Below are 71,610 nucleotides of genomic sequence, written 5' to 3' on the forward strand. Positions count from 1 at the left end.
CCAGGTATTCAATATAGAACCATAAATGCAGATTTAGGGTTTAATTTTCCCTGTATTGTTTTCATTGTCTGGCTTGGCACTTCTTTAAAAGTGGAGAATAATATTAACAAGCCAAAAAGGCCCAGAAGGTATTTATTGTTGTTCCACCCTGTAGCCAGTCACAACTGTATCAAACCCAGCACAATGAAGCACACAGCACACAAATAAAACGAGACACAAACAAAGGTAATAAAAGAGACAAGTATCTGTTTCAAAAGCACTGGGAGAGCAGCAGGAGTGTAACTACTTCATGTTCCAGCTAATATAGCTGTCTGGAGTGATCCTCAGGAAGCTATAGCAGGGAGCAGTTTATGGCTTTCCCTTGGAGAGCTCTTGTAAATATTTGCCTGCAGTGGCTGAGGACCATTGGGAATGCTGGGGAGGTGTTCATCATTCCCATTTGCCAGCCCAGCTAATGAACCTGCTGTTTGGGGTGTCCACACAGCGCACCCAGCACTGTAGGCATGGATGTATAGACAGGGCATCACATTATTCTCAGGATGCGCCTAGTGCTGGGTTACTCCAAGAGTGAGTTTTCCATGGATGATGATGCATAAGCACTCCTTGGGTGGAACAGCTCGCTTCAGCTGTGCCTCTTTCCTGTGTATGGATTCGGGCTGAGCAGGGTGCATCCCCATCTCTGCTGCCTGTCCACTCCAGATGGAAATCCATTGCTTTCCACAGCCTCTTGCTACCTGGGGAGGGGTGGATGTCATTCCAACCAGTGCAGAATGACCTGGTTCCTTTCTCCATCTGATAAAAGCCAAGATAAGAGCTGGCCTCGTCATTCAGTTCCCTCAATGTACCACCCCACAAGGTAGCTCTCAGACCACCCCATGCATTTGCTCTTCAGGCTCACAGCCCTTTGCAGCCAAGTGACTCTCACTATGCCACCCTGGTACCAGCCTGCCTGGTGTAAAGGGGTTCTTTGCCTGCTCTTGGGGTGCACCGGGGGGGCTGCACCCATTATCATGGTGCAAACAGCTTCCTTTCTGCACAGGATGGGTTGCTGCTTGCCCCTGGGGTTCATTGCTCATGACTGCAACATATTCCATGTGCCTTGTGTGGTTTAGATGACTGAGGAGTCCAACAGATGTGGTGCCAGTGCAGACACCAAGCTGAGCATCTCAGTGAAGCACCAATGCTGCTGCATTCACCCTGCCTGACTCCATTGCCTCCCAGCCTGTCCCACCAGCACAGCACCCTGAAGCAGTGGTAGGTCACCAGAACCACAACTGGGAGCTGTGGCTGCCCTGAACAGGGGCTGAAGAGTGTAATCAGTCCCGCTGGCCCTGAAGGGTCCTTAGCCCATTCCAGTCTTTGGGATACACTGATGCAGCTGCTTTTATGGAAGGCTGAGCACTAACAAGCTGCAGAGGCCCTCCAGATAAACCATCAGCCCATATATCTCAGGGAAGGACAAACAGGGATCACTGAAAATCAGCCCTTCTGCCCTCAGATGATATTGTGCATGACAAAGCCCTGTGCTCTAGGCTGTGCTCTCCCCTCCTTTATGGCAGAGGCATCACCCTGAGTGTGTTGGCCATGCTGGGAAGGGCAGACCCAGAAATCAGGCCCTTGCCTGCAGCAGCCACAGCTGGCAGCTCTGTCGGGGCTTTGGATCCCATTCAGTCTCCTCCTCTTACCGCTTCTTATTAATTCATGCTCCCGATCCAAGGCTTCCCAGATGTCCTCACATCTTGTGCCAGCTCTCTAATCAAGTTGGCCCATTCTCCATCCCCGCTGGGTGGGAGGTATCAGGTACAAGGGGGACAGAGTGCTATGGCCTGACATCAGGCACAGGGATACATTGCCTCCTGCCTCAGCCAAAGCAGGACTAAGATTTCATCCTCTTCCTGCTCACAGGTCTGTTTGCATTTGGGGAGCAGGCATTGCGTGTTCTGCTGCAGGCCAAGTCATTTTGTCAGGTTGGGTGAGTGCAGGCTGAATATACTGCCTCAAAACTTTGTCTATAGGCTCTATATGACATTTCCTGTGGATATTCTCATTCTTCAAATATCTCTCTATGTATTAAAACCAAAAGAAAAATCCAGCCCCTACATTTCCAATGTCTATGGCTCAGTGCTTCAGGAGAGCTTTTAACAGAACTCCCAGCACTGGAGATGCTGCTCAGCTCTCCAACACACCTCCAGCACTCACCTCTACCTGCTCAGCCCCCAGGGTGATGGTCCATGGGGATGCAGCTCCCACTCCCAGTGCTCATATAGCTCCACCACTGCCCTGTGCACCCTCAGCACATGCTGCATCTGATGAGAGCTCTGCAGATCCCATCAGGGAAAGATCACAATCCCTTTATTAATAATATGGGAGTATCTGGCTGGGACCTCGCTGTGCCAGGCTCTGTGCATCCATGTGCTCTGCCCCATAAGTGGAGCCAGAACACACCTGGGAGCCAAAGAGTGCCAGGACAAGGCCACCATCTACCCCAGGGCTGCCCAGGTGACAGCAGTGGCTCATCCCTGGCTCCACACTGGAGCACTCCCCATCATCCTGCCCCACACCATACCTCGCTGACTGCCCATCCCAATGGCTCTCCAGGACAATGCATGTCCCTACAATTTGAAGGCAAAAAGTCCTTGAACTTCCTGTGTGATTTCAAGGGGGGGGAAAGCCCAGGAGATTACCGAGATCAATAGAGGATTTGGGTAAAACAGGACCCGCCATTGACTCCTCCCTCTCCTCCAAGCTCTCAGATCCTGGCTGCTGCTGGCCTGTCCCCATTAGCTATTGTTCCTATTCATTTTAGATGAAGGGGCTTTTGTTGTAGGAGCCCATGCGGGGTCACATCGCCCCTCGGTTATCAATCTGTTTCTCTCTCCTCTGTCCCATACTCCATCTACCCGGTACAATGGGATGTTTTCTTCGGCAGCAGCTTCCTGACAGGCAGCAGTTCCCTTTGCCTTCAGACCTTATAATCATTTGTTAAGCTGTGCTAGCCTCGGGCTCCCCGGTCCCTTTTCCACCATACTCCCAGTTTAACCCCTGATCCCATCTATGCTACAGGTCACTGGGAAAAGGGAAAACTACAGTGATCCCAGTGGGACTGGTGCAGGCTGAGCATGCAGGAGGCATCTGAACTGGAAGCCTTCCCTTTTCCTGGTTGTACAGGAGCACCTGGAAATATCAGATGGTGGAAGCAAAGTCTTCAGCTCTTGTTTGCCAAAGCGTCAGGATCTGGGCTGCTGATTTTAAGCCTTTGCGCTCTCTTGCGGAAGGACTCTCCTGATGTGCAGGTCTGTCTCCTTGGTGTCCCACACAGGCATCCCAAAAGAAGGGAATCCCACAGTAGCCCATTTGGAATAGAAAACGTCGCTTGGCTTCAAACTTAAACAGAGGAGATTTAAGTTAGGTATAAGGAAGAAGTTCTTCACCATGAGGGTGCTGAGGCGCTGGCACAGGGTGCCCAGAGAAGCTGTGGCTGCCCCATCCCTGGCAGTGTTCAAGGCCAGGTTGGACACAGGGGCTTGCAGTAACCTGCTCTAGAGGAAGGTGTCCCTGCCCGTGGCAGGGGGTTGGCACTGGATGATCTTCAGGTCCTTTCCAACCTAAATCATTCTATGATTCTATTCTATGATTCTAATGTGCTGCTGCTGGTGGTGGAGGTGGATTTTGGCATTACTGTGCTGGGAGAAGAACCCCACTTGCTATTGGAAGTAGCATCAGGAATGACTTGTGCAGCAGAACATTCCTCGGGGGGAGGCAGGAGGGGAGCAAGCACTGAAATAATAAATAGATAAAAGCAGAAAGGAACAGCCAAGCAAGATAAGGAACAAGTGCAAACAGGACCACTGAGGAGAGCCTGCCAGGACCATCCCCATAAGCCCATGCCAGCAGTGGGGCTGGTGCCAGGGAGCTGGGAGTCCACAGGCACAGCACACAGCCCTGCAAGCTGGTATGGATGCACTCACCATTGCCTGCCTGCCCATCGGGAGGGTCATTGCAGGCCCACAGTGGAGCATCCCTGGATCCTCAGGATCCTACCACCCCACTGCTGCCAGGGGCTGCTGGTGCCTGTGAGGGGGTATAGGAAATGCTTTGAGATAGGTAGATCGATCAACACAGTGAGGAAAGAAAGACGCTACACTCAAAATGTAAAGTCAGATGTGTAAGAGGCTGAGTGAAATGGAAAGCATCTTTCGCTCCAAGCCTTTAAGTCATTATAAACCCCCACCACGTTATCCCTGAGAAAGTGTTATTTTTTGCTAAAACAGGTAAGAGGTGTAAATTCCCAGAACTGGATGTCATGACGTCAGCCACCCAATTTTTCTGGCTTTATAGTACAGTGCTCACCACTCTTTGTACTGAAACTCACCTAAAAACAAGGACAAAACCAGTCTGCTCATGGAATCTCATGTTTGCAGCTGTACTGGCAGAGCCCACAGCAATACAGGGCACAGAGGGCTGAAACTATTCACTGTTTTATTGCCCTTTCTCCCAGGTAAGGCACCTTCCTTCCGGAGAGCTGTTCCTGGCTGCTGGAGCCACCGGTCCCTTCAGCCCCAGCAGGCAGAAACGATGAGTCAGGTTCTGAAACAAATCACAGCATTGCCTTAAATATCATAGGGCTGTTTTAAGTACAGCTATATTTAGCTTTACTGCTTTCTAGACACCAAAACTTTTTAAATAGACTCTGGTCATATTTTCCCTAGGCAACTAGTGACTTTTTAAAGGAAAACTGAGATTCTCACCAGGATTTCCAGGAAAAGAAGGCAGCAAACGTGAGTGCTGTGATGCGATCACAGCAGTTCCACACACACATCATCCCCCTGCACCCTTTCACACTGAATTCGCTTCTCTTTTCTTGTTTTCTCTGCTTGAAATGACCATTTATTCAAACAGAAAATGCAGCATTGTTCTAAGTGTCTAGGAAAAAAAGTATCATAATAAGCAGCATAAAGAAGTCAAAGCACTTTGCATTGATCGTGCTCCTTCTACAGGGCCCACTCCAAAGCCCATTGATGTCAGCAAAGTCTTTTCATTGCCTTCAATGAGCTGCGGATCAGAGCACAGATTTATAAAGGCATTTAGGCTCCTAATGATGTAAGTAGTTGCCTAGAGGTGTTAGGGGCCTAACCTGCTTATAGCCTTTTGTAAACCACACCAGGCATCTACTTACATGTTGAAGCACTGAAATACCTGCAATGCTACAGTATCTTGAAGTCACCAAACACACCGAGCTGGAATTACACTCATCAATGTGAGATAAAGTGATCTGGCAGCGTTGCAGCTGGGGTGGGTATGGATTTGGAAATCCATCTATTCTAGATAAGTTGCTATGTTGAGAGAAGAAAAATGTCATAAAGTTGGGAGAAGATCTAATAGAATAATTCACTGCACATAACATTTGTTATTAATTTTGGCCTGTTTACTATTTGGAAACACATTTTTATTAGCCAGCCAGCTCTGCAGATGGCTGATTATTATTCATTGCAATTCCCCCCCCCTACCCCTTGCATTGAATAATTTGTGGCTACATCAGCTTTCTTCCCAAGTAGTGGAAGTTTAATTCCTCAGCTTGGTCCACACCAAACAGCAGGGAGAAAAAGGAGATCGAAGTCGAGTGTTTCATGTGCAAGTTTGTTTAAAAGTTCTATGTTCTATGACAAACATTTCAAATTAAAAGGACATTCCCACAGGCAATGAAATAATGAAGCGCTGAGAATGGGGCAGCCGAGGCATGAAGCTGATAGTGATTTCCACATTTTATGTACTCTCAAAGGAGGAGAGCAAATTGTGAGAGCAATATCCTGTTGTGTTTGTAGATACTTCCTATCAACTGTGGGCCGGATTCTGCAGCCAGTCATGGGGTAATGTGTTCATGTGAGTGGGAAAAAGTCCTGTTTTGGGGCTTTCTGTGTTGTACTCAGTATTGTGCTTGGTGCAACTGTTGGCTGTAACACTGCAAGTGTATTTAACACCCATGTCAGTGGTTGTGCTGGTTTTTAGGGGGACTGTTCTGTGTAAAGGTGTGGATTTGTCATCAGGTAAATCAGGAGTTGGTGTTCAGGTACCAGAGGGATGGGAGATGGATGGTTCAAAACTCTGGGTGGATGGACAGAAAGGTGGGCAGAGGGTGCTCAGATGGACACCGTGGTCTCATCACCCTGCACAGGCTTCACAGAGAAGTCTGGTGAGCCTGGAAAGTCAGGAAGCATCTAAACAGAACCTGTAGAGAGCTGAGATCTCCCCTCTGCCCCAGGGGACAGCCCTGCATCCCTCTAACCCCCGGGACAGCCTCCGAGGCAGCCTCCGGACATCCCCGCATCTTTCTACCCCCCGGGACAGCCTCAGGGTACCCCAGTGCCCTGCAGGACCGTCTCTGGGACATCCCCTCGCACAGCCCCGCATCCCTCTGTCCCCCGGAACAACCTCCGGGGTACCTCCGCACACCCTAGGACAGCTCCGCACCCCTCTATCCCCCAAAACAGCCCCGGGGCATCTCTCTATCCTCAGGGACAGCCTATGGGTACCCCTTAATCTCCGGGGCACCCCCCGGTACACACCTACATCCCCCTATCCCCGGGCACGCTTCAGTTCCCCGGTACAGCCTCCGGATCCCCCTTAACCCCCCAGTACAGCCTCCGGGACATCCCCGCACCCCGCTCCGACCGCAGCGGCCGGGCAGCGGCTCCCCGCGGGGCCGCCCCCCCCCCCCCCGCCCCCGGCTCTGCCCCCGCCCCGGTCCCGCCCCGCGCCCGGCGATGTCTCCGCCGAAGTTTGCCGCGGCGGCCGGCACGTGGGAGCCCCGCACCGAGCCCCGCAGCGGCGGCAGCGGCTCCCTCCGGTCCCGTTCCCGTTCCCCCCCCCCCAGCCACGGGGGATGCCCCCCTGAAGCGCCGCCGCCGCGTATCCCCCGCGCTGGGGATGCGGCAGCGCGCAGCCCCCCGCCACCGCGGAGCGCTGCGCGGAGGGGCCGCGCCGGGGGGCGGCCGCGGAGCATGGCCAGGGCGCCCGGCCGCCGCCTCGGGGTAGCATGGCCGTGAGCGCGGCGGCTGCCCCCGCCGCCGAGCCGCTGCCCCGCAGCATCTTCAAGAAGTTCCTGGTGATGCTCTGCTCCCTCCTCATGTCCCTCTACGTCTTCTACTGCTTGGCCGACCGCTGCCAGACCCTGCCCGGACCCATCATCGCCGCCGGTGCCGCCTCGGAGGAAGAGGAGGGCGGCGGCGGAGGGTACCTGGGGGGCTCTGCCGAGCTGCCCCCCTGGCAGGCGGCGGCGGCGCGGCGGAAGCGGCTCCTGCAGCGGCTCAAGCAGCGGCGGCGGCGGCAGGAGGCGGCGCCGGGCGAGGAGGTGCCGGCCGGGGGCGGCGGGAGCCGGGCGGGCGGCTCGGGCGGCGGCGGCGGGGGCAGAGCGGCGGGCACGGCCGGCTCTCTGACGCTGCTGCTGGGCGAGGGCTCCAAGCGGCTGCCGCAGGCCATCATCATCGGCGTGAAGAAGGGGGGGACGCGGGCGCTGCTGGAGTTCCTGCGGGTGCACCCCGACGTCCGCGCCGTCGGCGCCGAGCCCCACTTCTTCGACCGCAACTACGAGCGGGGACTCGCCTGGTACAGGTACGGGACGGGCTGGGGCGGGCGGCGGCTCCGCGGCGGGGCCGGGCTGGGGCTATGGCCGAGCCGGCAGTGCCCCCCGCTGGCCGCGGGTACCCTCCGCTGCCGGTCCGCGGCTGCCGGACCGCGGCTCCCTGACCCATAGCCCAGCTACCCCAAACCATCCTCCCCGCCTGTCCCATCGGGGCGTCCCGAAGCCTCGTCCCTGCTCCCCAGACCCCACCCGAGGGTCCTTTCCTCACTCCCCAGGCTCCCCAGCCTCGCTTATCCCAGCCCCTGTCTCTGCTTCCCAGATCACCGTTCCCCAGGCGCTCTTCCCCCAGCCCCTCTCTCCACCGCTTCTCCCGTCCCTGATCCCAAATCCCCCAGCCCCCCTTTCCACCCCACACACCCTCCTCCCTGCTCCCCGCCACCCCATCCTCTAATCGCTCCCCAGCCCCGTTCCCCCACAGCCCTCCTGCTTCGGGGGTGCCACCCTGCAGCCCCAGGTGCTCCCTTGCATGGGGGGGAAACTGGGCAAGGGGAAAGGCAGTGGGTGCCCCATCACCCTGCGGACTGCATGGAGATGCTGAGGCAGAGCTAAATCCCCCCCCGGGGGAGCACAGACCCCCCAACGTCTTGCTGCTCCCCAGCTTTTCTCAGGGATGGGGCTTTGCAAAGTCTGTGGCTCATCCTGACTCCCCTTGCAAAGCATCTTCTCATTGCCTCCCGCAGCCACCAGCCCGGAGACACAGCCGGTAGCAGCAGCTTTCCCATATTCAGTGTGGAGAAAAGCCCTATTCCCCATGCAAATGTTCCAGCAGCCCCAGTAATGAGTAACCAAAACCAGATCCAGGAGCCCAGCCTTGCCTAAGCAATGAGCAAAGAGGTAGATGGGGTGGTTCTTTCAATTAATTAGTGTTTCATTAAACCAAATGAAAGGTATCCCCTATAATACAAGATGGTAAACGTTAAAGCAAAGGGGCAGGATACTCATTCGTATTGTTTAGATGTTTTCCTTGTGTGTGTGTGTTAAAGTTAATAGAGGAGCAGATTCTGACGGAAAGGATTGGTTAGGGTGGGGGCAGACCTGCCCTTTCCAGCGTGTGTGTTTGTGGCTTTCTTGAATGAACAAGCAAAAAAGAAAGGATTTAGGTACTCCCGGAGCTTGTTTTACCCTTGTGTTAAGCACAACTATTAGGGATGATTTTGGCTCAGTATTAGAATGTGGAGTAGGATAGTACTGACGGTTCGAGTGTTTATGTAAAAGGCTTAACACGTGGAAGCAATGAGCTTCCTTGTGTATCCGGCAGTGTCAGGAACACGCCGGGATTTTGCAGGCAGCAGTGTGGGTTCTTTGAGAGGGAAAGATTTCCTTTCGTGTGGGCTGAAGCTGTCTACAGAGCGGTATTTTTAGTGCGCGCCTCTCCCGTTTCCAAGCGCTGACCCTGTATTGGGGAGGAAACGTTTCAAACCGGAGCTGAGAAACCTCAGGGACTTTAATCAAGCCTTGACTTTGAAAAATAAACGCACGGCTTTGGAGTGGCATCGGCTGAAATGGATGGCGGGGATGAGGAAAAGCTCATTTATCAAAGATGCTCTGCAAGCCTTGAGAAGCAGATGGCAGTGGGATAGACCCGCTTCTGGGAACTGCCTGAGCGAGGAGCGCAGACCTAGACAGAGGAGAGCCACAGGCGTTTAGGGCATAGTACATGGTGTAGGGGATTCAAGTTTTCCAGGGATTTGCTCTGCATCTTGCTGTTCTTACTCGTTCGAGGTGCTGCCCTGCGCGCTGTTTGTGTAATCGTCATGCCTTAGCGTGCGGTACATGAGCTCTCCCATTAATTGCTGCAGTTTGTTTGCTCTGGTATTTGATGTACTGAATTTCATCACTTTATTTTAGTTTTATTAGCCCTGTGGAGCCTGAGGTACAGTGAATGCTTTGTACGGGCTTATTCCTTTGAGACCTAATCTTGCTGGCTTTGCTTGTATGAGTAATCTTTACTAACACGCAGAGTCCCAGCACGATGGCAGCGCTGTGGTGTCAGCCCGCTGGTAACTGGTTACCAGCCTGTTAGAAATACTCATTTCTGTGTCTCTCCATGGGTTTACTGTAATCTTTGCTGAGGGTTCAGTGGCGGGGAAATGGCCAGATGTTTGCCAGGGGTCCTGATTTCTTATCTTTGACATCAGAGGCTTAGGTTTCACGTGCAGTTCTGTTTCCCAGCAGTCAGACTAAACAGCATCATTATAAGGTATAAACACTTGGGTTTGCTTTCAGCGCCCGCAGGAAGCTGGCGCAGGCAGTGAGCGCCCTGTCCCAGGGAACAAAAAGCTCCTGGCTGTTTGCAGTGGTGTGGGATGCAGATGGAGAAGAGCCAGCCTGCCTTCACGGGCAATGGTCAATGCCATCGTCACCATGGGCTGTCACAGTGATGCCACATCAGAACTATAGCAGAGTGACATGAGCGGGACTCCGGTTCCTCCTGGAAACAAAGAGCAGCTCCAGTAACAACTACTTGTCATATGGTGTGAGGGTGGATAAATGGGGCTGAGCTGTGGCCGCAGCAGCAGGATGATGCTCCCAGAGCGGCTGGTTTGACGTGGTACCTATAGTGCAGTGGCTCAAAGGCACTCACGTGGAGGTCCTGTCACCTACTGGTGACACAAGGCACGAAACCACTCTGTTAAATCAAGTAGAGTAATTGCTCGGCTCTTACAGCCTGAGCTATGCCTGGGTGAGGAGGCAGTTGTCCTGCAGAGCCTGAGTCTACGAAAACCCAAGCTGAGTGATTGAATTTGGTAGGTGTGACACCTCCGGGCATGGATTTGGGTATCAAGGGAAGTTGTGTGCCCAAAGCTGCTTTCCCAGTTTCAGGCCCGCAAGTCCTCTCTTCATACAGGGACAAAAAGAGGGAGGGAGCAGCCCACAATGCTCGCATTGACTTCCCAGCACAGAAACCTCCGCTCCAGCCCTGAACAAGGCTATTGAGCTAACAGGGTTCAATAGCAGGTGAGCATGGGTTTTAATAGAGTTCAGCTGCCATCCCCCACCCCAATACTGCTATATACAGCCTGAGGAAAACTCCTAAGAACAGGGGCTAAGCCAATCAAGTAGAAGAAATGTCTGGATTAAAACCAGAATCTGTATTTGCGAGCGATATTGCGAGCCTGGCTGGTTCCCTCTGATCCTTTGTTAGTCTCGCACTGATTGAGCTGCCTGTTGGAATGTCATTATCCTGTCAGTCACCCCAGGAACATTTATTTCATATGGTTTAATCTCCCTGGCTCTGTAGCACTGATGCCAGTTTCACTAGAGCGAAGCCAAGCTAATGTCATTAGATTACACCCCATCCAGAGGAAGATGAAAGATGATTCAAAGTTACTCCATCAGGTTGGGAGTTTAAGTATCGCTCCTCCCTGATGCTTCCAGAGCTGGGGAGTTCTGTCTGCTAATTACTGTCCTCATGGGGTTTTGCTCCAAGGCTTTTTCTTTCTAGTCCAGGCAGCCACTGATGTTTCTGAGTCAAAGGGAACAGAGAACATCTCGGCTGCTGAAGAGATGGGATGGGAGAGAAGGGGGTTTGTTTAGGGATGTGCTTACAGCAGCTGTTAGCAGCTGTATCCCAGCCTCTGTGCCTCAAATCATGGTGAAATCAGAGCCCTGGGGATGGAGGAGTCGGGCTGCTCCAGTCCTGGGCTTTTGTGGTCACTAATTCAGCAGCACAGTCTGAGTGCTTTGTACGCATGGAGGTGAGGCTGGGAGCATAGGTGTATGGATGATGCCAGGAGAGTATGCAAGTACCATTCCTGAAAGGTGGAGCAGGACTGGACGGCCATCAGGAGGAAAGACCCTGTTGCAAACTCATCTGTGTGAGGGAGATGCTGTAGCAGTAGTTGCCTTGAGTTGATCTTCTCCCCCGCCTTTCTTCAGCCATCCTTGCAACTACTGCAAGAAACACCAGGGCTTTGGCTACGTGTGCCCAACCCAGAACATGGATTGTGCTGTTGGACGTGGAGTTGAGGTGGTCTGGGTTTTCTGCTCCCTGCTGTGTGCACATCTGCTTGTAGGAAGGTCTGGTTTAGCAGCGCCTGCTCCTCATCTCCTAAACACATCTGAATTGCAAACAGCATCAAGCACAGCCTGCAACAGTTTCTTGGGAAATTGCAGCCTTGGACAGCCACATGCTGAAGAGGATCGAGGTCCTTGTTTATTTATTAGCTGTGTAATCAGATACCTCCCATACTGAGCTCATGGTGCCAGGTGCTGTATAAAAAGGGAACAAAAGATGGTCTTGGTCCCTAAGCACTGTAAACAAGAGGTGGAGATAGACACAAAGACAGGGGAGTGTGTGTCAATTGGTTGGGGAGCATGAGTATTCTGGCCAAGGAGTTACTGGGGATGTAGGATGAGGTGGGTTTATGGGTGGTTGAATGGACCTTTCCTTGCTGGGGAAGATCAAGGGTGTGGAGGAGCTCACTGAAAATGTTGATGCAATCAGGGCTGGGGTCACCGAGTCTGTTATAAAGACAGTGACTGATTCTGGTGCTCATGTGCTTTGCTGCGGCCTTTGTGCATGATCTGGACTCTGATACTCCAAGGTTTTATGGTAAAGATGTCTTAATGTGCCTGTTTACCCATCGGTGAAGTGGGAGAGGAGTCACTGCCCCGTGCTCCAGGGATGTAACAGCAGAGATGTGACTCTGGGACCTCTCTCCAACCCAGAGATGAGGAGATGTATGGAGTCTGAGCTTGCCAGGCTATGCTGTGGGTTAAATAACACCCATAGTAGGTGAACCCCATCAGAGCTGCTGGCAGAGGTCCCGCAGCCTTGGCATAACCTTGGCACAGCCTTGGCTTGCTGTCTTCTTGTGGAGTGCCATCCAGTGTGCACACCTTATGGATGGCACTGTCCAGGCACGTCCAGCAATATCTAACTGCAAAGAGCTTAGTCTAGGCTCTTTCCCCTCCTTAAATAAACCCCAAAGGGTTATTATTTTTGATGGTTCTTTTAAGCATTTTGCATCTATATATATCACTTCTGTTTTCTGTTAATGGAGGAGTTCATATCCAGGGTTTATGTCCATTTCTCATGATGGGGTAAGCTCTTGAGTTGGTGTATAAGCAGATGTCAACCCCGCTCCTAATAGAAAGCATCAAAACTTAGATGTGTATTGGACTCTTCTCTTAACAGATCCTCTGGTCTGCACAGGGATATACCAGCGTGGTTCAGAAGTCAATAGACCACATCCTCCTGTTCAGTTCTGCTTCATGCCCTGGTCCTTGGGGCCCAGGAGGCTGGAGAGGATCAGCACCTTCCTCATCCACCCCATGGCTCTCCCTGGCTCTGGGGTGCTGGGAAATGGGGCTCTGCCTGCTGGTGCTGAGCAATGTTGAAAATATGGCCTCGACTGTCCAAGATTTTGTCAGTTGAATTCAGAGCCAGGTCCCATGAAAAGCAGCACAAAGCTCCAGCTGCTGAGAGCCCATTTATGGCAAAGATTATGATACTCTTCAGAGCAGCAGCAGATTCACCCCGCTTAAACCACTGGTCCCACTTTAAGGTTGGACCTTGCAAATCCCCACCTATGCGTGCAGCCTGTCCTGCCGTCAGCCCTGCTGCCTTCAAGGAGTAATTCCATCGGGTCTGGGGGCTGAGGCCATGCTCTGGCCACACCATCACCACCACTGTGTCTGTTCGCTGCAGCCGAGCTAGGGTTTCACCCGACCTTTTGAAGTCTATAATAAGAGCAGTTAGGTCTGGGGAGGGGGAAGGGAGTTGGTGCCTTTCCAAAGGGTACAGAGCAAGCAACAAGTGATCAGAAAACCCGAGAATAGCCCCCTCCCTGATGCAGGCATTAAAGCTCCTGAGCTGCTAATTATGCTTTTCCCCTGGAGACTATGGAGGTAACTCAAACTGCTTTTGCAGGCAAACAGCAGAGACTGGTGAGGGGGAGCAGGGGAGGTTGTTGTGGCCATAAATCCTGGCAAATTCTCATTACTTGGGAGTATCATGGAAGGGAAGTGGATTAGGTTGCAGTTACAGTTGTGTTGCTGGAGCTGGGCACCGGGGTCTTACCCCATTACAAAGCCCTGTGTGGTCAGTGGGGCTGTGCATGCAAAGGCTGTAGGATCGGGACCATCCTGTGGATAGTGACAGTGTCCCAGTGTCTCTGCCTGTCTCCTGTGTAACCATCCTCCTAGGAAATCCAGCTTTCCATGGTTTGGAATTCAACATGTTTACCTCCAGCCTGTGCCCTCCTGAGCCCTTATGACTCCCCAGGGGGGGTACGTGGATAGAACAGTGCCTTCAGTGGGAATATAAATGGAGTTGCTCAAGGAAGCGAATTATTCCTGGTGTTTCTTTCCTCGAATGATGGGACTCTGCAGAAGGGAATCTCTGAGCAGAAGAAATCACTAGTTCCCTTCGTGCATGGCAAGAGCATCCCTCTTGCTTCCTGGAAGTGAGGAGGCTCATAACATGCTCTTTCTGCTGCAGCACCATCTGTTACAGTGATGTGAAGAACCCTGCTCAAACTCCCCCAAGCTCCAGCCTGCTGCATCTCCATTGGGAGACAGAGAAACTTCCCTTCGCTGCCCCAGGGGAGCATTGGAAACCTCATGGGGTCGTTTTCCCCACTGTCAAGCAGCCGTGTCCAACCACCACGTATGAAAACCCCACTCCAAGCTTCCGGACACCTTCCTTGCGCAGACCCATGCAGACTGCGGATGCCAACACAGCAGCTTCAGCAGGATCCTGCTGTGATCTTCAGGCTTTAAGCACAGCATCCCGATGGGAAGCTGGCTACTTATTTATTTATATCTCTCTGGAGGTTTCCTTTCGTGCTGGAAGTTTCAAGGAGCCAGGCTGATCCGTTCTGACATCGCCCCTTGGAAAAGGGCTCCCTCCTGCAGCCCGTGCTCTCCGGGGAAGCCTTTTATGGGAAAATATCAAATCCAATTGTTTTGACTTGTGTGTTTATGTGATGGTTTGTGTGTGTGTGTGCTCACGGGTGCACCTCTGGGCTCTTGGGTGTTGCGCTTTGTTGTTGGCATTGCAATTCTGCTTTCGTGGTGTTGTATTGCAAGGTTGAGTACCACATCCCAGCGGCTTTTGACATTATGTAAGCACTTTGCACTGTCTGAAGTGGTCTGTTTGGGAAGCCTCTTTTGGGGAGAAATTCCCAAGTTCTGGCATGTTCCGGCTCAAAGTAAAACAAGTGAGGAAACTTGGATTTCCCACCTGGGGAAAGCGCTGTGTCTTGATTCCATTGGCATAGGGTTAGTAAGTGGAAGGCAAGGAGATGCGATGGCCCAGAACTGGTGTGCAGCGAGCCGGAGGAGGTGGCCCGGCTCAGTTGAGACCCCCCTAAAACCACTCCAGGATCAGTGATCCCACAGTGCTGGTGTGCTCTGAGTCCCTGTAATGTGCCAGCTGGAGATGGTGCTTTCCCCATTTTGCATCTGGACTTTGTTGGCTCGGGAGTCCTTCTTCCATCTGGAAATTTGCTTCTTAAATCCCTTTGGTCTCAAACATTGCTGGACCCGAGGTTGGGCTTTGCCAAGGTTTGCTCTAAGCCTCAATATAAAGGTGTTTGGGAGGACCCTGGGTCTCCCAATGCAGCTAGGTATGGCTTTACCCTGCTCCTGCTTGGCCTGTGCTCATGGCAGGGATCCCAACCCTGGATGGGGGGAGCACAGGGTTACTCTGGTTGCAATTAATATTGTGCCATTAACAGTCTGTGATTTACATAGGTTGAAGTGGTGATGGCAGGAGGAGGCTGTATGATGTGCCAAAGCCAAAAGTGGGGGAGATCCCTCTCCTTTGGGGCACAAACACTGTGTCAGTGGCCTCAGCTGTGGTGTTTCTCACTTTCCAAAATGATGCTGTTAGGTGTTCCAGCCATGGCAGAGGGTTGGAACTGGATGATCTTAAGGTCCTTTCCAACCCAAACCATTCTATGAATTTATAGCTGTCCCCTTGGGTCTGACAGATGGGCGCTCTGTTAGTGCAGGGCTATGGTAGCATTGGTAGAGTGGAGGATGCTCCACTCTAGCAATGGGGAAACAGGCAAAAAAGCACCTAGAGCCTCTGGCAGAGCAAGGTTTAACACATGGGACCTCTTGGCATCTAGTTCCACGCTGTTGTTGATCCTCTCTAACAGTGGTAGGAAGGAGGCTGTCTGGTACAAGCATCAGCAGTGGGTGTTTGGTGTGTGCTGAGCTTCCCTTGCCATCAGTCGCATCCTCCCTGGTGCTGCTCTGCTCCTCTGAAGGTCATACAAGGTTCCCCTGACTCCTCTCACAAGGATGGAGGTGCTAATCCCAGTGCCTGGGCTGGCTTCCAGCTCAGGTAATTCTAGTCTCTGCCCCTAGAAATTAACTGCAGTTTCAACTGGCTCCAGTCGCCTTTGTTCCCCATCCATGGACCTGCTGGGCACCGTGCTGCTGGCAGAGACCCACCACGTGGCTTGGGGCAGTTGGTTTTTAATGCCTGGGAAGTGGTGTTTCTTCTGGTCTGCACAATGGTTTGGGCTTTTCTTTGTGCAAAAGCTGCATGTCACTGCCAGGGGCAAAGCTCATGTGCAGTAATCCTGCCCTCTTGCACTGCTGGGCTGTGCTGTGTCTGCAAGTCCACTTGGTTGCATCTCTTATCTCCTTGGGTGCTCACTGTCCATGTTACGTTTGCTCCTCCCCTGCACTCAGGTGCTGTGTTATCCAGTGGCCATGCACTGTAAAAGGAGCTCATGGGCTCTGCTAAAGGTTTCATGGGGTGGTTGAGAAGCAGCAGCCATCCCTCTCGTGTCTTCATTCGTGCTATCAGCAACAGGTTGGAAAGCAGCAGAAATAGGGACTTCTTCAAACAGTGTGAGATTCGATTGTGAAACTGGCTGCCATGGGAGGTTTTTGGCTAAAGGGCTCTAAAAGGGCTCTAGAAGTGCTTAGCAAAGAAGGATGCACCCAGAGCTGGTAAGCATGAGGGACCAGCTGAGGGAACCCCCAGGTCTTGGCTGGGGGGACCAGGAGTTTGCTCCTGCTGCTGGCACAGGAATGAGCTCATGAGTCCAGGGGACTGATGGGTTATCTTCCATAACTGTTATTGGGATAGTATCGTTGGTGTTATTTGGTTAGAAATGTACTTCCTGGAAGGGGATGAAGTTTCCAGTTGGCACTGAATGACCAGTGGTGGATGGTGAAGAAAGGAGCGCTGCAGTTTGCACTCTTGGTCTGGGTAATTTCAGTACAAGTGACCATCAAACACTTCCACGCCATCAGCTCTTGGTCTGAAGAGCCTGGATGTGTGTGCGTAACTGTGTCAGCCCATACCAGATGCAAAGGACGAAAGAAAGCCACCTCTTATCACTTCCAGGCCACTGAGAGCTGGGTAAGCACAGCTGGACTTCCTAGAGCATCCCTTTGGGTTTATGTGCTTCTGTGGTACCTGAGGCTGCTCCCTGTGTGCAGCGGCAGGAGGCAGCGGCCGTCAGTGACCCGGCCCCATGGGCTGAGCTGCTGCAGCCCCGCAGGGACTGATGCGTGCTTTGCCAACATGTGGAGTGGTTTAAGGTCAGGCTGCAGCCCTGGCTTCTCATTTCTGCTCATCTGCTGGAGGGTTTTGCTGCCCAGATGGAGGGTGTGAGTTCTGCTCCTCTGCCCCGTGTGAACCTGCCCAGGTTTAAAGGACTGCTGGAGGTTTCTGAGCAAGCACATACAATTACAGCCCATCCATGGGTGTGAGTGGCTGGAGGGTGGTATGTGCTCCAGGAGAGATGCAGGGAGGATGGCTGCACTGTCTGGTCCTGAGTTCTGGGGCAGCAGGTCATTGCAATTGCAAAGTGGGAAGTGTCTTGGGGAGCTGGAGTGGGGCAGGCTGGATGTTGGAGCATGGAGCTGGGGCTCCTGGTTGGAAAACTTGTGCCAAGACTTGCCTTTCCAAGGAGACAGCAATGCCAGATTGCCAGGAGCAACCTCTCCATTTCAAAGAGGTGAAGGTACAAATGTCTGGACATTAAATGCTTTGCACCAAACACCAAGTTGTTTCTTGTCCAGATGCTCCTCATTTGAAGTGACCAGTTCTCACCTCACTGTTCCCAAGTGTAGCAGGGTCTGGCTCGGGCTGGATCCTCCTTAGGGCAGGAGATGGGATTTTGTTGTACTCCTGTGGTGAGAGCTGAGCCCCCAGGCACTCAGCCTGGCTGGGTGGTGGTGATCAAGGGCCTGTTCTGTCCTGTGCCTCAGTTTCCCCATCTGTGAAATGGGATTATGCCGATGAGCACACTCACAAAATATTAAGGTCATTGCTAAAGGTGCACCTGGGGGTGCTGGGACTTGGCTTTCCTGCAGTTGGTGATGACCAGGATCCCTCCAGCATCACCCTCCCTGGGTTGCTTTTTTTGCTCTGACCACAGGCAGATGCTGAGGACGTGCGGAGGGTCGGGCACAGAATCACATCAGGACTCAGTGTTTCCCTACGCACGGGGGTGTGATCCCCGCTCAGCCCCAGAGCTGCCTTCATAGCGAGTCGTGATGCTGCTCCGCCTGCTCCTGCCTCTGCCGCCCTCGCTCCCAGCAGCAGTAAATCCTTTGGAAGAGCCTCGGAAAGAAAGACTTCAGCGGGACACGCAAGCGGTTATCCCGGGAGCCCCCGAAGGGGCCGGGGCAGGGGAAAGACAGCACAGCCTGACCCAGATGCTGTGCACAGCCTTTAATTGAGTTTGACCGGCTCCAGTGCCTCGGGTCAGGGTCAGCCCCGGGCGGCGAAGCCCGATGAGGTGCTGGAGCTGCTTCTTTTGGCACTTGGACACGTTGAGCTCTGCCCTGCCTGTGTGGGGTTTGGGTCCTCTGTCACATCGTGGGGACCTGCTGCCTCCCTGGCGCCATGCAGCGGGGTCAGTGAGCTCTGGGATTCAGGGGGGCTGTGCCGTGGGGGTTTACAGCTTTATCTGCTCCTTGCTTCCTAATTGCAGTTGAGTTGTTTGGCCGAGTGACAGCAAACTGCTGGCTCGCAGCTGATGCCTGGATGTGTCCCTGTTTCTGGTGCTCTCATCCCTGCAGCCGGGCTGTTCAGGGGGGTTAGGACAGGGGAATCCAGCGTTCATTGCCCTCCCATCCAGCCTGCCCCAAAACAGAGGTGGGAGGAAGAAATCAGTGCTTCTCTGTCACTGCCTGCCTCTGCCAAGCCGCGCTTTCTCAACTCTCACCCCAGAGCGATGCCCTACCAGTCAATTTGGTCATTACGGAGCAAGCCCTGCTCTCACTTGAAAGCTGCCTGGCCTCTGTCTCATGACAGCCCTGGGGAGGTGGATGGGAAATGCATCAGGGTGGTGACTGCAGAGGTGAGGAAGGAATTTGGGTGTGTTTCCTCTGGACTAAATCTGGCTTAAAATTATGAGCGACTCTGGGTTTTATTGAAAGCAGCGCTTGGGTTTATTGGCCAAATCAAGCAGCACTGTAAAAGCTGGTTTAAACCCACACCTAGATGAAGGGGCTGAAGCCTGGGTGACCTGCACAACCAAAATCCAAACTCAACCCTGGCTGCTCCCAGGGGCTCTCTTGGCCATCATCCCCATGGGGACATCCAGAGGTGAGCAGGGTGGAGGAGACCAAACCCAGATTGGAGCCTGTTGGGCGTTTCAGGATGGAGAATGCATCCTCCTTTTCTCTATTCCTGGGAGCTTCTGCTGAATAGCCCATGGTCAGCCCAGTATGGGTACCCTGGTGCAGTCTGGCCTCTGCTCATGGTCACCTTGGTTGCTGGGAGCCAGCTCTTCCTGGAGCCTCCACTTTTCCTTACACATCCCCAGTATAAAGCCAGATTTATCAGACCAGTCAGTTTTTACCAGCAGCTGATCATGCTCATGTGAGAGTTTGTCTGATTGGGCTGTACTTTTGGCTGCTGGGGTTGTCCAGCATCCCTGGATCCACAGGTGGCTGTGCCCAGTGTGGGGAATGCATTTAGGAGTTGTTAGCTTCCCAAAGATGGCATCAGCAAAGGGGTCCAGAGGAGCTGTGACTTGACTGCTCTCTGAAGCCAGGCATTAAATGCATGGAATACCCTAGGAAAGGGCTTGGAATGAAAGTGCATCACACTGAAAGCCATCCTCTCTCTGTCCCTATGCTGTCCTTACAAGGGGGGCTCTTACCATACCCGCCTTCTTAGGAGCAGAGCCCTGAGATGCTCCTGCCCTGACCAACCGTTCCCAGCCCACTCCAGGCCCTCAGGTCCCCTGATCCATAAACGGATTCCAACAGGATCCTGGGCATGAGGAGAAGGGAGAGACCCAGGTGCTCTCCTTCCCTCCTGTCCTATAGGCACCCCTGGCAGACCATCAGTGGGCAAAGCTGCCGCCAGCAGGCACATCCCTTCCTGGGGGCTGCGGGCCATGGGGCTCCAGGAGGAAAGAGTCAGGAGGGAGCTTTAAGGAATGATTAATGGCCTCAGCTGCAGCAGGGCCATGGGTCAAAGAGGTCCAATTATTCCCAGTGATATTCCTGCTGGAGGGGGAGATAATCCAACAGGACCAATACAGGTCTATCTGGACCTCCGGCTTTGGAGCAAAGCGAGGACAGGGGCAACTGGGACAACTTTTGAGCCCTGTTCATGCTCTCTCTCTGCAGGACTTTCAGACACAAGCCTGTGGGTCACCCTGACACTGCTGACTCAGGCATGGTCTCCCCCCCTCAGCACAGATTTCCAGGAATGCCGTCCTTAATGTCTCCCGCTAGGCAAATCATAGCCATCATATGTTTAGGGGAAAAATTGGATTTGCCTTGTAATCTAATCAATGTTAAATAACAGTAATTCTAACTCCGAGGCTCTGTGTTTAAAGTGCTGTTGGTCTCCGGGGATCATCGGAGTTATTTAATCTAATGAAATCACCATTACTGTCTCACGAGGGTGCACCACGGGGATGGCTTTGCAGGGAAGGAAAGCAATGGTTAAATAATTGGCAGTCAGGGCCAAATAGTGGTGGTAAATGAGCAGAGTGCAGTTGAAGGTTTCACTGAGTGAGAACCCAGAACTCTGGCTGCATCTTTCTAATGGTGACTGTTATTGCTTGGTTGTGATGTGCATGTGCCCAGGTTCCTTCTGTTGCCTCCCTGTGCAGGCTGTACCACACTGGTGCCACCTTTTCTCAGCCCAAGCAGGAGTTGTGCTGTTAAACCCATCTCATTACTCCATCCTGCATCACAACTTGCTGTGTTACTCCCCATGTTGCTCCCTGTGAGGGTCCAGGCTGTGTTGTCTGCTGGTTTCAAGCTGTTTTCCCCCAAACCTGCTTTTATTAAGCATTTTTTTTCCTTATTCCCTTTTTAGAGGGAGACAGGACTTGCTCCCGTGCACATTTCCCTTGCTGGCTTCACATTAATCTCCGAACCACAGTCAATTCGCTCATTACAGAGCAAGCTGAGCCCTATTGAGCCCGTTGCTTTCCTATGCGCTGAACTGATTGTATTCAAACACATCGGAGTTCTATGAGCAGCAGGCAGGGAGGGACTGTGCTGCTGTCAAACACCAGCACGGCTGTATCCTGTGTAACGGGGGAGTGTTCCTTCCCTGGAGCGTGTGCTCTAGTTTCCCATTATTATTTCTTTAATAAGACTGATACTTACTGTACATCGCTCATTTGCTGCTAAAATTGGAGCCATTAGAGCAATAAGTGGCAATTACCTTCTGAGCGGTGTGGCGTGTGAAGGAGGAGGCTGGAGCCTGTCTTTCAGGAGCAAACACCCTGGAGCAGCAGCATAATGCTGGAGTGGCTTTGTAGGGACAGTTGGGATGGTGCCAAGCATCCTCCGGAGGCAGGATTGCACCCATGGGTGCTGGGAGAGGATGCATCTGGCTTGATGTCAGTGCAGGATGGGGATGAGGAGGGGTTGTGGCTCTGCTGTTATCCTGGGACATGTTATCCATGCTTTGAGCAGGCTGTCCCCAAGGAGCGGCTTCTCCCCTGAAGAACAATCCCCATGTTGAAAACAGATAAAAAAGGAACACGTCTGGTAATTTAATCATATTGAGTGCTTCTAAAATCACCCTTGGGCTGCACAGCAGCGTGTCAGAGGCCTCTGGAGGAGCACATGCAGTAAGGGTTAGGGTTAGATCTCTGGAGGAGGGAGGGTAAGATGTGCCAGCAGGTCTGAGAGCCCCATCCTCAGTGACCACAGCCTGGCCAGCAATGCAGGGACCCTTGTCCCCATAGTGACAGCACTCTGTCCTTAACACCAGTGCGGATGAGCCATGGCACGGGTCCCAGGCCATGTGTGGGAGCACAGGCAATGCCCTGTGTGCTAACGAGGGGGTCTGGGAGCTGCTGTCGGCGAGGCCGGTCCCTGTGGGCAGCTCCTCAGCGACAGCCAGGATGTCTGTGTTCATTATGCACATCCCTTTCATGCTGCCTTCATTATTCACGTGCTATCTACTGTCATTAAGATATCAAGTTCATTTAGGTACATCCACATTGGCAGTTTAATTATGTCTGGGTACTACTCTGTATTTTATTCATGGACTATCTGGGGGCGGTTGTCAAACACAAGACCAGGAGATAAAGGTTCGGTGGCTGCAGAATGCTAATGTCCTGCTGGCTCCCTTTTGACAAATACACATGCCAGTTATTACCAAACTGATTATTTCATTCATTAACACCACATACATCAGCTCCCTTCACCCAGTATTATTGTATACATTCATCTCTTCATAAACAATTACCTGACAAGGTTGGGAAAGGCAAGTACTGGGGAATTATTGCTCTGATGGGAAGTTCCTGGCACGGCTTAGTAGCAAGGTGCTGGGGTGGGGGGTTGGTGTGTGGAATGCCCCGTTAGCGTGATGGCTTCATTAATCAAATTAGGGACAATAGCACGTCACATGTGTGCCGTGTTTCCCAACAATACCAAACCCGTTTGCATTGTGCCGGGGGCTCAGCGGATGGGGCTCCCTGTTCAGTTTGTGGTGATGGAGGGGACGAAATGAAAGCCAGGCAACCCTGCAGGAAGGCTTGGGAAGCATTCACTGCGGCCAGACCATGGTGTGCATTTCTCATCTGCCCTTCTTTTTTAACTATTATTATTATCCTTATTGTCGTGAGGAACATTTGCATGAGAACAGGTTCTTTGTTTATTGTTTGTGCCTTTTTTCCGGCTTCCTTGTGTTGCTTTGCTGGAGCTGTAAACCCTCTATGATAGCATTAGCAGCGGTAGTGGGAATGATTAAGACACGACGAACATGCAACCATCTGGGGAACAAAACCCCCTGGGTCTTCTTTTCTAACTGTAAAAGGCTGGTGATGGAGGAAATAAAACATACAGGGATACACAACAGTGAGGAATAACCAAACTCATAAGTGATTCCTGCAGGTCTCTTGGAGACTGTGGTGAATCCCATTGGAGAGGATTCGTGATGCTGCTCACCCAGCTGGAGGTCACTCTCACAGTCTGGACTGGCCATAAGCAGCATCTTCCAGCGCATTATGACCAGCATTAACCCCTGTGGAAGCAATCAGAGCTGGAGCTGCTCTCCGCGATTCCCCTTGAACCCATGTGGTTTCCGTGTGTTGGTGGTGCCTTATTTATTTCTTTAAGTACATTGTACCCTCAACTGTTTCCACCACGGAGCAGGAGCAGCTGCAGGAGGCCACCAACACAGCCAGAATCAATTCAGCTTTTCCCTCAAGCAGACACGCTCGGAAAGTACTGCTTCAGGGGTCACACTTCTGCACTACTCCAGCGCAGGATTTGCAAGCTAAATAAAGGATCCAAGTGAGGTTTAAGTGCCTAACTCCCTTAGGCCCCTTTGCAAAAAGCCCCACTGGAATAACTAAGAAGCTTTTGCTGTGCATTTGCAGCAGCATTAATTCCTGCTATCTCTATGAGTCTCTTTGATCACACTTCAAAATCTTCATCTCCAGGGGTCCTGTCTGGGCTTTCCAATGTGGTTTAAGAGCAGACATCTCGGTGCTTTTTGGGGAGACCTGGTCTCCCAGGACACAGAATCAGTTTTCAAAGCCATGCCATGATCTCTGTATCGGAATGGAAAGATCACCCTATGCTGAGGGCCCTGCAAGGTCGGACCCCCTGTCCCAACCATGGGGTGATGCCTGACTGTTGCAGTGGGCCTTGGTGCCAGGGTGGATTTGAAATCCCTGCTGCTGTTGGAGTATCAGTGTGGGCTTAGCTAGTTTCTCCTGCATTTTCTTCAGTGAAAGAGGGAGCACACTGGGGGTTTTATTCTCTTTGTGGATGCTGAGAAATGAAGAGGGGACGAGAGTGGGTTTTGCTAAGCAGAGCATCTCTGGATAATGAGAGGCTGGGAGTCATGGAATCATAGAATGGTTTGGGTTGGAAAGGACCTTAAGATCATCCAGTTCCAACCCCCCTGCCATGGGCAGGGACACCTCACACTAAACCATGTCACACAAGGTTCTGTCCAACCTGGCCTCTTTAGGAGATGATCTGAAACCCCCATCCCATGCGAGTTTGGTGCTGAGTGAGAAAGATGAGGGTTTATTGGCCTGGACCCAAATGTCTCAGGTTGACTTAGGAAGCTGAGGTCACTAATTGTTTAGGTTTTTTCCATCTATTCATATTCTGGAGAGCACTTTTCTCTCTTTTCTCTTTTACATTAATGAGCTGGGTTCACTCTTAGAAGACCTTGATGTCATGCTAATGCCCAAGGAACAGCCTCTGCAGTGCAGTGATGTGAAGCTCAGCATGATACAAAGCAATGGAGGAGCCGGACCTGAGCTAGATATGCACAATTTACTGATGAGATTTAGATCTGCTATCAACTAAAACGTCCTGAAATACATCAGATGACTCTGACACCAGGTTAGACAGTAATTCATTCCTTGGGAGGAGGTGGAATAGCTGAGCACAGAAAAGAGCTCTTGATGTGCCAACACTGTGAGCTGTGGCTAAAAGCCCTTCTTAGCCTGCAGGGCTGGAGGAGGCTGGGGTGCGATTGCTCAGCGAGGTTCCTTCTGCACTAGCCCCTGCCTTGCCCAGAACTTGCAAATTAGGTTAGGAAGGATCTTTTGAAGCTTTCCGTTTTCTGGAGACTTTTGCCCTCTTTGTACTTGGCTGCTTTGCTCCAGGAATGGAAGCAGGGAGCCCTTCCCAGCCATTAAAGTTTCATTTAGCAAAAGGACAAAGAATTGGCACAGGAAGGATGAAGAACGACTGCAAGGGTAAACTCGTGTGATTCCATATATTTCAGATCATAGCCAGAGGTCAGGCTCCCTTTTTTGTAATACAGATAGAGGCTTTTTTGGCCTGGCAGCAGGAGGAAATGAGTAGTGATATATAAAGAAGTCACTTCTCAGCATAATATAAGAAACAACCTCTGTTCTCAAAAGCGGGCTTCTTTGAGGTGGCTGGCTCTTTCCTAAAGCTCTCACGCACACATGCACACACAGATACACGCGCAGCATCTTCAGCAGCGTAGGGCATGTCACAGTATTTCCCAGAACTTAATAATCCTGTTGTTTAGGACTCCACAACAGTATCTTGGATCCTTTTATCTCTGCAGAGAAGGGAGAAAGCCCACCTCCTCACTCCCAGCAAACCCCGCGGGCAGCTGGTCCATTAACCTGCAGGGATACAGGAGTGTCCCTGTGCCCTGGGTGCATCTCATTCTGCTGCACCCGCTGCCCATTTCCAATATCATTTCCCTGTTTCCATCTTCAGCTGCTTTAATTTAGCTATTTTACTTCCTGCACTGACTGCATCCTGATTTTTGGTCTCTGAGATGTAGTGGGATTTCTGCCCAGGAGGGATGGAGGAACACCTTTTTTTCCTGAATCACCTTTATTCAGTGGTTTTCTGTGTCCTTCCCATTTCCAGGCAACATTTTGTTCCCCTTCTCTCCAGCTTCATTTCTCAACCTTGCTCCTTTCCCATCCTTTTCCTCTTCTTCCATGGGAAGGACGCATGCATTGCGGTGGGTGTGCGTGGCTGACGGTGCACCTGTGTTTGTGCCTAAGAAAAATGAGGCAGACATGGAAAACAAGCAAATCACATTATATATTGCAGGCAATAATGTAGCTCCCAGGGGACAGAGATAATATAGTGAGAGACAAAGGAACAATAGACTTTGCTGGCCTGAGCACTCACTTGATTGTGGCTCTTCTGGAATTATTCTTGACTTTCTCTGCACGAGTGGAGCATTGGGCCTCGGAGCTGATAAGAGATCAGGGTGTGATCCAGGGGCTGTGGCTGGGATGAGCATCGCTTTGAACAGGAGCCCTTGCTGTACATGTTGTTCTTAGAGGGAGTCTCTTGCTCTTCACAGGAGCCGCACAGCACAAGGGATGGGGAATGTTTTAAAGCTGGCTCTGATTTCTGTGGTTTGGGAAAACACACTCTTGTCTGAGGGACTTTGTGTGGAGGACCATGGTGATTTGTGTTCCCATTCAGTGGTGGGTGCTGTGGGGCAGGTGTGCCCCACAGGAAGGGAAGGAAGGGGAGGAAGCAGTGGAAATTCCCTGAGTTTTGGATGCAGAAAGAGGCAGTGGAATAAAACTTCTGGCATTAACCATGGAGAGGACTTCCCCCATGTCACATCTGGGGCTTGAGGGGCTTGAAGGACATAACGGGGCTGATCGCCCTCAGGCTTCAAGGCGGCAGAAGGCCAGGTTAAGGCAGAGGCTGTTGGGGTGCATGAGAGAGATGGCTTTGCTCAACAGCCTGGGTGGTGAGGAGCCTTCCAAACCAAAGCACTGCTGGCTATTGGGAAAATCCTGGCTGGGATGCTCTCCTGGGGCTTCCCAGAGTTTCCCCTACAGAGGCAGATGATGCTTTGAGATGTGCTTCAGATTTTTCTTCTTCTTTCCTGCTCATTTCCTTCTTTTCTTCCTTTCTCCCTTCTCTTTCCTTCTTTCCTTCTCCTTCCTTCTCTCTTTTCTTTCTCTTTTTTCACCCTTTTTTTCTGTTCATCTTTTTCTTCTTTCTTTTCCTTTCTCTCTGTCTTCTCTTTATTTCTCTCTTCTGCTTTTTCCATCCGTCCGTCTGTCTTTCCACCTTTCTTAGACCTCAGCAAATTCCAGGAAGGCATCAGCTGTCTTTAACACCCAAAGGAAAAATCGAAGGGAAGGGTTCAATTACTTGCATGAAAAATGAGTCTCCTAACCAAGGTCTATCCATTTGCTAGTTGTGCTTGTTTTAAAACTGAATTATAGAGACGGCACATTTTTCTGGAGACAAATGCATTAATTTCTCTCAAAACAGACAAGAGGGAAGCAGAGGGAAAATAAGATAATAAGAGTTTCCACAGTGATTTATATGCCTTTGTGAAAAATAATGGGGGCAGACGGCAGCGCGCACCAGCAGCCCATGGGGGAAGGGGCAGGGGGTGGCAGGGATGACTGCAAGGAAAACTGCCAGAAGTCCAACTATGATTGTTGGTTTTAGATGATATAAGATCACTTTATGTCTCTGACTGGCTTGAAAAATCTCTGTCTCTCTCTCTCTCTATACACACATAAAATATATACCATATGATGCCCTTAAAATCGGCGCGGGCTATACTGTTTATACAGGAAAGGATTGTGTTTCTCTCCGACCTCTCCCCAGCCCTCCTTCTTCTGCCGAAGGATAAACTGGGACCTTTAGAAAACAAAGTGGTGGCTACAATTTTTAACAGATTTGCTCTTGCATATATTTATATAGGGCAGGAGAGCCCTTCCCTAGGGCTTGCCTGTGCTCTTGGGCAAAAACCAAAGGGGGGTGGTGAGTTTATTTTTCTTTATCTGTTCACTTTGGCTTGATTTATATGCTAAAAGAGATATTTTTATTATGGTGCATAGTAAATTGGGTTTCTTTATGGCTCATGAGAGCAGTTTTCCAAAATTGGACTATTTCTATAGTACACTGATTGCGATGTATTTCCGATCTTAATGTCTAAATCAAATCAAATGCACCCGATCGTATTTGGTTTTAAGCTATTTTGAAACAGGATGAAATGGGCAACTTTTTCTCGAGAAGACGTTGTGTTACTCAGGAAATCATCTCGGTTTAGCAAATAAAGGCTTTTGGTGGGAATTGGAGATTCTGGAAAGTTTTGAAGCCTTTTTGTGGTGGTGCAATCATGGGAAGCACGTCCAGGAGGCCAAAGGCCGCCGAGGCTTTAGTACCTACGCTGAGGTTTCTCTCCAGTTACTTATAGGAATGATGCAGTGAACTTATTCCCTGTTGGTTTCCGAGTAGAAAATCCTGCGGCGTTCAGATGGATCCGAGAGCAGAGGGAGGCTGAAGTGATGCTTTAAAGTAAAACCTAAATCTGTTCCAGGGCAGATGGTTAATTGTGTGGTTCCATTTATTTGCCTAATGCAAATCAAGTCCAGTTTGCCCATGGCTCCTGGGGAGCTGGGTTCCTGTTTGTTTTGCTAGAAACTGGGCTGAGATCTCATTGCATCTTCTGCAGCTCCCCCCCTGCAGCTTTGTGGTCCTCAGTGGAGGACCTTTGTATCTCCAGGGCTGGTGGAGAGGAGAAGCATCAGCTCCCACAGAGAATGGGATGGGGATAAGCCACCAACACTGTTGGTTGCAACATTCAACTTCCCATCTCCCTGGCTCCAGGGCAGTGAAGATGCTTTAGTGGATGGCAGCAGCCCCTTCTCCCATCCCAAAACCACACACTGGTCAGTGTCTGTGGGTTTGGGCACCCTCGATCCAATCCAGCCTTAGAGTAGGAGGGTGTTTCGGAGGGTTCCCAACTTCCCAAATGGGCCTAATTGAAGCCTTAAAGAGATTTTTCACAGATTCATGGCTTTTCAAAGGAGAAATTTGCATATTAATAAGAAGCTGTTCAGACTGATTGGCTTAATGTGTTTGGGGTAAGTATAATTAAATGTCAAGGGAAATATATCATGAAGTAATGAAGCTGAAGCTAATTTATCAAAAAATGAATCCTAAAGAGGGAGACATTTCCAATAACAAACAGTTCTTTAACCTTCCTCTTTAAGATGATTTGCTTAGTCAGGGCTGAAATGATCCTCACGTGAGAGGGACATGAGATGGTTATTGGTCAGGATTGACCTCTCTGTCCTGGGACCCCAAGGCTGAGCCCATCAAGAGGGTTCACTTGGGCACAGGTCAGGGAAGTGCGGCTCTGGTCCCTCCAAGGCAGCATTTGGGGTGCTGTTTGGGGGGGGTGTACATGTGTAACACTTCAGGGGTGCCCTTAGGGAAGAAGAACTGGGTTGAGGTTTAATTATATCAGATGCTGGGTCCCTTATGCCCTTTTTATCCCCATCCCCCAGTCTTTTCTCTTTACTCTGTAAGCTTTTCAGAGCATGTGCCATGTATTGTTCTGTCACATACGGCGAGCTGGGGATAAAGATCAGCCCATACAGGCTGTTTAATAAGAACAAAAAATGCACTGCACATTCAGAACTGTGATGCAGGTCCCCAAGCTGGGTATTTTAATGTAGAACTTAGGAGGATGAGGTCCAGGTTGAAGTCTATGCCAGTTGCTATGAGGGCTGTGACTCCTCCTCATCCCTTTGTGTGATGGAAGTGGGTTGTGAGCTTCCTGTGCAAAGGGCAAACAGGGCATGCGCTTCCCAGCAAGCCTCTGCTTTGGGTTCATGGGATTCATTTCCAGCCATGCACTGATTGTCCTCTGCCACCACTCCGTCAGTGACTTGCTCCCATGCATGGTGGGAGTGGGACTGGGAGCTCTTGATCTGTGCTTTGTGCATGTGCAAAGGAGAAAAGGAGGGTGCAGAGCTGTGAAAGGATCATGCCCATTGTCTCAGCTGGAAATCCTCTTTGGCATAATATGGGATAGAGGGGAATCAGCAGGTTGCAGAATAATAGAGGCATTTGTAGAAGAGAGCAGAAGTAGTGTCTATTTTCATTAAGAGGCATCGCAGTTACAATAAAAAACAGCACCAAAGAGCCAACAGAACCAGCCAGCAGAAGTCTGAATTTACCCAAGCAAATCCATCCGGGAAATGAGGAATCACTTTTCATTTGGGAGTTACATTGGAAATATGATGAACTCGCTGTGGGCCTGATTTGTTCCCTTGCAAGAATTAGCTGGTGCTGCAGGGATCTGGCAAACAGCTCATGCCTTATGCTTGGAGGCCCAACCAAGCTGGGGTAAAGCTCCCACTGGGAAAGGTGCCTGGTGCTGGAGAGGCCACTGAGATGTAAAACCAGGGGGGTCAAAAATGCGTGTGGCCACTGCTGGAGGTGATGAGCACTGGGTCCAGGTCTGATGAAAGGCAGGGTTTGTGCTCCCCAGGGCATGGCACACCCCAAAACTGCACTCACTAAAGCTGCTGGGGTGCCTTTATGGGAGCTCTAGGGCTGGAATAAAGAGCAGGCTCATGGCCAGGATGGGAGGGAAGCACTGCAAGACTCCTCAGCAGCAGAGGTGGCTGATGAACCCACCTCAACCCCTGCAGATAAAGTAGATGGTGCCTGGTGGTATCTCAAAGGATGGAGACGTGGTAAAAGGGGGCTATGGCCAAGGGCTCTGGAGCAGTTCATCTGCTTCTGATAGGCAGACAGCAGGGATTTACCAGCAATGCAGGACCCAGCATCCTCCGAGATGGATGCAGAAGTGCTCCAGGATGACTTGGCATTTTAGCCATTGGAAAGAAAACAAACAGCTACAAACCTCCCCTTCCCAAAGGCCCAGCTGGTCAGCCTGGAGGAAGCAGCGGTGCCACCCGTGATTGCCGCAGCCCCAGTGAGTTTCTTGTTCCAGCAAAGAAAATCAATGGCTTGCATGGCTAATGGCATTAGAGAGTTTCTGCCTGTCGATAGCACTTAGGCACTGGCGGTCTCCACGAGATGCCCAGGTGTGCTTCCCAGCACAGTGGCTTTTCGGGAGCCTCTCAGCAGGGTTCCTTCTCCCAGACCAGTTGCGGGATGCTGGGGCAGCAGCATCACCTCTTGTCATTAGCATCACCTTCCATAGGAACCAGGAGACTCAGGGCTCCCCATTTACCTGCTGCCCTCAGAGCAGCAGCTCTGCTTGGTGACAATTAATCAGAGCAATTAGGATGAGGGCTGTAATTAGCTCTGCTTAGTGCAATGTCCCTTCCTAGGGCAGCTGGTGAGCAAGGACCCCTTTGCAGCCCCTCTGCCCCTTCAAATCACCCCCAGCCCCATCACTCCAGCGCTGGGGAAGCCAATGTGAAGTTACACGTGTGCCTACTCATAGGGGGGTCTCTCGGGTGCAGAGCAAGCCCCTTATCTTGGGGACACTGCCTCTTCCTGCCGGGTCTCATCAGCGTGTGGTCGGTGGGGCTCAGCCGCACTGTCCTTGGCCAGGATTGTTCCTGTGCTTCCGGAACAGGTCACGTTCCCCAGATGCAGGAAGAAAGCATCCACCTGCAGTTATCAGCAAACAAGCCACTTTCTCCGCAGCATTCCTTTGATGGGTTTTCCAGCCTTCAGGAAGGAGGAGGCCTCCTGGCTGCGGCCTCAGGGTGGGGTGACAGCGGTCATTGCCCCCATGAGCTGGAGTTTAGTGTCCAAGTGCCTGTTTTGGAGGCAGGGAGGTTAAACCCACAAAGGAGCAGAGCTGCAGCTGCGGTACAGTTGAGGGGGGATGTCTGCTGGGGACCCCCAAGGAGCCTGGCATAGCCCTTGGGTGGACTCACAGATGCCTATGACAGGATGGGCACAGCATGGATGCCCAGATGTGCACAGCTACCTGCCTCATCCTTCTGTCTCACCCTGCCTTGGACGGACCCTGCTTTGGGGCTTTGGTTGCTGCAGGGGGTTTGGATGGGGACAGGGCAACCTGGGGGGTCCCTGTGGGCTGCAGTTTAGGTGGAGGTTTGTGCTATGGGTGCTGGTGTCAGGCTGTCAGCCATCTCCTAAACTTGAGCTGGAGCTGAACTGGAAGGGGAGGAGGGAGGGACGGGAAGGCAGCTCCACTGATAAGATGCTGCTTGACAGATACAGCGTGGAAACAGATGCTACCGCCTGCAGATGTAATGAGATACATAAATACCAGACTTGCTCAAATAAACGCCAGCATCCGCTGTAAGGACGAGCTCGGGAGCTCCCGGTGGTGCTGACTGGGTGCCAGCAGCGAGCACAGCGCGGTTGGATTTGGAGGGATGAGGAGAGGAGAGATGCTCTGTGACAGGAGAAGGTGGGAAGATGTGGGGGGGTGGCACGTTAACACTGTGCCATGTTTATCCCGAGTGATGCCTGTGGCCAGGGCTGTGCTGCAGCACCCAGCAGGGACCATCCCTGCAGCCCATGCTTTAGGCTGTGCCCACCACCAGGGCTGGGCTTTGGGGTGTGCCTAAAAGTAACGACGCACCCCATGTGCTTTGAGAGCTGCCCCTTCATGCCAGCACTGTTCTCATGTATGCTTTGATTTGTTACCCCCCCTGGAGTGCTGGGATAGTAAAAACCCTGTGTCCTGGGAGGGATCCTGCTGAGCTGGGCACAGGGAGCGCACCAAGGTGTCAGGAGACTCCTTGGCACATCTGGGAGCAAACAACCCAGGGACCACTGCAGCAGAATAGTAGGAATAGGAGAGACCCACAGGTTGTCTTCTCCCAGGACTATTCCTGCCTCCTACTTCGACCTCAGCCCAGTCCATCCTCTATAAACCCAATGGCAACACTGTCCTTTAGCATCAGCTGGATTTGATTTTACATCCAGCAAAACAATGAGCGATTTTCCTTTCTCCTTCCAGACCTCTCTGATCTTTTGCCACTCTCCCTGCAGCTCCCTCAGTCCCACAGCTTTGCTTGGAGGTTTTTTCTGTACATTTTTACCCATTTCCTGACATGCACCTTTCCATTTAATGCTTTCACCCGACACCTAACGCAAGGCAAAGCAGGAGGTTCAACTAACTCCAACGTGCCCTCACAGCTCATCAAAGCAAAGGCAGAGCTGCCAGGGCAGCACAGCCCCTGGGCTGAGACACCAGCCCCATAGGACGGACGCACTCAGCTCTTTAGGCAGCATATTTTAATCCATATATGCAAGCTCACCATCGGTTGCATCAAGTTATCAGTTTTGCCAGAGCATCTTTCGTGTCGAGCATCTCCTGTGCACGGTGTAATGGCAGATCTGGGAGTGTGGGCTCAAGCGTGGGGGATAGGCGAGTGCTGTGATTGCAGGTTTTGGTTTTTACTACATATTTCTGTTGCAGAATCACTGCTTTAAGTGATTTGGAAGAAAAAGAGAAACACGGGGGGAGGAGAAGCCAACTTGCCGGTGGCTGCAGGGAGCAATGCACAATGCTCTGGGGGCATGAGGCCGCATCATCACAGTGCTTGCTGTGCCTCAGTTTCCCCATAGCTTTGTGTTTCCCCATTCCATGCCTGTCACCGTCCTGCCCCTTCCTGGAGATGGAAACACTGTCAGCATTGCTATAGAGAAGTGAGAGGTGAAATAAGCCCCCTCAGTTCATTTTCCCTCTGTGCTCTGCTCTCCCAGCCCTGCCACAGCATCCACCATCGTGCCAGTCACCTAATACTTGACACACAGAAGGCAGCACATGAGTGAGGTGCAGAACATGCTGACAAGTGGCTCTGAAGGGCAGTGCCCAGCTCGGTGCCACTTGGTTTGTCGGGTGGTTGATGGAGGGGGTTTCACTCCAGCCTTGGATGCTGCTGGCTCCCAGAGATGTATTTCCTCTCTTCTTCTCCCTCCCATACACAAAGCCCACATAATTGTTAACCTTTAACCACGTCATCACTTCATGGTGCAAAGGCAGGATGAGGGATGGGTGTTTGCTGGTGGGAGAGGGTCCGATCCTCCTCTGATCCATGTTACATTTCTGGGAGCAGATTTGACCCTTCCCTGCCGGAAAGGCTCTTCCGTGGGATCCAGGGTCCCACAGCTGACTGCAGAGCTCAGTTGTCGGGCTCTCTCAGAAGGAGCAGTGTTGGCTTTGATGGAGTTTTTCCTGCGATGACCTCTTCGGTGGCACTTCCTTCAAAACAGCACTTGACACCGCAAGAGACTTCCTTTCCCACCGCTGCTGCTCCAGATCCCAGCCATTGGATGTGGAGCAAAACCAAACTGTGGTTAGGTTAAGCTGAGCAGGGCAAAAAGTAACAGAGGGCAGGTTTTTGGTCTCTGAAGCTTGCTCTAAGGGGTTTGTTACCACATTCATTAATGTGATGTTAATGGATATCACTAATTAAAGGAGCCTCTGTGTTTCCATCTTGAGCCATGGCTCCTTGAATGCTCCCAACATCTGCCTGGGGGTTTTCCTTCTCCACCATTTCTTTGTGTATATCCCATTGCTTGACACTGCTCAGGTTAGTGGCAACGATGGAAGAAGCAGCTGGAGGCTGCAACAAGGGCCCCACAGCCCGGGCTGTGCAGGGAATGTGTTTTGGGATGCATGGAGGGAAGCAGTGCCCTTCTGCATCTGCCGTGTGCCATCACCTCGCTGCAACTTGCAGGCTGTGTAATGGAACAACCCTGATAGCTGAAGTCAGCAGCACCTTCGGGAAAGCCCAGCTCTGTGTAAACAGGCTGTGTGAAACTCCAGCTTCGCATTCCTGCTTCATTCCCGTCCTTTATTCAGCAGATAGCTCCCAGCCTGCCGGCCCCTTCGGGGCTGCGGCCAGGTCAGCGGGAACATGGCCAAAGACAAGGGTAAACATCAGTGTGCTGGGGAAGGGAGCAGCGGCAGCTCCTCCTTCACCGCCTCTGCTGCTGCTGCAGGCGGGTGGGAGAGCACCAAGCTGAACCAGCAGCGTGCGGGAGGGGTCCAGGGACACAAACAGCATCCCCAGGTTGCCACTGCCATGCACATGCCCAGATGTGGTTTTTCTACATCTCAGGACTTGGTTGATGGTGCTTTGCACATTCAGGCTGTTTGCTGAGATCTTTCTTTGTCCTTCACTGTTCATTCACCCTGGGTTGTGTTGCTGTACGCTGCAAACCCCAGTGCTGGTCCAAAACCATTCTCTGCATCCTCCTCAGTTGTATGGCAATTGCCACTTCAGGAAGTGTACAAACTCACTGCTGCTGCAGGTGAGCTCAAGGTAGACCTGGCCATGTACCCGGACGGAGAAGGGTGAGCAAGACCCCCCCGCTGAGGTGCTGCTTCAACACAGGGCAGCGCTCACCATGGGGTTATACTTCTCCTTGGCACCCCTTGTTCTGGATGATCATTTCAATCCATCCAGCCTGGATACCTGGGCTCTGGTGGGGAAGTCATCCTAGGACTGGTGGGGAGAAGGATCTCACATCCTGGGGTTAAGAGGAGACAAATCCTGCCCTTAGCACACAATAGGGGAAGGTTTAACCAGAGGCCAGAGAGCACGTGGGGCTGATCACTGTAATCACAGCAGCTTTATTTATCGCTCCGGGTTGTGATGGCACAAGGGCTGCTAAAGGGCTGCCCTTATCTGCCGATGTCAGCCTCCCTTCCAGAGAGATCTGGACTAGATTTATGTGGGAAAGGTTTGCAGCAAGTCCATCCACAGCTGCTTTTAACGCCTCACATGCTGCCAAGGAGCCCAGGAGGTCGTGGGCAGGACATGGTTCGGTCCAGCTGGGAGCAAAGCAGCAGATGGACTTCAAACAGCAAACTTACCTCCAGTGTTCTGGATCCAGTGACCTCTATGGGAAACAGCAGCACGGGGCTGCTCCTCCTACACGAAGCAGGCTGTCCCCTCCCCAGAATCTCATTCGTGGAACAACCAATGCTTGTCTTCTTGCCAAGCACCAGCTTTCCTTGCTGCTTTGAGTTGGTGGGACAGCAGCACAGGTCAGCTGAGGCCAGCCAGCTGGTTTAACCCATTTCCTGGCCCCGATGAAGCTGAGGTGGGTACCCAGCATGGGCTGCTGGCAGGTATCAGCATCACACAGCGTTGCATCTGTTCCTCCAAGCTGTATTTCCAGAAGCACAGGGTGCTCAGGCTTGTAAGGGGGGAAACCTGCTTTGTTACTCTGGTTTTGTGACAGAAAGCGATGCTTCTTCCCCAGAGCTGTTAAGAAGAGGGACTCGAGATCAGGCGCTGTCTCCTGGACTCTGATCTCCAGGGCAGGGCTCGAACTCACACCCTGCTTGCCCTGGGAAACTCTAAGTCAAGCTTTTTAAAGGCATCCTTACAGTCCGTAAAGAGACCCAAAAGCCATAATAAAGATCGGTTCCCACACCAGGAGTGTCTGAGTGTTGGGAGTCTGTTACTGGGATGCCCTAACGTGCCGATGCCAAGGATGGGCATCAGCGCAGCTCCATGTGCGTCACTGGTCCTGTATCCCAGTGCTCAGCCCTAGCACAGCATCAGCCCCAGCCCATCCCTCCAGCCCCGCAGCTGCACCTCTCCCACCGGTGCTGGAGGATTTGTGCAGCAGCTCCAAGGGAACACAAATCCAACTGTTCCATTACCAAAGTGAAGGCCTGTGAAGCCCAATGGGGTGGGGAAGGGGGCACAACCCCTCAGTGAGCAGCAGCCCCATGAACTACCTCCAGGGGCTTTGGCCAGACACGGGAATGACCATTTCAGACACCGCTGCTGGGAAGTATGGACGTGGAAAAGGCCAACTACGAATATGCACACAGAGCCGAAACGCTCCCTTTGAGGAAAGTCTTCCTCCCCTATTAAGTAATTAAATAAAGCTCCGAGCTCTACTAAAATTAAAATAACAGAATGCATTTATTCTGGCAGGGCTCGCTGGTGGCTGCTCTTGCCAAAAACATTTTTGTGGTTCTTGTCTTTTCAAGTGGCTTTTCTGCAATAAAACCCAGATGCCATCAGTCCGAGGAGGCCTCCAGGCAACTGTTTGTGTCCATGAAAGATGCCCTTTGTAATTAATTAATCTCCCAAAAGCTGTGGTAGCACATTCCCCGTGGCTCCTGGCGTGTCCCTGCCTGCCAGCCCTGGCAGAGGAGCTGCACGCTCATTCCTGGGCGCTGAAGAAAGCTTTTGTGTTGCAGCTTTGCCACGAAAGGGGTTAATCTCCTCCATGGGAAGACACAGCGGAGATTTCAACACTTATCATAGCACAAACAGCAGTCAGCTGGAGGGGCTCGGGGACTCTCACATTTCATTGCCTCCGATTTATTTCATCCACCATGGAGCTGCCCAGTCTGTTTCTGGACCATTTCTACTTTTGGAAGCGTCAGGTGATGTCAAATTCCACCATAGAATAGTGTGTCTGCTCAGCAAAGGCCGCCCTTAGTGTCAGCAGTGATTGCCTTTATGTCTTCATATCCTCCAGGATGCATGAGCACTGTCTTATACCCCTGAGTTCATTCCTTCTCCAGCCTGAATGTCCCAAATTCATGGAGTTTCCCCCAGAAAGCCTCATCAAAGATCCATGCCTTTGCCTCTCCCTAATGTGGTTGCAAACAGAATTGCTTTAGGACAGGTCAATCCTGGCTGCCTCATTTGTAACGTAACGACTCAGCCTGGGGTTTGGTTGTTATTGGTGTTTTTTAGCCGTTGTTGGCTTTTCATTGTTGCTTTTTTTGATAGATGAGTTTAATTTTGCTGGCATATTGCACAGGTTTGCAAACCAGATGTTGCTGCTGCAGGACGGTAACAATGAGGCAGGCAAGGAGCCGTTCATCACGGACACGGTGCTGCAACCACAGCGGGGTCAAAGACACGGGGTCAGGGTATGGGGGGATGCAGGTCCCTGCTCCTCAGGACTCAGTTGCCATGAGAACTGCTGGTGGCACCGCGGTGAACCTGCAGCCACCTCCCATCCATCTCCCATTCCCCCCCGTTGGAAGGAGGCTGAGCTGCAGAGAGGGAAACTGCTGAGAGCATGGAAGGAGGGATGAGGGGTTTGTGTATAACCCAATGATGATGGTGTGAATCAGTGTAGGTGCTGGCTTCTGTCTGGGAGTGATACATGGGGTAGTGGGAATGCAAGGGGATGGGATGTGGAGGGGCAGGCAAGGATTAGAGCTAGGAGCACCCAGGAGGAGCAGCAAACAGCTGCTCCTTTGGCTCCTACACCTTCCTGGCTTGCCTTGCTTAACATGGAGGAGCTCAGGTTATCCCGTGTCCAAATCCTATGGTCCTTTAGCAAACCATACCCAACGCCTGGCCCAGGAGGGCTCTGAACTATAAAGGAGACCATGGAGCAGGATGGAACCTGACCTGAGCCCCAAACCCTTTCCCAGCTCAAGAGCTTCCCAAAGTGTAGGATTACTTCGGGTGGAAGAAGGAAATCGCTGAGGTCAGGGGGCTGATACTGCACATTTTTATGTGACATCAGCTTGCTGCCACCTTGAAAATACCAAAAGATAGAGTCTCGCGTCCTGGCCCACGAAAATCCCTCGTGCCCTGCAGGAAGGGAGTGTTGTTACTCCAGAAATCCACTGTTATTCCAGGGAATTTAAGCCAATGTGCAGGAAACCCCAATGTGGGCAGGGAGGAATTTACAGGGATGGGGCATTAGGATTGTGGACATGTGCTGTGTTCTTACAGTACCACGGCAAAGAAGGGAGGTGGGATCACCCTCAAAAAGCCCCTTAGAGGCCTTGAATAGGCAAAAGGGATTTAGGTCTAATTCGACAGGCAGTAAAGGAAGTGGGGAGTCAGGAGTGTGTTTAGATGCTTTTCTGAATGAGAGCACTATGGGTCTCTGGACAATGCACATAAGGAGGAAGGAAAGCTGGGCTCTGGGCTGGAGGTGTCAGGCTTGGGAGCATCTTGCCCTTGGTACCCAGGACATCCTGGAGCACTGCATGCAGCAGCATCTCCCCCCAGGGGCATTCAGCACTAACGTGTCCTTCTCTGTCCCTCTCTCAGGGACCTCATGCCCAGGACCCTGGAGGGGCAGATCACCATGGAGAAGACCCCCAGCTACTTCGTCACCAAGGAGGCCCCGGCGCGCATCTCCTCCATGTCGAAGGGCACGAAGCTCATCGTGGTGGTGCGGGACCCCGTGACCAGAGCCATCTCGGACTACACGCAGACGCTCTCCAAGAAGCCCGACATCCCCACCTTTGAGAGCCTGACCTTCAAAAACAGGACTACGGGCCTGATCGACACCTCGTGGAGCGCCATCCAGATTGGCATCTACGCCAAGCACCTGGAGAACTGGCTCCTCTACTTCCCCATCGGGCAGATCCTCTTTGTGAGCGGGGAGAGGCTCATCAGCGACCCCGCGGGGGAGCTGGGCCGGGTTCAGGACTTTCTGGGCCTCAAGAGGATCATCACCGACAAACACTTCTACTTCAACAAAACCAAGGGCTTCCCGTGCCTGAAGAAGGCGGAAGGCAGCAGCAAACCCCACTGCCTGGGCAAGACGAAAGGCAGGACCCACCCCGACATAGACCAGGAGGTGGTGCAGAGATTGCGGGACTTCTACCGGCCCTTCAACATGAAGTTCTACCAGATGACGGGGCAGGACTTCGGCTGGGACTGAGGCTGAAACAAATAATTTAAGAAAAGGAAAATATAATATAATATATATTTTTTTTACATATCAGTAGAGAGGGGGGGAAAATACAAAAAAAAAAAACCTACTAGTTGTGCTGAAACATGATTTGTTCTATTTTTCTTTTGGCATTGCTTTGTTTTCTTTCTTTTCTCAGTGATAAGGTGATGTGTCCATCCACAAAAGGAGGCTGTGAGCAGCAGCCTGGTCCTGTTGGTGTCTCTTGCTCCCTTCAATGGGCCCCAGGTTCAGCCCTGTTTCTGCAAGGCAAAAAGCAGGTGTAAAGCTTTCAGATGTCCTCAGGAAGTGACAGGGGGGCTTGGGGAGCTCAGAGCCTTACTGGAAGGGCAGCCACATTTTGGCTTGCAAATGCCATTCGAGACCAGACCTCATCACTTTTGACAGTGAAACAAAGGAGGCTTAATACCTAATTTGGCTTTCAAAACCTTACCTTAGGGGGTTTTCTTTATTGCATGAAACCTTTGGTGAATTTCTGTTTCATTTATCCCAACTTTTTGTTTGACTTTTGCCCCCCACTAAATCAAGCTCTTTTCATCAACCAAACTTATTTTTCACCTTTACAGAAGCCAAAACCAACAATCCTTCATTTTGTTTTGAGACAAAACAATTTTGGTAGCCAAAAGTGAAAGAAAACAAATGATTCCTTTGACTCTATGATGAAAATTGCCAGGTAGTCAAAAGCCTCATTCATAGGCACTGGCTCTAAACCAGTGTTCCTCATTGCCAGCAACATGCACCCCTTTTACACCAATGCCAGAGCACAGGGGGCCCATCTGAAAGGATCTGGGTGATGGGCAAGGAGGGTCCGTACTGAGCTGATGCTCATGGTACCCTTGTTTCGAAGGTGATGGGGAACCCACCACTCCCCAGCTTTATGCAGGAAACAAGCTCACAGTGTGTGTGGTGGATGCTATTTAAGCCATACTGAAGAATGCTTTAAGTTGGGGCAGTTCTGAAAGAGAAACATTGGAAAAAGGGTTGTTTGGGAAAGAATGAACAAAAATCACGTCCAGGAAAGGGAGAGAATGAGGGGAAGATGATGGAAGTTTCCTTGTCCTTTCCTAAAGGAGAACCAAGGGGGAAGCAGGACAAGAGCATTGGCTGTGCAGGGCTTTAAAAATGGTCAGGCAAATGAAACCACCTTTATCACCTTTTTGGCTAGTAGAAATGTCTCAGCAGCAGAAATCTATTAGTGAAGCACAATCTTGTATTACCATGGGCTCATTTAGCTGCTGCCTCCTTTAACTTCAGCATTTTCTGGGCTGTGGGAGCACCTACTTATCGCTTGGTGCTGTATAAACACAAGATGATGCTCCCTCCCCTGAGTCTAACATCAAAAATCCCCTGATGGAATAAAACAAATCTGGGGATCACCTGGTTATCTGGTTAGAAAGGAGCCTGGGGACCAAGCTCACTGCACAAAGGCTGAATAAAGTCACAGCAGAGCACATATTTCAGGAGTCCAAAGAGAACTGTATCTGAAATTACAATTTAACCCAAGAGGGAGTCATCTCCACCTTGGGCTGTCCTGTTTGACAGTTAGGAAGACAGCTTGGGTCCTGCTATACCTTATGGCACCAAGTTCCACTCCTGCTGTGGAGCCACATCCCCTCCAGCGTGACCCTACCCTCCTTCTTCCTACCTGTCCCTACACGCTCCCTCCATTCTCGAGGATGCTGTTTCCTGAAGACACAAACCCACATGGGTTTGCATGCAAGGACCATTCCCAAGGTAATTAAAATAACTTCATTAGTGTTGTGAGGCCCCAGGACTTTCTGCCCCTGTTGTTACTCATCTCTGCAGCTCAGTGCTGGAGCTCAAAGCTCCCAGTTCAGAGAAGCTGGAAGAGTGTTGGGCTCTTAGTAATGGTCTTTCCAAAGTGTCACTGGAGACAAGGGGAGAAACCTGCTCTCTGCCGTGTCAGCCAGACCAAAGGGAAAGGGGCTTAAGATGTAGCCAAAAGGACGGGGGTTGATGATTGGGAAAACGTTTCTAACACCAAGGCTTGCTCGGGCAGGAGTGGGAGATGGCACCATGCCTCCCACACTGCTCTTCCATCCACATGCAAAAGCCAAGCTGGCAGCAAGAACAAGGCCACCATAACCAAGCAGTGCCAGCACTACTGAGGCACAAAATCTGAGGTTTGAGCTGAAAAGAAGATTTAAGAATGCTTTTTCTTTGGTATTTCAAGGAGACTTAAGGTTGGGCTAACTTGTAGATGCCTGTGACAAGTTGCCATGGTTCAGTCCCAGCTGGTAACTAAACCCCACGCAGCCACTCGCACACTGCCACCCCAGTGGGATGGGGGAGAGAATGGGAAGAGGATGAGAAAATTCATGGGTTGAGATAAATACAGTTTAATAGGTAAAGCAAAAGCTGCACACAGCAGCAAAACAAGGATTTCATTCACCACTTGCCATGATCAGCCATCTCCAAGAAAGCTGGGCTCCATCACATGCAATGGTGACTTGGGAAGACAAACAAACAAACACTATCACTCCCAAAGTCCCCTTTTCCTTCTTCCCCCAGCTTTATATGCTGAGGATAACGTTACATGGTCTGGAATACCCCTTGGGTCAGTTGTCCCGGCTCTGTCCCCTTCCAACTCCTTGTGCACCCCCAGACTACTCACTGGTGGGCAAGGAGCAGAAGACTTGACTGTATAAGCACTGCTCAGCAGCAATGAAAACATCCCTGTATTACCAACACTGTTCCCAGCACAAATCCAAACACTGCCTTGTAACAGCTACTATGAAGACAATTAATTCTACCTCAGCCTAAACCAAGTACCCAAGTATAAATGTTATAAATCATTCTATGACTCTATGAAACTTCTCTTAAGCATATGATTTAAAAGATCAATCTAACTATATTGCTATTGTCTCTTACACGGTCACATTCAAACTAGTATAAAGCAGCTTTATAGTGCTACAGATTGTTCTTCCCATATTAAACTAGCTGTAGCAATACCAATCACCTTCATACAAATGAGTTGCCACAACTGCCACCAAATCACTGTCATCAACCATAGCTCTGGTGTGTACACAAGCCTATCGTATGTGCCTCTAAAGCTCTCCCCAGCACACTGAACTCAGCTACATGTCATACTTCCTCCTAAATGCTTGGCTATTTCACTTCCTCTACTTCTTGAGGGTTTGAATCCCTTGCTGCACACCCAGTAAAAGTATTTTGGGATCTGAGACTGGAACTGATTTTTTTTAGCTGTGCCATAAGTATCTTTGAAAATCCCTTCATGTATGAACAATGGCTTTTAACAGAGGTCATGCAATCAAATTGCTTTGAACTCTAATAACAGTTAAGCCTCTCAACTCTTTAGGCTTATTTGAAAATCCAACCACAAAGTTTAGATTATTTTAACCTAAGAAGAATTGGAAGTAAACTATTGAAACCCACACCCCTCCTAGGCCTACAGTATTGAGTGCGGATATTAATAGGAGAGGAAAGCAAAAGGAGCTATAAATAAAGAAGTGACCTATAAGGTTTGATTACTTTTTTATTAAGCAGAAAAATCAATACATTAACGATGAGAAACTAATTAGGTGTACTAAAATTCTTCTGGTTTCAATAATCAAATATGCCATTAGGCACTGATGAAGCTTAGGCTTATACACCATGCGACATTTAGATCTTAGAACATTTGTTTAAAGAGGAAAAAAAGCACTTTCTAAAGCATCCTGTCAAGAGCCAAATTCATCATAAGGAAGAAATCTATGATGAGGGATGTGAGGCCCTGGCACAGGGTGCCCCATCCCTGGCAGTGTTCAAGGCCAGGTTGGACACGGGGGCTTGGAGCAAGCTGCTCCAGTGGAAGGGGTCCCTGCCCATGGCAGGGGTTGGAACTGGATGAGCTTTAAGGTTCCTTCCAACCCAAACCAGTCTGGGATTCAACGCTGTTTGAGCAGACACCTCTCCTCTACCCCTGCTCAGCCAGCAGCAGGTCTCTGGGTTTGCAGAGCATCCACTGTAGCCCCACAAATGGGGTACCACAGCTCTTGTGCATAGAAACCATCTGGAGCTTTAGGGTAGGGGTGCTGAACACAACTATTTCCTCCAAAGTCCTTAAAAACCTGGGGTTTTCTCCACTGATGGTGACATGCTTTGGCACAGGCTTGTAGAGCCCAATTCAGAAAGGAAGCTGAACACGAGACCTCCCTTTAGCCCACTGCAGCGGCAGCTTCCAGCCAAACCTGAAGTGCAGGAAGGCTCTTTGCACTGTGTTTCTACTGGCCACACCTGGAATGTTTCAGAGAAATGGGCTTTTCTTTACCAGAGCAGTTTTGGCAGGGCAAAACCTGGCCCCTCCGCTGCTGGGATTCGCATCACTTCCACTTCTGGAAGGGCAAGGGCCACGATGCTGCGTCCACGTTGGAGTTGGCGCTGATTTCGTGCAATACAGAATCGAATCAACTCCTAAGGAAATGCTGCCACCCAATAATTTACACAGTTAAAAGGAATATAAACACCAGCGTGCCATGTAAAGCAGTGTATGAGGCTCCTTTGTGTGGCATTCATGGTGATCTTTGGGGTGCAGCACTAAGAAGTTACATCTCCAGCAGTGATTTGGCCATGCTTACCCTCCGCTGTGTGATTTTGACTAACGCTGATCCTTAGCCTCCTCCGTTCTCCCACAGCCACACTGGAATACACAAGGTTAGGTCTCCAAAATGAAGGAAAACACCTAAAATTGCCCATTTCCTTAACCATTAAAAAAATTCTTGTTCCCATATTACGGTTTCTGGGTTTTCTCTCCTCCCTCTCTCTGCTTGGAGATACTGTCATCCTTCTCCCTTTGGTGCTATTTCCGTATGAAACAGACTGATTTTAATTTAATTGAAGAATGAAAAAGCACACATCTAATAAAGTTTACGGGTACTGAGAGGCTGTGCTCTCTTTTTGCTGGCGGCAGCAACCTGGAAAGAGGGGGCAGGTTTATGAAGAAAGAGGAAAACACAGAATTACCCGCTTGTGTCTGATTTTAGGTTCCTAAACCTAAAGGTATTCCATGGAGGGGGGGCTCTGCCTGCTGTGAACTCCTCAGTGGCATCGCTGGTGTCATTTCTATGACCTCTTATCTTCCACTCCATGTTTCTCCAGCAAGGAATACTGCCACATTCCTTTCTTTTGGTTGCAAAAAGCCTTGCAAAGTCAGGTCTTCACAGCTCCCCCCCCCGCCAGCCACCCCTCAACCCTGCCACGTCCACAGCATTTTGCCACGGTGTTTGATGAATTCCTGCTTTCCCTTGACCTGGTGGGAGAGGAACGGACCCACTGCATGAAACCTGAGGTGGAAGCAATTCACCAAGAAATATATACAGCAGAGCAGCCCCCCCCGTATCGGGTTTTCTGTGTGGTCAAGTAAAGTGATATTCTATTTACTTTTTTAGATGTATAAACAGATTAAGTCCCAGCGAAAATATACTCCCAAACTTCATCTATTTTATTAAACCGCCAAAGTTTAATATAATCTTTTGGCTTCCAGGGAAAAATTTTCCATTTCTTTTCTGAGCACCTTTGATTTTATTTTCTTTTAATTACCACTATCCGGAGTTAACAGTGTGGGTTTTGCACTCCACCCAGCCAGGACTATCCAGATTAGGAGCGGGGAATTTTGCTGAAATACAGGAATATCGATGTGGTGGTGAGAAGTCAGCGACGCCTGGGCGGAAAACTCTGGAGAAGCCAATGTGCAGAATGAGTTCCCCTCCGCCAGGCAATAACGAGGCTGCATTCCTCAATTCATTGCAGTTATTACCTAAGACATTGGCCAGCCATGGCTTTGGAATGATACCTCCTCCATCTTATGCCTGTCCACACCGCTGCGCGGAGGCAGCACAGCTCATTGCTCCATAGGGAAAGCTCTCATTAACTGAGGTCCAATGCTGCCCTCGGGCTCAGGACTGTGTGAACGCAGCTTTGGATGCATCGTCTATGTGGGTGTGAAGTTCCTAGTGAAGGCCAACGCTGTGCTGAGCCTTGAGCGCGCCACTTGGCCTAGGATCTTCCAAATCTGATGACCAAGAAATGCCCTATGGACAGCCTGGCTCATGGTGAAAGCTGCTGGGAGCCAAGCAGAGCTCTTCAAGAAAGACTCAGGACCTGCATTTCAGCATGGTTAAATACGACTAATAATGGTAATCAGCATCTCATGGTTCTTAAGATGACTGTGTAACTTCTGGAGGCCAAATTCACTGCTGTGAATGTTACCTGAGGTTCTCAGCACAGAGAGAGCCTTCAAACACAGCTTATGTACAGCAAGTACATCTCCCTTGCCAAACCTCTTTGCTGCTTCCTCTCCTGCAACTCAGAACAGTCCTGGTAAAGGAGGCTCCTTCTTCCCAGATGAACCAGCATCGGGCCTCTGTGAGTTCCTCCATTAACACTGGGGCAATGGTGATGTTGTAGACAGGATTAGACCTGCTGAGCCACAGTTTCTCCAGCTCATTTCTTTTGTTCTTTCACCAACAGCTGTGATTGAGGGCATGTGAGCAACATCTAAAGGAAATGACTGAGAGGTATTGGCTGGGGAGCACTTACCTTCCCTTGTACAGGGCTTATGGAACAGAATCAATAGATTTTCTATCCTGCTCACTGCTGGAGACCTGAGCACGGAAGAGATGGCAATGGAGTGAAAAAATTCTCCTGAGAAGGACAAGTTTAAGAGCAGAGAGGAAAGCAGCCGAACGCATCCTGTGAATCTATCATGATTCTAATTACCTGCCTCCCTGCACGCCGCCTGTCTGCAGCAATCCAGGGCTCTCCTGGTGCCTCAGCAGCTTCCCGGGACCCATGCATTCAGGGTGTGCAGAAGAGTGTGTGCTTTGCCCTCCAAGCATTTCATCAATTCAGCAGCATCATAGGATTTGCTGGATTGCCAGGAGCCATCTCCTCCTGGTGGTTTAAATCACCTCTTCTGAACAAGAGGTGATGCTTTGGCTCTGATTAAGCTCAGACAGGGTCTGCTGTTCCAAGTGAAGCCACAGTCCAAAGATTCAGGGGCACATTCAACCCTACAGACGCATCTCTACCGCCTGCCATAGGAATTATAAAGATATAGACCATGACACCAGTACACCATGATCTAAAACAACCCTCACTGTAGTTCCCTGGAACTCAAACCCAGTACTGACCTGAGCCCAAACTCCTCCGTTTTCCACAATGAGAAGATTCAAGGTTAAATGAAGAAACTATTTGTGTGGCGGCCCACATGAGTTGCTCAGGGCTCAGCGCATGGCCAGCTCTGCCTGTATAAACTGGCTATTGCCCCTGTATGTTTTGGTGAGTAAAAGGTGCCATATGAGCTCTGCTTGGTCTGCAGTTACCTCGCCTGGCACAAGCTGTGTCATCCAGAGCAGACACTCATATAAGAGGTGTCTGGAAGATGCTGCTGGTGTAGGAATGCACATACACCTCATCACATCCACCATCAGGATCCCATCTGGGCTTTCACTGCCTGCTTATTAATGGAAGGGTTGACCAGTCTCCGGTCAGAGCCCACAGCACCTGATCCCAGTGTGGATCCTTTCCCCATCAAACAGGATCTGTGGCTTGTTTTCCAGGCAGTGCAGGAATGTCCATCCGAAGTCGGAATATCACGTTTCAACCACCTAAACCCTTGTTAGACACAACACACCCCAAAGCCGGGGAGCTCACAGGGAGAGCGTGGAGGTCTTGGTGCATACTGGACCCTTAGCATTGGCATTCCTGAGGGAAATGCTTCAAAGGAGCCTGACTGGACAGAACCACTGCCCAGCCAGCTAAATTGGCTGAGAGAATTCATCCTGGTTTGACACTCCGTATTTTACCAGCTTTCCTAAGGAGAAAATCATCATACGCTTCTACTTTTTGAGGAGCTGAAGCTGTCCTTTAGACAGCAGCTGCCAGCATAAATACACATGAGAAACAGGTTTGGAGGCCCTGAAAAACGTCTAAAAGTTGTAAACAATTCCCGAGTCATATGGGGATAAACATCAGAGTTTCAATATCGTTTAGAGCTGAAAAGAACAACAGCCGTTGGAGTTCAGGCAAGCCAAGGGGTTGGGACAGATAGTGTTGAAACATTTGGTTTCAATTCTCCCAAACCTTCGGCAAAGAAGCCCCATTCATGCTATACTTCACTTACAATTCAAACTGAAAAGTATTATGGCCTAGCAAACCGGATGTTTCTATGTCAAAAGAAGAAATGGTCTCAGATGAGGCCACCTTGGAAGCCCCTTTCAGAAAGTAAAACCAAAACCACTCACTCAAGAAGTTAACCCAGGCTCTTCTTCTGCTTCAAGTTCAAGTTGGGTCGGATCAGTTGTTTGCTTTGCTTAACAAACAAGAATATTCTGACAAAATCAAACCCTGACGAGTCCCATTTGTCAGGCTGGGAGCAGGAACGTTCCTCTTTGGCCCAGTCCTCCTCCTGTCAGCACGCAGCACAGCACAGGCAGAGCGGAAAACAGAGTTCTTTAATTTCCTCTTTGCATTAGAGTTCATTAGGAACAATCCAGAGGCCCCCTCATTGAGCAAACGTCTGCATTTGCGTGTCTTCTGTGGATGTTTAAGTTCTATTTTCCTGTCGGGTTTGTTTGTTTCTTGTGTCTTTCCTGCACCGCTGACGCTGGCCTCCTCCTCTGCTCACAATTAACTTCTTAAATCAATTTTTTTCACTTCTGCCCCTGTCTCTCAGCTGGATGGTTCACAGGAACATCATTTGCTAGCTCAGCTGTTAGGAAATCACCTATTTCAGCTATTTGTTGGTATTAGTGGTTACTCTGTCAAGTTTCATGGCAGTACTCCCATTCCCAGGCTGCATAAGGCATCTTTCAGGAAGAAAGGAAGATAAAATACTTACTAACAAACCTTAGTGGGTGCATTTTGGATGCTTCTCTGTTCCTCCTAAGATGTACCAGATCTGACGGTTTCTTGAAGCAGTATTTAGTGCTAACAGCTTCAATCACCAAATTCCACTTTGTGATTGTAGTCATTAAATATTTGCAGGTCTGGACTTTGAAAGTTCAATCAACTCTTCTATCACTAGACCAGCCTTTGGTCAAGCAAATAAGAGTTAAACTCCTTCTTCAAGCTTGTGGTTCCTATTAAGGTACTTGATTTCCAACACAGAACAAATGGGAACTAAATCCTTTTTTGCTGCTATATATTTCCCTAAATGCCCCATTATGGGAATGGGGTTCTATAGGCTCAGGAACCCAATGCCTCTATTCTTGACCATGATGGCCAACTCTGTTGCCCTAAACATGCTCCTGATCTCCAGCCTGCCTTGGCTTTTTCCTTCCTCACCCAAAGGCTCTGCTTTTCCATGTGCTTCCCAACAGCACCCTGCTTCTCTGCCTCAGCTCTGGCTATCAGGAAGGTTTGGGCTTGCCTCCATCCCTACAAAGCCCTCCGTAGCTTGTACACACAACCAGGGAAAACCACCTCAAACAAGCTGTTAGACTGCACAGCCCCTCAGCGATGCTCCTTGTTCCAGCCCTGGGCCATGCTGCTCTTGGAGAGAGCAGCACTGCAGATTCGCATCCCTTGCAAAGCTGTCCACTGCCTGAGACCATCCGGGATGCAGATGGGATAGCAAATTAACTGCAGTCTGTGGGGCATCACCAATGAACAGCAAGGGAGGCCAATTCCCTCTTGCCTGGATGTGTTTCCTTCTCGCAGGAGTATTTTGGCTCATCTTCCTCTATCTGCCAGCTGAGTTTTAGGCTCCTAGGGGAGGATGCAGGAGAAGCAGAAGAAGAGAGAAGGTGTCGTGGTTTAAGCCCAGGCCGTAAATCAGAACCACGCAGTCCACTTCCCCCCCCACCTTTCTTCCCTCTGCTTCTGGAGGGACGGGGAGGAGAATCAAAAGAATGCAACTCCCACGGGTTGAGATAAGAACAGTTTAATAACTAAGGTATAACACAAATCACTACTGCTACCACTAATAGTAATAATGATAAAGGAAATAACAAGGAAGAGAATACAACCGCTCACCAACCGGTACCTCACCCCCACCCTGCAGTGATCCAGCCCTTCCGGGGACTCTCAATTCTACCTCCTGGGCATGACGTGCTGTGGTATGGAATACCTCTTTGGCTAGTTTGGGTCAGGTGTCCTGTCCCTGCTTCATCCCGGTTTCTCCTCCTCCCTGGCAGAGCATGAGACTCACAAAGTCCTTGCTCAGGGTAAACATTCTGACCAGCAACTGAAAACATCAGCTTTATCAGTATAATTCCCAGGCCAAAAGTCAAAACACAGCACTGCACCAGTAGAAAAAATGACTGCTACTGCTAAACCAGGACAGAAGGACAAGATCTCCAAATCAGTCATCCCCAGCCTGTTCTGCCCAGGGGCACCAGTACTAAAGCTGAACAACGAGCCAAACAGAACAGCCTACTACTTGTTCTCCTACAAAGGACCTGAGGGCCTCACAGGCAACATATTGCTTCAGAATATAGTTGTCCTCTGATCCAGATTTCCTAGACAGACACGGACCTGCTTTTGGGTGTTTGTGTGCGAGACTGGAGCGTTCTGAGCTTTGGCAAGCTCTCCACACATCAGGGAGTTACTGCTCTGAAATACAGGGGAGGCAACAGAAAAAAAGGCTCCCAGATGTTGCACTTGACTTTCTATCAGGCTCTTTGCTACCTGTGTGGCCCTGGCAGAGCACCGGGGCTTCTTGGATGCGAGCTCCTGTGCTCCTGTTGGATCCATCCTGAGATAGGGAGCTGGCTGGTGGTCAGAGAGGAGAAGCCAAGCTGCAGCTATTCCCTCCCAACCCGTGGGCTGTGCTCCAGTATCTCTGCGGAGAGAAGGAAAAATGGTTTTTATTAATCAAATGAAATACACATTGAAGAGATGAAAGGGAAGGTTCAAGGGAGCTGCAGGTGGGAGACACCGAGTTCTGTAAGGCTCGCCCTTGCAGGAGTGCTATTTGTCCTTCACATTCCTCTGCTCCATCCCCAGCTTGGCCTTGGAGCAATGTGGCTTTTCCACCCCATCCTTTCTCCCAGCCTTCTTTCCCCCAAGCACACCCACAGTGTCTCTGGGCACTGGCAAGCACCAGCCATCACGCTCCACATATTGCCTGTTCAGAGCTGCTCGCACACACTGCTCTGTACAGAAAAAGGAGTAATTCTATCGGATAGGGGTGTTCGGGATTTCCTTGCTCAGCCCTTGGCCACCATCCTTTCCTGTACCAACCTCCCAAACCCAGAATGAAGCAAATGAATAAGCTTCAGAGCATGAGAATTACTCTCTGCCTTTGTAATCCCAGTTCAAATTTATCAACATAAACCCCATGAGTTTCCTTTGGCTAATCCTTGCTGGAAACTCCTTTTCCAAGCTCTCTTTCCTCTCCAGCACCACCACACCCATCTCCAACCAGAAATGACACCAAGAAGTCCTGCAGCCATCTGTACACCCAGGGTGTAGCTCCATCCTCAGGCTTCAATTTAAGCACTTTGCACCATGGTCAATTGGAAGCAGAGACACTCAATCATCCTCCTTTTCTTTTTAGACTCCAGCCCACAAGCACTGAAACGCAGCCAAGTTTGGAAGGTGTTGGTAGTTTGGTGGACAGCTGATCTCTGTGAAAGGATGTGCAAGCCAGCTCAGGAGGATATTACATTCCCAGGCAACTGAAGCATATTTCTGTTTTTACATCAAATTCTCTGCTACTTTTTGGCAGATGATGTGCATCAGGTCTTGTTTGAAGATTCATGCACTTGGCATCCCCGTGCTCAGTTTAGGTGCTACGGAACACCAAGCCTACAAAGGTTTGTATTTGTGCACCATCCGCATCAACTCACATGAAGCACAGTGAGGTCCCGATCACTTCTGACCCTCTCCATGCCACCAAGCCAGAGCTGACCTAATGTCCTGCAGCTGCTGGGTCCAGCCAGCCCCTTAGCAGTCACTGTAGCAGGTTCAAACAGCAAGGTTCAGTCTCCAAAGAGCCAGAGGATGTGGATGGAGGTGGCTGGGACTCAGAAGGCAGGGGAACCTCTCCTGGTTCAGTGCAGCCCTGTGCTGCATTTCCATGTTGTGTCAGTTGTAACGGGAAATGACGGCGATGAAAGCTGCTATTCATGGCCCTCTAAACAGTTCATTACCCCCCTCCTCATCCCAGCCCCTCCGTGAGATTCCCTCTGGCTTCAATCCAAGGCCAGGAGATCCTACTCCAGCGCAGTGCCGGTGCTGCTGATAGCGTGCTTCAAGTGAGACACCAACACACACCAAAGCCCCATTTGTTCATCTCTGTAGGTTTCTTTGGTGCTTAAGTACCTCCCAGAATCACTCCAGATGTGTACACATCTGGGGACACACATACACACAGCAGGCACATTTACCACTGCTGTTTATCTGTATTCAGCCCCTTTTGTCCCTCCAGGACACACACTGATGATTTGCTATAGAAGTACCATACCACTTCAAACCTGAAATGCCTTCTCCAAGCCATGGGGCTCCAAGACATCCCCCTTCTTCTCTACTTTGCCAGCTCTCAAAGACTTCTCCTCACTAGCCAGCAGTGCTTTTCTAACCATTAACTACTGGGGTGGCTTCCTGCACAAGGTATCCAGAATTTAGGTTGGATCTGGAAGGTGCTAGGCAGCTCCACAGCATGAGGTGTAGGCTCAAAAGCTGGAGGAGGATTCAGAGAAGACCCATGAGAATGGCTGAAGTCCTGGAAAGCCCTGGAAATCCTGCCATGAGTGATGGAGCCAAGCAAAATCTATCTGGCTGAAGAGCAACCCTTTCTCAGTCTGTAAGAGAAGAGATCCAAGACCTACAATGATCTGAGCTTGGACCAGAGCCTTTGGTCACTCATTTAGGTGCCTAAGTTTGATCATCTAAGTCTGGATTTAATCAGCTGTCCAGCTGTGCTATGGAGTATGAATGAATTCTTCTACCTCATGGTTCTGAGACTTACTGGATGTAAATGATTTTAACACAATGTAGGGGTACCAGGAAAATAATTTCTACCCATGGCCCTAAGACTGCAAGAGAGGCAGCCAAATAAAGGGTAAATACAGCTTTTTGAAAAGAAAGCTAAAAAAACCCCCAACTTTTGCCTCTAAAACTACTGTGGATCATTTTAAAAGCAAGGGAATCCTATACGGGATACTTAAAGGCAGACACTTCAGCAAGGATAACTTGGTGGATAATGGGATAGCAGCAGTGGCCAGGGCCAGCTACTGGTGCTTTTCCTCCTGGAGTCCCCCAGTGGTGCCACAACTGCAACCAGTGGGAATGAGCAGAATTCCTTCAGCACAATCTATTCCTCCTGGGCTCATCCATCTGCTGGAACAAGCCCTCCTCTCCTTGCCTTTGCACGCATTGAAAATGCTGTCCAGGAATATACTTACCAAAGCTTTGGAGTTGAGGTCCATGCCATGGATCACGAACGGGGTGCTCTCTGTGGGAACACGTGTGCTCCATCAACTGTCAAAGCAAGCGGATGACCTGAGAAGGATGTATCGGATCAGTGTCATGAGCCTCCTAAAGCCAAGTGCCAAAACTCTGCCAGCCCCCAGCCTGAGAAGAACCAGAAGCATTTAAAGGCTCCTGGGGATAACAGTCCCAAAGCAGCACCTATTCACTGCCCAAATCTCTGGGAACCCAGCAAAGCTTCTTGTTGTGACTGGTTGTGGAAGAAGCCAAATGCAACACTTTTGGTACACAGTAACGCTCTGTCCCCCACTATGGGATACAGGGAAATGGAAGGGAGTTCCAAGCAACCATCACTAGTATATTAAGCCAAATACTTCTCGTTGTTTTCACGCCTGCCTGCATCCACCTCCCACCCATCCTTTTGGAGGATAAGGAGCTACAGAAACTGGAATTTAGCCATCACTCTTCATACGTCACAGCAGAAACCTTCATGCCCAGAGGAGCTCAGTGTTCAACAGCTCCATAGGAGCAGGATATGGTGCAGCTGGGATTTTCAGAGGGGCTGGTAAGGCCGTAAGCTGCTGCTATTGACTGTGAAGAGGAAGCACCAGGGGACCTGTGCCTCCCTGGAAGGATTTCCATTTCCACAGCAGGCTTTCAAACATTAGCAGCCACCGCCTAAGCAGCAAAATGTCTATTTGTGGGTAATAAACCCAGACAGATGCCTCCTGCACGCAGCCAGTGCCTCTGAGACAAGAGGCTCTAAATAAATAATCAACAAATCCTAGAGCTGAATGCACAGTTGCTATTTGCATCATAAATAAATGAGGAGGCTTTTATTTACTCATTCTGGGGGCAGAGCACGTAACAGAGGAGCTCCTACACCAGAGATTGCCACTACTCCAGCACAACCACTCGGTTCCCACCAGCTGTTTGCTCCTGTGCTGCTCCTCAGGAGATGCAGAGCTCCCCAGCGAGAAGGGAGAACACGAAGTCTCCATCACCATGGAGGGCTCAGCTCCCTGCTGACCTCTCTTAGCGTGGCACTGGCAAGGTGGGAAGGACAGGGACACAGCTGAGCCAGGGAGGTGGAGTTCAGCGGCTCCATCACATCAGGAAGGTTTCTAGATCCACCAATAGCCACATTTATCAACGTTAGATCCCACCTGGTGGTTAACCATCCTCCTCCCACAGCTCCATGGGAGCAGTTGTACAAGAAACTTGTAGGTCCTTCTCTCTGCTGAAGCTGGAGGACATCACAGAATCATAGAATCGTTTGGGCTTGAAAGGACCTTAAGATCATCCAGGTCCAACCCCTGCCTTGGGCAGGGACACCTCACACTAGACCATGCCACCCAAGGCTCTGTCCAATGTGGCCTGAGATTTTTTTTCCCTTAATACCCACAAAACAGGGAAAACAGTGCCATTTCCAAGGAGGAAAGCCACCTTTTCACCCACAAAATATATCCCTGGAGATCCAGCGAGCTGGGGTCTGGATGATTTTATTTAGCTACGTATCAAGTGTTATTAATCCATTTGCTTCAAGCAAACCAGTGAGCAGTGAAACTTTTTCTCTCTGTCCTGAAAATTCTGGGTTTTCCTCTTGGGGCTTGGGGATGACAAACAGAGCTCACAGAGGCTCAGAGCATGCACACCCACCTTGACCCCATCCATCCGATGCAACAGCATCCCGAGCCTGCAGCCTTCTTTCGGCTTATTAATAAAACAAGGAGGGTGCAGGGAGATCGAACCCTGGACACCCCGGTGGCTCCAAGAACACCAACACATGGGCGTGAGAAACTGTAGCCTAGAGCAGGGAACTGAATTCAAGCATCTGAGACACAAGGTCGCCTTTCCCCGTAAGTCCCTGTCCTGCAACTCTACACACATCTTTGGTGACAGGAGGTGGCCAATCTTGAGCAGATCCAACACAACATCACATAGAAGCCCAAACCAGACTATTTAGGAACAATTTAGCTCTAAATGAGATTGTCTTCTAATCCCATCACTAACCCAGCTGCCTATTCACACTTTTCTATCAGCCATCTGATAGCCAAAGTACAGTCCTGTGCTAGAATGATTCACTGCAGGATTTGTATTCCTAATATAGCTGTGAGAAGACCATGGCTTTGTGCTCTGATCCCACTGAGATGGTCTCCTTTCCTGCCTCCACACAGGGAGGACCTTGGTCCACAGGGTCCCAAGCAAGGAACGCCCATTGCCAGCCTCAGACTTGGGGATTTATACCTCTTTCCTGCAGCTCATTGGGCTGGCACCGAATTTGGGCTGGTAGAAAAAAATGTGTCATAGAATGTATTTTGCACAGGAAAAGTCATTTTTAGTTTAGTTTTTTTCTTCTAAAGCAAGTTATTTCCTCTTCCCCGGCTCCATCCTCCCGCACCCCACTGAAATCATGTCTCATCTTGCAGAGGGGGGAAAAAAAAAGCAGCCAAACAACCCTCAGTGAATTATCTTGGCATGAAACCAATAGGTTCCAACTCCAACATATTGCCACAACACCTCCAGCACTGAGTATCCCAACCAGCTGCCATGGCGATGGGTGGCAGCACAGCCAAAGCAAACTGGTTTGGTTTTCCAGTAAAACATGCCTCTTTCCAGCTCAATAAAAGGTTGGTTTACCTTCTTGTGCATGCACATTAGCGTATAGCCTCTTGCTACAGAAGCAGGGGAGGTCTCCTGTAGGACTTGGTGGGTTGCTTATTGCCAGGGGTGAGCAGATAATTCCATATAGATTGGTTAAGAGAAGATGCTGCTGGCTCTATGGGATAAGGCCCTGCCGCTCCCATGGCAGCTTAGACCTGCCTTCACCCTTGTATATCTCAGTGCATCTCCTGCTGACTGACGGGGTGGTGGGGTCCCATAGGGAAAGCAGCGCGTAATCAGGTATTAAAACCCATACCTACATGTGCAGCATGGCCCAAGAGAGGGCTGCTCAGGCAGGAGGAATGCTGGCTTGAACTCCTCCAGGGTGTAAGACTTTGCAGCTTTATTGATTGCTATTTTTAACAGAGCTGGGGGTTCTGCAGCTTCCTGGATCGTAACAAATCCAAGGAAAAGCAGAATTTCACCTGCTGGCACTACCTGTGTAGTGGATGCCACGTGGGTGATGCATTTCAACCTCAAAGATTAAAGTTTTGCAGCCCCATGAACAACTGTAAAGAAGCTCTGATAATGGGAAATGTCAGGAAACTTAATAACAAGAGAGATTAGCACCCTGCCTATAGCACATCACTGCTGCATTCAGCCAGCCTTTTATATATGATGTCAACAGCTACATACAAGCTGTGAATAGTTTCCTATCTCCTCCAGCCTTGAGTCTCCGGGAACTTGACTGACTTCCCTAGGACTGTTTTGGATTTACACTGGCTCTGCTCAAATCAGAACTGAAGAGCCAAAGCAGACAGAGACAAGCCAGCCCCACTGCTCCCAAACCAGAGGAGCGGGAGGATGGAGGAAATGCACTCTGGAACCTTCTCTTTCCTTGGCAGGAATACACATCCCTCTTCCAGCTCAAGTAGAGCTGTGATTTACAGCAGTGGGGCATCAGGTCCTCTGCTTGCAGCTATGCGGGACAACGGAGATAATGCAGATAGCAGAGACCTACCCCATTTCTAACCTCAGCAAGGATCAACTGCCCAGTTTGAACAGGAGCAATGGGCAGGTTTTTCCTAACTGGATGGAAGGTGAGCACACCACAGGGAAGGAGCAACCTCTTGGATGGGGTAGACACTCCACCAGCCCCCCCCCAGTCCCCACTAACCCACTCCTAATGCTGGTCTGTGAAAGCACATCACAAGCAGCATCGCTGACTCTTCCATTCACCTTCCCACTGCTGTACCACATCCCTGCCTTTGGCTCCAGAGCCCAGCTTTCCCCGTAATTCCTGAGGCTCCTCAGCACATTCCTTCAACTTCTGCTAATGGATGGGATTTTGAGAGGAATGACCCTTTAAAGTCTTCCCTGCTCTCCAAATAATCTTCCGTGGTGTTTAGGATTGCTCCTTTGCATACGATAGCTGTAAAAATACACAAAGAAACAAAAGAAACCCACTCCCCAAACTTTTCGACCCCAAAAAAATAAATGATGTGATTAATTATTGTGAAAAGGGCTGTTTATAGTTTGGGCTCCATAAAAACCAGAATGCCTGATTTTATACACTATCCGAGAATGTGCTGGTTTTCATTTCAGCACAATCAAGACCTAAATCTATGTCTCCCTCTCCCTCATCTGAGCTGGAAATGGTTTTATATTCCATCTTGCTTTAAATTATACACATCAAGTTTCTAATGGGACACGGTCTATTTTGTTGCCAAAACCTGCTCTGTAAGATCATCTATTAAACTGTATTTATTTTTTATGACAAACAAGAAAAATGACAAAACAGCTACCGAGCGCCTGCTAACGAGGACCAAATGCCTCCCCAGGCACCATTCCCATTCCAGGCATCCACACAGGAGCTGTGTGAACCTCCTCCATCCGCCAGCGATGGCCAAAGGAAGACACAGGGCATTATAAACCCCAGTATCAGCCCCTGGCGGATTATGGCTCTTGCTGTCTGCACTTGGGTATGAGATCTGGGGCCAGGAGATTTTTCCCTGTGTCTCCTATGGAGACAGGCTGAGAGATGGGGTTGTTCAGCCTGGAGGAGAGAAAGATCCAAGGAGATTTAGAGCAGCTCCAGTGCCTAAAGGGGCTACAGGAAACCAGGAGAGGGGCTTTGGACAAGGGCCTGTAGGGACAGGCCAAGGGGAATGGCTTTAACCTGACACAGGGGAGACTGAGATGAGCTCTTAGGCAGAAGCTCTTCCCTGTGAGGGTGCTGAGGCGCTGGCACAGGGTGCCCAGAGAAGCTGTGGCTGCCCCATCCCTGGCAGTGTTCAAGGCCAGGTTGGACACAGGGGCTTGGAGCAAGCTGCTCCAGTGGAAGGTGTCCCTGCCTGTGGCAGGGGTTGGAACTGGATGAGCTTTAAGGTCCCATCCTGCAGCCTTGGGATATAACACCATTGGGAGCCCATCTGAGCGAGGGGAGTGGTGCAAAGGGCTTTGAGACATTCTAAACCACCAGGATTTGGGGCTTTGTCAACATTCCGAAGCTTTCCCTGGAGGCTACCAGAGCAATGCAGGACTGGAAGGACCACCTCAGGGTTCACCATTTCCTCCAACTCACAGTATTATACCTTCTCTTCACTCATTAGAGCAGATGTAAAGTGGTCCCTCTCCATCTTCCTGCTCCTCCTCCACGCCAGCTCCTCACTGCCCCAGCCCCGTAGCAGCTTTGCATGCGTCCATCCTTCCTCTCCCTCAGCTTTTGCATGGCAAACAAGGGATACGCAGGTGAATGCAAAGGCAGTGCTCCATCACCATGCTCCTTTGCATGTCACCAGCACTGAGGATGTTGCTCTGACCCAACCACCTTTGACCCTGGGTCTGAAACCAGCCTGGGTATAACAGCAGACTCATGCACATCCATTTCTAATGCCCATGTTTTACTCCTGGAGATGATAGCAGCAAGATCACCCTCCAACCACTGGTGCAAACAGGCCTCCAGTAGTGTGGGGTGCATTATATATGTGCCAAGCTTTGCAGCTTTGAATGGGAAAAGCAAACTCTGCATGGAGAGTGGAAGACCTCTTGGAGTAATCCCTTCAGCCTGGTGTTTCATCTGCTCTGCCAGACACCAAAACAGCTCTGGGATTTTCCTTGTGAGCGTTGGCTGTGGAGGCTTCCCTTAGCTCAATGATTGCTTATTATGGCACTAAGCAACTGTCCTACCTGGCTCTTCACCAGAACCACGGCGGTGGCCACATACTGCAATGCTTTGGGTTCTCTCATTAGAGGAGAGCAAGCCTGCCCATGTTTCCTTGGCAGGAAAGCAGGCTATGACATGAGATCTGTGGCTAAAAGTCACCATAAACCTAATGCTATTTCGTTTCAAATTACAGCTCCATTTCTACTGCAGTGGTAATATAGAAAGTCCTTCCCCTACCACCCTATTTGTTGACTTTTGCCATGCTGGTTGCTAGCGAGCACAACAGCAAGTTAATACTGGGCATGGCAACCCATCCCATTCCAATAAATTCCTTCTGTATTGTACAAAGAGCTGGGCACATGAATAATCTAACCACGGTTTAATCAACATTAAACCAACAGTTTCATCAAGACCAACTATGTCACCTTTCCCTAACAGAATTACAAGCCAAGGCTCTGGTTTCACTGCGCAGAACACACGTGTCCTCAGTGATGGTTTGAACAAATGAATCATGCATTTCTCCATGGCACCAGTGAGATGAAGGCTGGAGCACATCAGATATCCCTTCTGCTCCACCCAAAAGGCTTTTTACATCCTTTCTGCTGGAATCACAGAGCAAGTTGGACACGATAGAAAGGAGGTCATGGAAGTAAAGTTCCTGTGCCAGGTTTGCACACGTGTGCTGAATTCCATGTGTGGACTGGGAACATCATCCAGCTGCAGCAGGCAGAACAAGAGAAGAACCAAGGCAGGAGCTTGGTGTAACTGTATCACAGTATGTTAGAGATTGGAAGGGACCTCAAAAGATCATCTAGTCCAATCCCCCTGCCAGAGCAGGAACACCTAGATAAGGTTACATAGGAATGTGTCCAGGCGGGTTTTGAATGTCTCCAGAGAAGGAGACTCCACAACCTCCCTGGGCAGCCTGTTCCAGTGTTCCGTCACCCTCACTGAGAAGAAGTTTCTTCTCAAGTTTAAGTGGAACCTCTTGTGTTCCAGTTTCTACCCATTACCCCTTGTCCTATCATTGTTTGCCAAAATTGTGCTGCAAAGATGGAAATACCATGGAAAAGGCAAGGGAAAGGGACAGAGTAACTCAGCCAGTGGGTGAACAGGGCACAACCACTTGGGCAAAGCAGAAAGCACCGGCATGAGTGACCACATGCAGGAGGCAGGAAAATCACACCCTGGTGCAATCCCCCAGGCAGTGGGAGAGACCTGATGAGCCAAATGCAGAAAGGATCATCCATGAACAAAACATAGCAAGGATCATCCATGAACATCTGCTGGTCTCCAGAATGGACCAGAGAACCAGAGTCCTCTTGTTCTCTGTAGGAGCCCTCAGAGACCAGCAGGGACTGGACTCAGTGGTTTCAGGGTCAGGTCAGGAGATGCCCATCTGAAGCGCTGCTGTGATGGGCCACAGGAAGGATGATTTGGGTGCTCGATCTGCACTCCCCAGCCACCTTGTCTGGGATGCAGAAGGGCCCTTTCATGAAGAGAAGCCAGTGGTGCTCACCCGGGAACATTTCTGACCTAAGGCAGGACACCTGACCTGGGATAGCACCCATGAAAAGCTGCAATATCCCAGGTTTCCATTTACAGGGAACAAAAACTCACCACAGGAAACACAGATGAAAGCAACATCTTCTACATCCATCGCGGAACACGCATGTCCCACACCTCAACATTGCCAACAACAGGGAAAGCAGCTTCTGACATCCAGCTCCCCCAACAAGCATCAGCCTCTTCAGCAGTTGCATTTCTCAAGAGCTGATGAGATTTTTGAAGGAGGGGAGAAAAAAAATCACGAGTTACAAGCTCAAACTCAATGACAGCCAATTGAATCCTCCCTCTCTGGACCTTTGAAGACACTTCCTCAAGCCCCTGTGAAGCCTACCCTGCCCATGTCCTCTGATTTATTAACTGTTATAGGAGTTGATGGCTGTGACTGCAGTCGGAGCTCACTGGGAACTCTCAGTCCGCGCTGCTGGCTCGGAGCGGTACATTTGTTCCTCTCCAAACTTCACAGCCACACTGATTTGATTCCAAGCAGCCAGGGCATCCTACAGTCCAAACAGTTCATTATCTCTGGCTTGCTTTAAAAGGTCAAGAAATGCTCTCTGCTTGGCAGATGGACTCGTGTAGGAGCCGCGAAGTCTCAGGGTTTTAACATACCCAGGTTATTAAACAGTGACCTCTATCCTGAGCACACCAGAAGTTGGTCTGAAGTTTTTAAACAAAGAAAAAAGGGGATATTTTGAGAAAATGATTTTTCACCCCCCCCCCCTTTTCTTACCAAAACAAAAAAAATCAGAGAAAATGAACAAGTTGGATCTCAAAGCAAATAACTGCTCCCCAAGTAACTCCCCTTCTCATTCTTCCTGTTTGTTTTCTAACCTGTTGCCTCCAGGCCCTTCCTCCCTGTTCTTTAACTCCTTTTGTAACACTGCAGCTACTGGAGGAAAGAAGGAAAAGACAAGAGGAGGAACATCCTCCCCAAATAAAGCACCAATTCAGCAGCTCTTTAGTTCCCAGTGCCTTTGTGTTATATCGCAATTCAAAGCTCACAAGCATCAGACCACGAATGCAGGCAGCAGCTCCCTGTGCACCAAGCAAGTGCCTTTGGGGCCATGGCTATTTCGGGCTGAGTGGGTGCAGGTCAGCACCCACACCCTGTGCTCACATCCCACCTGGGCACTGGGAATGGGATCAGGGCTAACAGTCTGGCATTGAAAATCCATAACCCCCTCTTCATCTCCAGAGCGCTTTGCTGCCAAGTCTTGCTGACCTTTTAAGCTCGAGGAGCTGAAATGAAGACAAATGCACCCAGCATTAATAAATCACCATCATAATAATAATGATATTTTATCATAATAAAAATGAGCCCCTAAAATAGAAAACCTCTGGGAGTTTGCAGTGCTTTTGCAAAACACGGATCAGATCATTGTGGAGTCCTGTGCCAGCAATCAAACTCCTTGGCTGGCACCAGGAATGGTTGTGCCCGTTTGGCTCTGACTTTCATGTGACCTGGGATGCTCCTTCCTACCCTTTGCATCCCACAGCAATCCACGGAGTATGGAATGGGAATTGTGAATGCCAGCCCCAAATTCCCAGCCTGGCAACACTCTATAGAACCCAGACTTCAAGCTCTACAGACCTTTATGGAGCCCAAGCTGAGTTTTATTTACATCAATAGCTGCCTAGACAAAGCATCCTTTATAAACTCCATTAAGTTCCTGCTTTTAGCAAACACTTTTTCTCTCCACGCTGTAATTATCTGCCAGTGAAGCAGAAACCAGCAGATTGACAGGATCCACTCCCAGGATTTATAACGCCCGTTCCTCTGTCACAGGTACATGTGTCACAGCAGCACCACCAGCCTATTTCTGGAGTCATAAGAGGTGGTGCAGAGAAGAATGCAGGAGGAGCTGGAGGAAGAGGAGCAGGGAAGGAGACGCTCTCTCGGGTGATGTTCCCCACTCTGCTCTGGGATTTCTCTGTGCTACACCCAGCTTGCCCAGAGCACCAGCTTTGCCTGCTGCTGGAGCAGCTCAAAGGGGGAAGACAATGGCTGCAGATCCCAAAGTGCCGCTGCCAGGCAGGGGAAGGAATAGGTGGGTTTGCCAGCCTGGGTGGAAATTGCAGTGTGTGGTTGTGAGGGCATCAGCAGCCCTACGCCTGTCTGCAAAGGACACTCATGCCAGGGGCCCAGCTGCAATCTCAGCTTGGCAATTCAACCTCAGGCTTCCAGTCCTCAAAATGACGAGAACTGGTGAGAAACAGCAACCAGGACCAGGAACCTGCAGAGCTCCAGGGCACATGGGGCTTCGAGTGGTTCCAGGAAGGGAAGCTCCCTCTTGGACGTAGTGATGCTCCTTAGCACGCCCCAAAGGATCCCTGAGCCCCGCTGTTCTGCTCACATCTGAGCTCTTCACATTCACATGAGACAAACTTACACCTGTGTAGGATAGGTCCATCCGAGCCTGCTGTCCCAATGACTCTGTCCTGTTTTGTGTCCCTCCCCTAAAGGTACCTGAACACCCGGTACAGCTCAGCCCAATAAACCAAACCATTGTGGCTTTAAGGCGCCGCTCCAGAAAGAAAAGGCCTTTCAGTGCAGGGAATAGCATCGCTTTTCCTCCACGCACCATCTGTTTGCCAAGATGAGGAGCTCCGGGCTGGCGAGGCTTAGTCATTTGGACAAGAATAGGTCCCACTGTACTTACACTTCCCAGCTCCCAAAATAAAAACCACAGCAAGTCACTGACTTCACTTACCCTGTAGCAAACACGGAGCTGGCACGAGCAAACACCCGGCTCTGCTATCCCCTAATGCAGAACCAAAAGATGGACACAGCCTCAGGACCCCACAGTCAATGGCCCCTTCAAACAGCTTCATCAAGTCCTGGTGTTTTTTCAGAGGGAGAAAAGGAATTGCTGCTTCAGAGCATCCTTACAACACATAGGGCCGTTATCATCCCATTCCGCAGGGTAAAAATACAGATCCCAGAAGCCAAGACTCAGCATGTGCTGGAGCACCCAGTGGTGCCAGCAGATCCTGCCGGGCTTCACGTGTCCCTGGGGCCCCAACTCTAACCACGTGCCCAAATTTCAGCATCTGGCTTCCCTTCTCAGCTGGCTCAGGAGATGGTTTTAAACAGCTTGTGAGTCTCTGAGCCAGGATAATTGAGGAGACAGAGGTGGGTTTGTCTTCTATAACTTGAAACCTCAGATGCCCTTTCTACCCAAAACTCGGTGCTGTCCTTAAGGTTGTAGGGTTGCCCAAGGGCACAGTGCTATTCCCATGGGCAGCCTGAACCACCTCCCCAGTGCCACCTCCCCAGCACTGGAGCAAACCAGGCATCTGTGCAGCCCCGAAACCTGCTTCACTACACAAAGGTCCACTGTTACTCACCCCTCCAGCCTTGCCAGCCAGGAAGAAGAGGCAGCGGATGCAGGGATGCAATTCATTTCCCACGTGGAAACTGGTTTTCCCTGAATATCCCCTTGGGCAGCTCCTCACAGCTCTGTTTCTCTTGCTCTGCACCTCCACCTCTGTGCGGTACACGCTGGAAGCGCTGCCTCATGGACCAGATGGAGCCGTTCGAACAAAACTGGGAACAGGTATTTAGCATCCCGAGGGGAAGCATTTGGAACTGCTGGGTAAATAAGCCTCCACAGGTCAAATTCAATTCTCCATCAGTGCCATGGGGAGCAGTGGCAGCACAGCTTGTACCTCACTGCTGCTCACCAGGAGCCAGACCCACCGGCTGGTGTCACCACCACCACTACCAGACAAGCGGCTTCTGCAGAGGTGCCAGAGCCCCCCCAAGCAGTGGGGTGACCCCCTGCTGCCCCTGGGCTCAGCATCAGTTAACCCAGCAGCAGCAACTGAAATTCCCCCTCCATTCCTATCACATCCTTTAGGGACATCAGCAGAGCACATCCCCTCCTCAAGCTCAGACGTCCATCCTTCCTCTGCCCAAATCCTGGGGGGAAATTTGGTCTCAGCTCTCCATCACCTCTAAAAACCCACACAGGCCTGTTGTTCAGTGCCATGCCCAGGATACACGGCAACACTGCCTGGATCCTCCCCAAGAAATAGTTTATAGGTGGCAGAAATATCTTGTCCCTGAAACCCTGATGTCCCTCTGACAACCCACTTGTCCCTGTGACTCCGTAAGTCCATATTTGCTACTCAGGTCCCCTGGACTCCTCCCCAGTGCCCAGCAGTCTCCAGCCCTGGCTGTTCCTGTACTGTAAGGCTGCTGGCTCAGATGGGAATGCAGCTATTCACCTCCAACCCTGCATCAAATCCACTTGTGCCCTTTCCCATGCATTGCACTGGTTATTCCCCAGGATGGGCGACTGTGCTCCCCATCAGCTGGGATAAAACCAAGCCAGTTAGGGCTGGATGAAGCACGGAAGCAGCCCAGGGAGCAGCCGACTTTGCTTGGGGTTCCCTGGCTTCTTTTACTTACGGTCCAACCTAAACAGTATTTAAATACCATCTTCTTGCTCTCCCTCCCTTTCTTTTTGTCACCTGCAAATTTAGATTAACAAGGAGGTTTGACAAAGTGCTACTGTATATGTTAATAAACCCATTAGTGTCGGCCCGCCTGACATATAACCTGCAGAGCCTCCAGTGTTTACTAATACGATTGTCAAAGCAGAGGAACATTACTTTTTAATGACATTTCATATCACTTCAGTTGAAGTAATATCCTGGGACACGATAATCAGAAAGCCATTTAGCTGCAAAACTATGTGCTGAATAGAGGCTGGTGCATAAAAGATGCTCATTTTGTCAGAATTAAAACATTTGTGTTCATAAGTTGTAAGTGCATTTGTGGAGGAGAAACCTGTGAAATACTGGGAGCAGGTCGCTTCAGGTAAATGTGGCTTCAAAATGAAATGTTTGGAAAGGGCATTATTATATTTGCTGTATCTTTTGCACTCAATACATCAGTTGGTGATCCATACGTATGATACGCTTAATAAAGCAATGAGATTTTAGAACTTCTCTTTAAAGAGTATTTCTGAAGCGGCCCTTACCAGCCCAGCTGAATCTATTGCTGCTTTCCGAGTAGAGGAATGACTGCGAGATAGACTGAGATGGAGTCTGATTTTTGTAGAGCACCTCTCATGTTCCAGGTGATTCCAAAATGCTTTGTAAAGCAATGAGCACAGCACAGAGATAGCAGTGGCACAGTGACTACAGACAGCCCCGCCGCCCTTATTAATAGTTCTCTCCCCAGCTTGGATGTCCAGGGCCATCTCAGAGCTTTGCACTGCATCTAATCACAGCGGATCAAGGAGTGGAGGATGCTCAACCAGGGGAGAGGGAAGTGAGGAACTCCCTGACACGTTCTCCAATGCCTCAGAGCTGCACTGGGGTCACTGAGTAAAACAAAGATCTCATCCTGGGTCAGATAAAGATGCAGAAATTAAGAATAAATTCATATTTTCTCCTTTTTTAAAAGGAAGAACCAGGGGGATCCCTCCATCAATCTGTCAGAACAACCTGTCAGATAGAAACTAGCAATTGATTTAGCTGGAGTCTCCTGCCGGATGGTGGATAGAGCTGATTAAAGCTGTGCATGCACTATTAATAGGAGCAGGATGCCTTGCTGTCATTATTATTAATTATGCTGCTGTGATTACTATCTGTTCATCCATCCACCCATCCTCCTTTCTCTAATCCCAGCACTGGCCAAGTATGCACAAATACAAATCCTTCCTGTCCTTTTCTGTTCCCAGTTTTCTGGGAAGGGGGTGGGGAAAGACCAAAAAACTTCATTTACAGGATTTCTTATTAGTATGTGTGAGAGTGTGAGCGTGTCTTGTGTGTGAGAAAGTGAGTGCTGGGAGATGAGTAGGTGTGAGGCACGTGGGAGTGAAAAATGCACAAAGGCAAAGTTAAAGCCAAAGAAAGAGACTTTGCGTTTCATGTTGAACCCACTGGATTCCTGCTCCATCCTCTCCTTCCATAGGAGCAGTCCCACGGATGGGGTCTGACCCCCTTAGAAAGCCCTCTCCCACGCTCACAAGCACATCCCTACCTGGGAGACAGGTTCTCTTAAACCTCAGCCACTGGTCCCAAGAAAGTCCGAGATTTTCCTTTACCAAATAATGAGACTGTGATAAGGGGAAACAAATGGGCCCTTGGAGCAGTGAGGGCTGCAATAAGAGATGAATTATTAGTCCAAGATGGAAATCTCTTTTGATAAATGACTGGCCCCAAGCAAGGAAGGATTCAGCAAAGCACAACAACGTCCTTGTTGTGACATGAGGAAGGGGAAGGAACAACCTTATAAGGGGCAACAAAGGCTCTGCGCTACCACCTTGACCAATTGGTTAATCAAGTGTATCCCACGACATCAGTGCAGTTCCCTCTTTGCATTAGTTACAGCCGCTGAATGTGGTGGACAGCGATGATGTGTTCGGTCCAGGTCCCGTTTTGAAACCACAGCTGAGGTTTATCCGGACAAACACCACCATCAGGAAAGAGGGTAGAGCAAAGCCTGCTGATACGTCCCAGTGTCAAAAGCCCATTGACCCACACAGTGCTTCAAAGCTAACACAGACCCAAAGAGACAAGGAGAGAGAACCGGGTTTTCTCCTTTCTCCGCTCCTGCGAGGAGCTTGGCTCAGCAGGATGGGGTGATGCTTTGTAGGCCAAGCGAAAGGACTGCCATTTATTAACGCTGGCCCAATTCCTGGTATTTTTAAAGCCTAGTTCAGTGGGGGGAGAATATCCATTGGCGTCACTGGAAATAAACCTGACAATGAGGCGCTGGCAAAGCATTGGAATCAGCAGGCTTTAACATCACAGCTCCTCCTGGACTTTGATGGGGGGGGTTCTGCACGTCTAACTCCAAACAAGGTACAAGGACCTCTGTGGATTAGTACCCAGCCACGAGCAATGACACTATTGGAGTTTCTAAGTCCCTATAGCCTGGAATGCCGTTATCCCTGGGGACTGGTAACTGGGGCCTCTGGCACCACTATTTTTAGTGGGAGATTTAAGCAGAAACAGTGAGCAGAAGCACACATATATATCTCTGTGTATGCTATGTATACATATATATATACACACTGCTGAAAAATGCGACTGAAATGGCTTGAGCTGAACTTGCTAAACATATTTCTGCCCTTCTCCTCCCCCAGAAACCTCTACCAAAACATACCTCTCCATCTAATGAGATTAGCAAGGTACCATGCTAGATCTTTATTAGTTAAAGCTGACCATAGTGCAAAACTTGGCCGGAATCACCAATGAGCTGACTGCCAGAGTGAGGAGTGCAGCCAGCAAGCAGATTTATTCCAAATGGGTCTCTGCTGTTTGCCTGGGGGAATATGCTTCCTTCTATTTAACTCCCTGAAAACTGGTAGCCAAAATTCAGCTCTCTTTATGCTCCCTGAACCCAAAGGTACCACCACTCCCACTCACACTGGCCTTATGCAGGCTGAATTCCACTGGCCGCAGTGATGTATATGAATACAAGGTAAAAGAAAAACAAACCTATTTACTCCGATGGCTCACAGTCGGATTTAGCACTGAGGACATTTATATATGGCAATCGTTGCCTTCTCTGACTGGCAGCTTGAAGAGACCAAAGTACCAAATATTAACAGCAGAGCCCTGGGTGTTTATATCAGCAGTTCTTATTTTTACCGTCATCTTCTGCCCTCAGACGAGTTCGTTTGGCTCCCAACATTCCTCTTTTGTAAAATATGGGCAGGGAGGAACAAGTGAGAAAGATCATTTCTATTCTAAAATGACTGGCGCTGGCCTCCCCTCGCATGCAGTCACTGATAGGAAACCTTTCTGCACATTCCTTTCGTGGGTCACACCCAGAACCTCCTTTTAAAGCTCTCAGGAGGACCAGCACACGCCTTGAGGGAAGGAACAGAGGCCAAAGCATGGCCATGTATGAGTGTTTCACTGCAAACGAGTTTCTTGCTTTGGAGTAGAAATGGGAAGCATACGCAGAACAGATCTGGTTTCCATCAGCCCGTTATTTATAGCATTGGTTTCACACCATGGATTATACACACTCATGCTTGTTCTCTCAGGCTCTCAGTGCTCTGCTGCGCTTCCTTCTCACCTGAGCAATGAATCTGGGTGGTTTACCCTGCCGTGATCAGGCTGTTCATGTCCCATTTAGTTGTGCATTCACTAAATACGCTCCACAGAGCTTGGCTGCTCATGAAATGAGAGCTTGCAAGCAGAGTTCCTCCAAAACATCCTCCCGAGCCTTGGGCCAAGGTGGTGGAGGATCAGTTTATCAACAGTGCACAAAGGAGGCATCCTCTGAAGCCCTCAATTCACAGCCCCCAAACAGATCCCTATGGTTGGATCAACTGAAAACACCTTTGGTACAGAGTACATATGGTCCCATGAAACAAGTTACTCTGCTCTGCTGCTGCACTCTAATGGCTGCATGGTGGCAAAGACTTGATACGAAGCCCCATGGGGGCCAACTCACCAGAAACTGCATCAAAGACCTCCTGTATTAAACAGCAGGGGCTTGAAAGAAGCTCCTACACAGCACAGTTCACAAGGAATTCTGCCGCCCATCGCTTGCTGATCACTCACATAGAGCAGAATGGGATGGTATGTCCCATCTAGTATGCCTGGAGTCATCAATGTTGTTCTAAGTAGTGAGGTTAAACAATGGGTGTTTGGTCCCTGCTGTTGCTTGAATGAGATTTGTTGTCCATAATAAAACTCCTGGCACATGATCAGTCACTGTCTATAAACCCAAATTACGCTAAGAAAAGCCAGCATACTGCTGAACAGTTTTAAACCATCATTAAAGCACACCATCTCCAGTCAGCACATTCTGAAGAGCCACAAGGAAAGCATTCTTCAGGTGCCCCTCAGACAGACATAACAGTGGAGGACGTGGCTGATGGCTCTTCTTCAAAGTTCCCTGCCAACATCTGCATCCCAACACAAAGACTAGGCCAGTTTCTAAGACACCCGGAACCAAACAACAGTGTTCTCTGTCCCTGAGGTCACACTAATCAGCAACAACACCCTAACTCTGCTACATGTTACTGGCAAAGCAGGGCATGGATCTCCATCACGAGTGACAGTAGCCTGGATAGTCTGCATCAGAGATGAGAGCTTGCCAACCTGCCCTCCAGGAGGACCTCACAGCCAGACCATGGGCAGCAGAACAGGCACCTTATGCCTGAGTCACCTTCTTAGTGAGTGTTGACTGAGTTACAAGAAAGCCACATAAACACCTGGACTAAGCAAGGTGTACTCCAGAGACTAGGTGATGGGTTTGGTCTACTGCTAAACCTATGGGTGGCTCAAGTTTGGGGAGATGGATTTTACCCCCTTCTTCTGGAATCTGAGGGCTCGATTCAGGTGCCTAAACACAGATACCTGCATCTAGTGCCACTGCAGATGTGCCACTTCCACCCAGATGTCTCAAACTGCATCATGGGGTTACCAAGCAACCAAATGGTACTCGAGTAGGACTTCAGGAGAGAACTGCAAGTAGTTTGAGAACTGTGGGATGGAGAGGAGCTGCTCACACTGAGATACTTATTAAGGTGCTTAATAATTTAGCTTATCAAAAAGAAGATGAAGAAGTATCTTATTAACAATAAAGAACACTTACTAAAGAGATCTCTTTTAGCAGAACCCTCTTTAATCTAACAGACAAAGCCATATCAACATCCAAGGGCTGGAAGCCAAAATCAGACAAATTCAAACTGCAAGGAAGGTGCCAGTTTGTAATTGAAAGAGTAATGAGCCATTGGAATTACTCACCCCGGGCTGTGATGGATCCTCCACCATCTGAGTGGATGCCATTCTAAAAAGTGCCACATTGCAGGCACATATTTCTGTGTTTGGGAACTACTGGGAAAGGCTTTCCAGCTTGCAGGAGTTGTTTGTGCTCTAGAAAACAAACAAAAGAAGTATTATGCTGCTCAGTTAAAGATGGAGAAGGGAGGTAGAGGGCCTTTAAGCAGACAGCCTGTGACAGTACCAAAGCAGGACGCAGGTCACTTACATATTATCATTTCCCAGCCACACTTTAACTCTCCGGAGCAGTCCAGAGCCCCAAAGCAGCCTTTTTGGGGCAGTAATCTCAGCTGGGTGACACCAAGCTCAGGAAGTAAACTCAGGCACGAGGCCAGGTTCCAGATAAGACACAGGGAATGGACCATATCAGCCAAGCAATCCTGCTGGAAACACCTCCAAATCTGCTCCTTACAAGAAGTCTGGGAAGAACAGGACATCCAGATGAAGCATGGTGGCTCTCGCTGCATTTCCAGTGAGAGCCATCCCCAGGACTCAGCTCTCTCCGTGCCTTTGTCCAACACAACTGTGCCCAGAGCCCTCTAAGCACCCATCAGTGTACTACAGATGGGTGCTCTGCAGCTGACCTGCTTTCTTTCTTCCTCTTCCCAAGGAGCATTCCCATCTCTTGCATACAATATAGGACAAAGTACCCAAGAGGTATGTTTCCATCTTATCTCCAGCAGGCAGGAAAAAGGGAAAAGCACAGGGGAAACAGTCATATGCCAAAACACCTCTGTACTGGACCCAGTGTATGGGAATGCCTGCTGCCAGTTATCATGGAAGAGAATAAACACCCAGGTTCAGATACTCCCTCACTGAGAAAGTCTGTATTGCTGACTTCAAGAGTATGTAATAAGAATCAGCAGGAAGGGCGCACACAGGTAAAGGCATTGAAGGCCAGACTGGGAAAGAGGGAAACCCCAGAACTAAGTGAATAAATGATTCCTTTGCTTCTCTGGCAAATAATGTCAGGTTGCCCTGAACAAAAAGGCACAGACATCACTTCACCCCACTCCAAATAAAAGCAAGTTTTAAAGATGCTTAGACATCAAATCAAATATTTCATCAGGTTTGCCTAGTTTCATCTGGGGGCTGTGAAAAAGGCTTTTGAGACATTAAATGTGGGTAAATGTCTAAGACACCTGTTTTGAAATACCCAAGAGAAGCAAGCCAGCTTGGAAATGACAGAATGAAACCTTCTGAGGTCGAACCATTAGAGATAGTCTTTCTTGGCTGAAAAAGTGTAATAAATTAGGGGATGATTTTATAAAACGCCTGCAGATGCACTGCTGAGATTTCACATAGACCATAACCAGGAAGGACTCAGCAACACACCGGCTTGGAACAGCCCAAACAGAGAAACTCTGTTCCTCCCCCTTTCCCCAGTCTTTGCCTGCAAACACATCACTACAGTTAACACACAAAACACCATTCATTATAGTTAGAACCCAGGAGCACAAAGTTAGCTCTTACACTGGGGCTGGGATCAAAACGTAGCACAAATCTTTAAAAGCAAGGATGAAATACGGAGCCCCCTGAAAGTTCAAGCAGAAAGAAATGTGACTGGTTCTCAGGCAAATGGGAAAACACTGTAAAAGGATCTTTAGCTTTATTCATCTGAGTTCATTCATTCACACCCACTGAAGGTGCTCCAGATTTACACATGGTAAGGGGACTCAGGGAACTTAGTGGCGATATTTTGGTTTCACACCACCACTGTGTACCCAACTGCCTGGGCTCAAAGTACTCAGCACTGCTCGACATTCAACCTCATTCTGCCTCCTATTATGGGCAGCAAGTCTCTGGTTCAAGGGCCGCGTTACCTGAGGTCTGAATGGGGGTCCTGAATGTCTAAGTCCTCCATGATCTCAGTGTAATTTGCCAGGAACAGTTATTGCTCCAAGTAAACGGGTTCTTAATGACTCAGAAGCTACTGGAAATGCTCAGACCTTTGTTGAGAAATTACATTGCTAAGAATTACCCAGGGTGCTGTGGACATGACGGGGATTGTTATTGCAGTAAGATCATTTTTCAGGTGGGAACCTAACCACAGAGATACTGAAAGAACCCAAGCAAAGGCACACAGGATATAATACATCCTGAGAAGGACGAAACAATCAAACCAGATTTGGCCCAGGCCAGCCCAGTGACTGGCTCTTCCTTCTGACGG

General features: G+C 50.0%; 1 protein-coding gene across 1 annotated transcript; it reads left to right on the plus strand.

Annotated features, from left to right (window-relative positions):
* Positions 1-7,024: 7,024 nt before the first annotated feature.
* On the plus strand, positions 7,025-38,914 carry HS3ST3A1 (heparan sulfate-glucosamine 3-sulfotransferase 3A1; the record flags this gene model as incomplete). Its single annotated transcript, XM_080629585.1, has 2 exons — positions 7,025-7,608; positions 38,296-38,914. Exons 1-2 carry the CDS (start codon positions 7,034-7,036, stop codon positions 38,912-38,914), a joined length of 1,194 nt encoding a protein of 397 aa, XP_080485711.1. The 5' UTR covers positions 7,025-7,033.
* Between the last annotated feature and the right edge of the window lie 32,696 nt (positions 38,915-71,610).

The sequence above is a fragment of the Psittacula echo genome (assembly GCF_963264785.1).
Source record: "Psittacula echo genome assembly, chromosome: 14".
In the NCBI taxonomy this organism is placed as follows: Eukaryota; Metazoa; Chordata; class Aves; order Psittaciformes; family Psittacidae; genus Psittacula; species Psittacula echo.